General features: G+C 47.6%; 22 non-coding genes across 22 annotated transcripts; all 22 read right to left on the bottom strand.

Moving 5' to 3' along the window:
• Window positions 1-22,816: 22,816 nt before the first annotated feature.
• Trnak-uuu (transfer RNA lysine (anticodon UUU)) lies at window positions 22,817-22,889 on the bottom strand. The gene has a single exon. It is a non-coding gene; the product is annotated as a tRNA-Lys (tRNA).
• Window positions 22,890-23,093: 204 nt separating this feature from the next.
• On the bottom strand, window positions 23,094-23,166 carry Trnak-uuu (transfer RNA lysine (anticodon UUU)). Its single transcript has one exon. It is a non-coding gene; the product is annotated as a tRNA-Lys (tRNA).
• A 204-nt stretch (window positions 23,167-23,370) lies between these two features.
• Trnak-uuu (transfer RNA lysine (anticodon UUU)) lies at window positions 23,371-23,443 on the bottom strand. The gene has a single exon. It is a non-coding gene; the product is annotated as a tRNA-Lys (tRNA).
• A 4,239-nt stretch (window positions 23,444-27,682) lies between these two features.
• Window positions 27,683-27,755, bottom strand: Trnak-uuu (transfer RNA lysine (anticodon UUU)). Its single transcript has one exon. It is a non-coding gene; the product is annotated as a tRNA-Lys (tRNA).
• Window positions 27,756-32,686: 4,931 nt separating this feature from the next.
• Trnak-uuu (transfer RNA lysine (anticodon UUU)) lies at window positions 32,687-32,759 on the bottom strand. Its single transcript has one exon. It is a non-coding gene; the product is annotated as a tRNA-Lys (tRNA).
• A 74-nt stretch (window positions 32,760-32,833) lies between these two features.
• Trnak-uuu (transfer RNA lysine (anticodon UUU)) lies at window positions 32,834-32,906 on the bottom strand. Its single transcript has one exon. It is a non-coding gene; the product is annotated as a tRNA-Lys (tRNA).
• A 74-nt stretch (window positions 32,907-32,980) lies between these two features.
• Trnak-uuu (transfer RNA lysine (anticodon UUU)) lies at window positions 32,981-33,053 on the bottom strand. Its single transcript has one exon. It is a non-coding gene; the product is annotated as a tRNA-Lys (tRNA).
• Window positions 33,054-33,127: 74 nt separating this feature from the next.
• On the bottom strand, window positions 33,128-33,200 carry Trnak-uuu (transfer RNA lysine (anticodon UUU)). Its single transcript has one exon. It is a non-coding gene; the product is annotated as a tRNA-Lys (tRNA).
• A 74-nt stretch (window positions 33,201-33,274) lies between these two features.
• On the bottom strand, window positions 33,275-33,347 carry Trnak-uuu (transfer RNA lysine (anticodon UUU)). The gene has a single exon. It is a non-coding gene; the product is annotated as a tRNA-Lys (tRNA).
• A 74-nt stretch (window positions 33,348-33,421) lies between these two features.
• Trnak-uuu (transfer RNA lysine (anticodon UUU)) lies at window positions 33,422-33,494 on the bottom strand. Its single transcript has one exon. It is a non-coding gene; the product is annotated as a tRNA-Lys (tRNA).
• A 74-nt stretch (window positions 33,495-33,568) lies between these two features.
• Trnak-uuu (transfer RNA lysine (anticodon UUU)) lies at window positions 33,569-33,641 on the bottom strand. The gene has a single exon. It is a non-coding gene; the product is annotated as a tRNA-Lys (tRNA).
• Window positions 33,642-33,715: 74 nt separating this feature from the next.
• Trnak-uuu (transfer RNA lysine (anticodon UUU)) lies at window positions 33,716-33,788 on the bottom strand. The gene has a single exon. It is a non-coding gene; the product is annotated as a tRNA-Lys (tRNA).
• A 220-nt stretch (window positions 33,789-34,008) lies between these two features.
• On the bottom strand, window positions 34,009-34,081 carry Trnak-uuu (transfer RNA lysine (anticodon UUU)). Its single transcript has one exon. It is a non-coding gene; the product is annotated as a tRNA-Lys (tRNA).
• Window positions 34,082-34,155: 74 nt separating this feature from the next.
• Window positions 34,156-34,228, bottom strand: Trnak-uuu (transfer RNA lysine (anticodon UUU)). Its single transcript has one exon. It is a non-coding gene; the product is annotated as a tRNA-Lys (tRNA).
• Window positions 34,229-34,302: 74 nt separating this feature from the next.
• On the bottom strand, window positions 34,303-34,375 carry Trnak-uuu (transfer RNA lysine (anticodon UUU)). The gene has a single exon. It is a non-coding gene; the product is annotated as a tRNA-Lys (tRNA).
• A 66-nt stretch (window positions 34,376-34,441) lies between these two features.
• Trnak-uuu (transfer RNA lysine (anticodon UUU)) lies at window positions 34,442-34,522 on the bottom strand. The gene has a single exon. It is a non-coding gene; the product is annotated as a tRNA-Lys (tRNA).
• Window positions 34,523-34,596: 74 nt separating this feature from the next.
• Window positions 34,597-34,669, bottom strand: Trnak-uuu (transfer RNA lysine (anticodon UUU)). The gene has a single exon. It is a non-coding gene; the product is annotated as a tRNA-Lys (tRNA).
• A 74-nt stretch (window positions 34,670-34,743) lies between these two features.
• Trnak-uuu (transfer RNA lysine (anticodon UUU)) lies at window positions 34,744-34,816 on the bottom strand. Its single transcript has one exon. It is a non-coding gene; the product is annotated as a tRNA-Lys (tRNA).
• A 74-nt stretch (window positions 34,817-34,890) lies between these two features.
• On the bottom strand, window positions 34,891-34,963 carry Trnak-uuu (transfer RNA lysine (anticodon UUU)). The gene has a single exon. It is a non-coding gene; the product is annotated as a tRNA-Lys (tRNA).
• A 74-nt stretch (window positions 34,964-35,037) lies between these two features.
• Window positions 35,038-35,110, bottom strand: Trnak-uuu (transfer RNA lysine (anticodon UUU)). The gene has a single exon. It is a non-coding gene; the product is annotated as a tRNA-Lys (tRNA).
• Window positions 35,111-35,331: 221 nt separating this feature from the next.
• Window positions 35,332-35,404, bottom strand: Trnak-uuu (transfer RNA lysine (anticodon UUU)). The gene has a single exon. It is a non-coding gene; the product is annotated as a tRNA-Lys (tRNA).
• Window positions 35,405-35,478: 74 nt separating this feature from the next.
• Trnak-uuu (transfer RNA lysine (anticodon UUU)) lies at window positions 35,479-35,551 on the bottom strand. The gene has a single exon. It is a non-coding gene; the product is annotated as a tRNA-Lys (tRNA).
• Between the last annotated feature and the right edge of the window lie 34,927 nt (window positions 35,552-70,478).

The raw sequence follows: 70,478 nt of genomic DNA on the forward strand, positions 1-70,478 counted from the left end.
ACGTTACACATCTCATTTTATTGCGATAGCAATTGTATCGGCATTCTTGACGGGTTTTTGCCGTCGTCATCGGCGTCGCCGTCACCATCATGTTCCGTTCAAGTCTAAATCGACAACATTCCCCCGCGCATTGTGCGTTCTACCAGCGGTGAAAAGCGCGCGAGCGAGGGCGACGAACGTGGCTGAAGCAGAGATGAAACTAGCCGACCCATCTCCGTCCCACAGAGGGTGCATGCGATAACATCATCTAGCGTGCGAGGCATGCCGTCGCTTACTGCTCTAGCACACAGGAAACGCCCCGCCCATCTTCAAGGAGCATAACGGAACGTGGGGTGGGAGGGGATGAGTCGCTCGAGCAGCTACTGTGAACTGATTATAAGGGCGCGATCGCGATCGCTGGCGCACGCGCTATCTCGGCAGGCATCAGCAGACGGCTCGTATAACTTTCTACGTGATGTTCTCTCAACGCGATGACTATGCGAAACCCGCTTCTCCCCTTGAGCGGTCGTATTCTCTTACAGCAGCGTTTTGTAGAGTTACGTGATACCGGATGTAAAAGAGTTAGCTGCCAGTCTTACTTTGTATAGCATTACAATTTGTTGCTATCGCAGTGAAAGTGTGTTTTTTTTTTCATTCGATCGCACTCGGCATGGTCCACGATATCTCCTCGACTGTGTTTTTTTATCCTCTAAGTTTCTCATTAGTATGTTAGTACTGGTACAATGCAATGGTTGAAAAATTACCGCTTTAGGAACAGTGGTAAACTGCCTGTCAAGGTCGGGGAATGTTTGCCGTATCCGCTCGAGCCCATCATTATTCTTCAGTGAATCTCCTTTTCATGAACATGCTCCCGTTAACTATTGTCACGTGGTAGTGACAGTTAAGAAGGCGGCAGTCACGCTGGTAGAAACAACATTCTTCATTGGGCGAACCTGTGCCGAGCAAACTAAATAAAGTCAAAGTAGAAGCAATGTACTCTGTACACTGATAGCGGCTAGAACAATCATCGGCCTTCGAGTAGTCTGATCATCGGCGGAACGCGTCGTAGTTTACACATCAGTCATCGAACCTTCCAGCATTATCTCTGGTGCTCGCGTAAGCCCCCTAATAAACTTGACTATTCACGTCCTGCAGGTATTCTTCACACAACAATCTGAAACAATCACGAAGCTTCACAAACATTGCTGCATGGCCTGCCACCGAGCAGTGCCAACAGTTTTTGTGGGTGAAACCCTAATACGTCAAAAATAAAGAAATAAGTTTCTAAAAAATAAATAGGCGCGCGAGCGAATATTCTTGCATATATTTAGGGGATGGTTGCGAATTGCGAACAGCTTATTTCGCAAGGCTATTGAGCATTATGTTTCCTTATCCAGTTTCAGCCATAGATTTATAAGTCCTACTCTAGTAAGTTTTAAAATTTGAGGAATATGGCGCATGACATATGCACTAACTCATAACCTTATTTTGGTTCGCGACTCGTCTGGCAATCCCATTCCATCGGAGTCTCGTTAACGCTTGACCTAATCGTACAATCGCACGAGGTGTCAAAACATCTGAATTGCGGCGCCAGTGGGTGGTTTAAAGACCAACCCATTGCAGAGTGCTCAGGAATAATCATTTAATCATTATCAGCAACGACAACAACAAAGTGTGCAGCAGCGCAGGTGCGCGCTTTGGCTTACGGACGCGTAGTGGGTATTTCGCTACTTCGCAAAAGGAGGAGTTATGTCGCAGTGGGCACTTCGCAACTGTACGTGCAGTAGGCATTCTAGGGTAGTTTTAAACGGCCAGGGTTACGCGCACAGATATTCGTTTCTTTGCGGCTAGGTTGAGCTGTCCACCAGAAAACGAAGCAGGGCCATCATCGCCTCTTCAACTTGCGATGTGAACGGGGACAGATCATGCTATCGCGTTCTACTCTTGAAGGCGCAGCTCAAGCGTCCTCCAAGCTTTTCGCAGACTTTTCGATTTGAAGGAAACACCAGCTGAAGTGATTGGGCCAAATGTTTAAAACTTAATAGAGAGTTTGAGAATTGGGCCAGCGCAGGCTGCGCGTTGGGTCAAGCGGACAGAGCGCCACACGTGACGAAATTAAAATAATGCGAGACGCGCGCCATACTGCGCCATGGCCCATGCTGCGTCTTTGTCTTCTAGCTGGGGACCCAAGACGCCTTCGGGACCCACGCTAGTTTTCAATTTTTGCGTCTTGAGTCAACGCGAGCGCAAGAGCCCAGAGTGGCTTGGCTTCTGCGCATGCGCCCTGGAGGCTCGCAAGCTTCTTGGCTCCTCAAGCTCCTTGGGGCCCCAATTCTCAAACTCTCTAGTATCTCGGTACATCAGCATCTCGGTACATTTCAAGAATTTTCGGCTAACAACGCGCACAGGACACTCCCTCGTATTAGGAAATGCAACTACGTTTCGGCTTGCCCAATTGTCAGTTTTGTTTCATGTTTCACTGCATGCAACATTCTGTCCCATATTAATGGGAAAGTAACAGCCCTGAAGCTAACTGTTCCACATTTTGCCGGCAGATGTCAAACTTATTCGAAAGACGCTAGGGCACCTCGATGTGCTTCTCCGGTACAGGGTGGAGACACTGCTATTGTGGGCGCCATATTGGTACAAACGTTCCCGTTCGCTGGCATTGCCTTATTGCAGCTGTGCAGGGGGTGGGGGGGGGGTGTTTGGGTTGTTCAACCCACCCCCCAAACGAAAATTTTCAAATTCGTTCGGGTATATGTACACGCACACATACAAATGCACACACGAAGATGCGCGCGTTTGTACGCATGTTCGTGTGTACAAAGCCATCCTCTGCAGCGATGGATGGCTTCGAGTGAAATGCGCAGTAATTTGGCTCATTTTATACTTTCTGACGATAGGGCCGGCACATATAATGTTAGTAACCAATAGGTTAGGCTCTAATTATTCAACGCGAATCACTTCTAGGCTAACGAAAGGTATTTTGAGCGTATCAGTCCGTCTATCTAACTGGCCGCGTAGGTCATTGTGTTCTCGCGGCCGATTAACTTAATGTATACGAAAACTGGCATGGCATGACAAGAGCACATGAGAAACATAAATGACTGGTCATAACGCAAAAATCATGTCACACATGTCATGTAGGTCATGACATACATGGTCCCGCCATGATGCTCTAGGTGACGTTTTATTAACTTGATGGATATCAATATTGGTAGGACATCACAAGAGCGTATGAAGAACATAAATGACTGGCCACTGCATGAAAGTCATGTCATGCATGTCATGTACGTATGACATACATGACCCGGTCATGGTGTTCTAGCGGTCGTTTTAGTAATTTGATGTATATCAAAATTGGCATGGCATGACAAAAGCGTATGACGAAAATAAATGACTGGTCATAACACGAAAATCATGTCATGCATGTTATGTACGCCATGACATACATGAGCTGATCAATGAGCTCTAACGGCCGTTTTATTTAACTGATGTGGACAAAAATGTAATTTTTGGCAGGACCTGGCCTCATGGTTAGCTTCGCGACGGAATCTCTGAGGTTCGCGTAGTTTTGGCGGGAACGGGTAAGTGATGTTTCACATGCGTTTCTCACTGATGCTTTGATCGGGTCAATCCAGACTAGCTTATTCCGGGCTAATCCGAGTTTGCTTAATCTAGCCGTACTCGGTCATAAAACTGTCTAGGCAATCTCAACTTATTCAAGATCAACTTGCTCAGGGTTAGCTTAATCCGCTTAATTCGCATTGCCTTATTGTGGCCATACTCAGTCATACAACTAGCTAGGCAATCTGAACTCACTGAAAATTAACTTGTTCAGGATTAGCTTAATCCGGCTTAATCCGTATTGGCTTAATGTGGCCATACTCAGTCTTCCAACTGGCTGGGCAATCTCAGCTTACTCAAAATTGGCTTGTTCTGTTCAAGATTAGCTCAATCTGGCTTAACCCGGATTCTCTTAATCTGAACATACTCAGCAATAAAACTGTAAGGCAATCTCAACTTAGTCAAGATTGACTTGATCAGGATTAGCCTAACCCAGCTCAATCTGGATTAGATTACTGTGGCCATACCCAGTCATCTATCCGGCTAGGCAATCTCAACTTGCCCAAAATTGACTTGTTCGAGATTAGCTTGAACCGGGCTAATCCAGATTGACCTAATGTGGCCATACGCAGTCACCGAGCTGCTTAGTTGTCCTCAATTTACTCAACATTGACTTATTCAGGATTAGTTTAATCCGAATGAATATAACCTACACCCGCCGACAACTTATCTTGACATTTGAGCGAAGGGTATGGAGGCGGGGCTTCCGCACATTCGTGTTGTTCCGCATGCTGTATGGGAGCTTGCGGGTGACTTCGGTTTTGCGCGCTCGCGTCGTTAACGCGTTTAGAAAATTATAAAGATGAAAAATACCAATGTTAGAAACATTTCAATTGGTCAGTGTACATTTTAATGTCATATTACGAATATATGTTTATTGGAGAACTAAACAGCGCGTTTGCGGCCGTCCACTGATCCACTACGTCATGGACGCCATGTTTACTTTGGGAAACGGGTGTGCTGAAATGGGGACGCTAAGAAATGAAAAGAAAAGGAAGGCGTTCTTGCAAAGTGAACAATGACGGGAATTTACCTACGACTTCCTGCAACGGTCTGAGTGTCATAATAAATAAAGCAGCATTTATTTCAGCAAGGCAAATGAAAAAGTTATCAACAAACTTACTATTTTTTGTCGCGATAGCAGGCATGCGCTTCGGATGTGTAGCTTCCACAGCGCTGTCAAGAAAAGTTGCCGCCCTGTATAATCGAGTCTATCTTCCTCATGGCTGTACCATCTCATCTTGGTCCGAGTTAGCGTGATCCGGCATAATGCACACTAATCCGGCCTAATTCCGCTTAATTAGTATCGATCAGTATAGACTGGTATCTTTCAGCGTTGACCACCTTGTCCAAGCTTAATTTGGCCGGGATATACTGGCTTAACTGGGCTTTTTCTAAGCTTAATTACCTTGGATTCATCCGGTGGCTAAATTGGTATCGATTAGTATCATTCGGAATTGATTTTTATCGATTACTATTCATTGGTTTGACTAAGCTTAATTAGCCCGAGCTACGATTAACTTGTCTTAACTACGCTTATATCAGCTTAAATTGGCTTAAGTAGGCATAGGCAAGCTGGCCCGAGAATCTATTCACTCCGCACGGCCTAACAAAATGCTTAACAGCCCCTGTGTGATAGCAGCTTCACTAAATAATTATGCTATGCAGCTACAGCGAGTCAAGTATTTAATTCGTGCAAGAATTTGTTCAACAGCATGTTCACCGCCAACGACAAAAATGCACGGACATATGCTACGACAAGTCGACAACTAACCTCGCATACCTTGGTGCTGTCGGTGGGATGCCAGCGGCCGCGTTTCACTTGCGCCTCCCATTTTGTTTTTCGCTCGCTGTTACGAGGGAAGCGAAACATCCGTTCGCCTTTCGCATGCGTACTGGTACACAGTGGCAAACAGCAGCCCGTCATAGCGATGAAAGAACTGATCTAATAACATAAAACCAACGCGTTTGCAGCACCGTTCCCGCGCTAACCACTGCTCTCCGTCTGGCACTTTTGAACCAATATGGCTACCCGCGATGAAACGGCGGCGCGGAGTGGGACAAAAGGTGTCTCTATCCTGGAAGCGGAGGCGCTGGCATTGAGGTACCCTAAACGATGCTAAATATAGACAGTAAAGCGATTGGTTTGAGTTTGCGTTGTAGTAGTAATATCATACCAAGTGGTACTTGCATTGTTTCCACGAGAGAGGTGGGGAAAGGCAGGAGCGGGGTCGTAGCCGTTGACAGGGACGCTTTTGCGGCTTTAGCATCCCTCCTTCCGCATAAATATTTCATGCTCTCATACGCCTCTGATTAAATAACTGCTAGCGCCGGACATCAATCTAACATTTTGTCTAGCAAGACACTGTACGCTCGCAAATATATTTTGACGCAATAGTTAAGAATTCGGGCACACTGTATTCTCCACGTCCATGGACCCGAGACCAGACAACACGCAGACCCGTCAGAGCAAGATGTTTTCAGGGAGCTCGTATCGTTGGCGAGCGGGCTGGTGCGGCATACAGTTGTGTTATGTTAAGAGACTATGCCGCACGTGGTATTCGAATATGCCCCTCAAAGTTTCTGCGATGGCTTTGTTGTCAGGTCCGCTGAATTTCCTGAAACCATACATTGAAACAGATCCTAAGTTTCGCCTGTCGAAGAGGCGAAGCCAGATCGACGAGTGACCGAGATAATGGAGAGATAAAGGTGCCAACGAGTATTCTGTCAAGCCCCTAGAAGTGTTTCCCCAATCCCAGGTGGGCGAAATTTCCGGAGCCTTCCACTACGGCGTATCTCATATTCATATCGTGTTTCTGGCACGCGAAACCTCAGCTATTAACAGCTGTCCTATGATTGCTTGTGTACACCAATAGCGTTGCTACTAGCGGCACTCAGGTGACGAAAGCCTGTGGACTGCGTCCCGCCATGTGAGCGTTCTGGTCAGGATAGTTACATTCAAGGCTAGAAACCTCTCAAGCCTAAAAAATGCTGCGTCACTATTCCGTACGGCGACTACCCCTGTGCGATAACTGTTTCACCCTAACTATAGTGCAGTTGTTAAATGGCCTTGTAGTAAAGTGACACGTGTTAAAGTGACACGGTAGTGAGTGCCAAAAATTATTCCATCACCGTACACTGCGTCGTGCCCCATACTCACGTCGTATTTATGGCGCCAAAAGAAAAACAGTGGATTTATTTTTTTTTACATTTATAACATTAGCAGTAACATCAATATAACCAGTGACTACGTAGGGTAGGGGGCAATTTGGACGTTCAGTTATGTGCGTATTGGCGATATAACCTTATACCCCTGACACACGGGCAATAGTAAAGTACTTTGAGGTAAACCCCTTTTGTCGCCTAAAGGGACCATTTGCAGAAAGGAGTTGTGCCGATGACACACGGCACCGGACAACTGCTTTAAGTGGTTCCTCAGAAAAACGCTGTAGAAAAAAATGGCGCTGTTTGTGCAAGCAACGTTTGTGTCAAGTTGTCAATCTTGGCGTGCACTTGCGCACGTGTACGGGGAATACCGGCATCGGTGAGGCTCTCGGCGATCCTTTGGTACACAACACCGTTGTGCTTTTGCCCTCGCAGGGCGTCCAAGTTATCTTCCCAAGACTTTATGAGCGCCCAGGTCGCCTTTTCCGTCCACTGGACCCGTGGTTTTTTCACGGCTTTGGTTGACGGCGCCGATTCAGCAGACTCTATCATTCTTATCTCGCCGACACAACAAATGCCAGACGCTGCCAACACTAGAATGGTGGCATGGCGGTTTTATGTGGTGCAGGCGTTTGAGAGTATGCATAGCTATAAAGTATAAAAGTTCGCTTTTCGACAAATCGTTCTACTGCTGAAAATTAAAACATTTTCGCTCGCAAAAAAAAAGTCACTAGGCACCTTAGTGTTGCAACATGTTTTCTTTTATTCATAAATTCTGCACACTGTGTGCGAGTGTACTCCCTTCCTGGCCGAAAAGTAGATGCGCGATCTGCCTTTCCGAAAAGGATCGTTTCTGGAAGGGAGTTACTCCTTTGTCGTGTGTCACTGCGCTCGAACGCCTTTCCGGAAGATGTCCCCTTTTCTAAAGGACTTTAGAGTGGCCGTGTGTCAGGGGTATTACATTTGATAAACAATCAAAGCAAAGTACAGGCAGACTAAAGACTGAACGAAGCACGGAAACCAAGCCAGGTGCAGATGAGAGCGCTTGTTATCTGCTGGATGAAACGAAGCATACATGCGAAAGTCGATTCAGGGTTTAACTATTCTGCGCGCGCGCAGCTACAGGGCGTGCAACATTGATCCGCGATATAGCTGCGACAGCATAATCCCGTTTTCGCTGAATTCCTGGTGGCCAGACAAAACTCGCTCTCCAAGAGTTTTTGTTGCGAAAGCAATGAAATGAACATTTTCGGCGGGACTTTGCCGTCTCCGTCACCGTCATGTTCAGTATAAAGTCCAAATCGATAACATCGCCCCGTACATCGTATGTTCTACGCGCTAGTAAAGCTCGTTCACACCGAAGGCGCAGCGGCCAAAGCGGACGAGCGGGAAAGCGGAGGAAGCCTCCTCTCCAGGCGGCTGAAGCGGGTGGAAAACGTGGCGGTGAGCCGGATCGCTCGGGGACCAATTTAGGGGTATTCAGACGGGGGACAAATGCTCGGGGGATAAAGGTGGGGCCTAGTGACGTCATCTCGCTAGGAGAAGTCTCCACAAATGTCCCCCACTCACACGGATGAGGCGAACGGAGAGGGAGACCAGTGTTATTAGACTACTCTGGTGGCTTGTACCACCCGTTTGACGAGCTGCAGACGACGATGCAGCTGCAGCCTGGACACCCACTGCCGCTCCCTGCAGGAGCAAGTGCAACAATGTGGCCAAACAAGAGCCCGAAATTCCGCCATAACCCCCACCGTCGGGGGATCGTTTGTCCTGTCGGGGATAAGGTCCCCGTCTCCTCCGAGGATTCGTGGGGGGGGGGGTCGCGCCTACTCACTAATCAGTGACAACGAGGTCACATGATCCGCAGTCCCCCCGTGTCCCCCACCGATTTCTCCCTCGTGTGAATACCACTTTTCTTCCGGCCGCCGAGAGTCTGCTCTCAGAATGCCATGCGGCGGTGGCGCCGGTGTAAACATCCAGCTAAGCCGGAAATGGCGCGAGATCTGCGCAGGCGGCTCGGGTATTGGCCTCGAGGAGTTACGGAGTCGCCCTCTATCGGACGCGCCTCGATTGCGTGCTAGGCAGGATACCGCCGGCGCGCTCCCCATAGGTTTTGCTGTCGGCGCTCTACAAAAACACCTCGCGGAAGCCCTCCAGGGCATTTCTGTAAGTACTTTCGAAATGAACTGTGTTCTTTAATGTCAAGATAATCATCTTCGACGAACTGAAAGCACAGGATAGTCTACAGTCGCTGTCTCTTTGCAGAAAAGCGAGCACCCGCTTCACGCTGTCACCGCGTTGGAGACTCCTGAACCGACTTCTTGCGTGAAAGGTAGTCACTCGCTGAGTGCAAACTATGTGAAATATCCCGTTAGAGTAGACTGCCTGTATAACCAAACGGAGCATAACAGAAAAAAGCCTCAAGCCAGCGATCGCACGGGTTCGCGACGACTGACGGTGCCTCTGCATGTATGAGCGTCTGCATGTATGTTCGTACTGATGGTTTCGCTTTTGCTACGAGCGCGTTTTGGCACCGCGCTGTGAACTTTAGGCTGCAAAATATGAGAATTTGTGAGTAAACAAACAACTACTGTTGCGCGGACGCTATCAGAGCAGTTCAAAAACAATTTCCTTACAACTGCGGCTTCGGTGCGCATGGCAACTTTGTGATCTGCCGTCCCGACGATTCAGTGTTTTTTTAACACGAAAGTGTTTTATGCCGGGGTCCACCACGGCTCCACTGACGTATTTCCGTCACGGATATGACGTTGTAAAACATAAACACTAACAGATGGCAAAGAAAAAAAACAAGAAAAATTCCGCCACCGGGAATCGAACTTACGATTTCTCGATCCTCATCGCGAGGCGCAAACGATTCGGCCACAGACGGCACGTTCTTTGCCTTGCTAACGGCGCGCTATTTATATGCACCATTTGCCATTGGCTGTACTCAGACATTGGTACATCAGCGTGTTTTCATTATCATTAGCGAGATGGCGCGAAGAGCTCGATGATCGCGCTTTAAAGGTCGTCGCCCCGCGCGGGTGAGCGCGCGCCTATACAGGGCGTGGTCGCTCGCACTCGCTTATCTGATGATAGCGGTGGTTTGTACGTCTTGCGCCCTCACCGCCAGTTTGCGTTGAGAGCACGAAGGTCGTCTCGCTCACCGCAGCGGCCGCTTTTGCGAAAGCAGCACGCTGCTGACATAGAAATAAGTTACAACTGTGACAGTTAGTTCGCGCTCGTCCTGTATGTCGTTCCGTGCGTCCTTTCTGCTTGAGCAGCGCGTTGCAAGTTTGAAGCTGCTTGCTGTTCTTCGCGTGACATTACTAGTTGTTGCTGTAGCATTCATTCCTTCGCGCTTGGGGCGAAAGAATGCACAACAAACGCTTAACTACGTCTGTGAAGACACGTTTCACTTTCGTGTTATACCGATTCTCTTGGTAGGGGGATCAACCATGTTTTTTTCTTTTTCGGTCTAAATTCGGGCACGTTTCAATGTCATTTGACAAGCTGTCTCGCACTGCGTATTCATCGGTCTTCTCAGCGTGCAAATGCCGCTGCTTCTGTTTGTTTATTCAGCGCACTCGTTTCGTTTGGTGCTCACACAAAACGTGAGCAAATGCGACGCCTTTTTTTAATGGTCCCTGATTATCGCCCCCTTTGCATTCCAGTGAACTTCCCGCTCTCTGTCATCAACAAATTCATAGCTTCACCTCTTCGAGATTGCTGGTGGAAGGAGAACCAGTCTACGAGACCGAGCATGTAGTAGCATATGCAACGCTAAGCAAAAGAAAGCAAGTGCAGTAACGTTTGCCGGACTTGTTCTGCAAACGTCGACTGTGAATTAGGACCCACATGAACTTGAAATAGCGGTGAATAAAATAGAAGTTATTGCAGCAACCAGCAGCCGCAAAACAGGATAGTAATTATTTGGCGAGTACCCCAGCAATTTTGGCAGCAGTGTCGTGTCTAACGCGAACAGGGTGGCATCTTTCCCACGTAAATAAATGAGGCTCCAAGAAAATACATGGGGTTGGCCGGTGGGCCGATCACGGAGGCAATGCAAAATTTATGTAGCTTATGAAGCAATGCATGCCTCATCAAATGGGAAGGTTGCCCGTCGACGTCCCGCCTCGGCGGCGTCAACACGAGTGATGCAAAAAATAATCGTCACGTGATGGTGTCACCATATGACGTCATCATGATGTCACAGATCGCCAAAATAAATAGCGTCATTATGACGTCATATAATGTGACGTAAAATGATGACGTATTCACACGTCATGGTCGCTTTGCATTGCGTCCGTGATTGATCACGGAGGCCGTGCAAAACCGCGTTAGGCGCAGAACGCTTTTGGAGGGGGCGCGGGAGAATCAGTACATCGACTGACAAGAAGAAGATGGCTTTCGCCTTCTAGTCATCTTTAACGAATGCATAAGGGACCCTGTGCGTTTTTTAATTTAACGTACCTAAACAATGACTTGCGCATCTGCAGCCGATTTTGTGGACGCTGAGCACGGGGCCGACGATCAAGAGGTCGCATTGGAGGGTTCTGAGATGGCATCGCACGTGGTAAAAGGTAGCGCTTTTACCATCCTGGGCCAGATAAGCATCATTTGCCGGCGGTAAGCGCGCGCGAGCCATCGTCTCAGTGCGCGCTGTCTGCTACTCACCGAACATCGCAGGCCCGACGCAGTAACAAGTCTTCGTCGCGGAAGTGCTTGTTGCACACAAGACTCGTAGCGGATGGCTACTTGCCGGTTCTTAGCTTTACAACCCATGCTTCACGCTGTTTCTTGTCCCGCGGTTACCAGTGCAGGCTGGCACTGGGCTCCTTTGCGTAAGCGCGGCACTGCGGCACCGAGCGGTAGAGCCCCATGTTCGTCGCCTTCAGAGGCAGCCACTCTATTACAATGGTTTAAATTGAGTAGAAAATGAGAGAAAACTTCCGAATTTGAACAGACCGCAGCGCATGTGGGACTTGAAACTCGTTTTCAAAGCACGCGGCAGTGTGCCACAAGCAGCCGACGCGGCCGCTGAGACCACATGATCCTGCCAAGCACGTCACGCCGACGGTGGCGCCGGCGTTTCCAGTGGTGGGCCTCGAGGCCAATAGGGAACCCAAGCTCAAGTTTGCGGCGCGACGACAGCGCCGCGCCAGCCGCGCTGCGGCTCTGTCGGAAAGCTCTGAACCTTCTGCGCGGCTGACTCAGCCCCTTTCACGGTAGCGGTAGCGCACGTGCGCACGCGTTCTGCGCCTAACTGGGGGGCCGTCAGCTGGGTAGTACGTTGAACCGAGAGGCTTGCTGTGCGAAGCTGCGCATTTCCGCGATGGCAGAAGCGACCCCGCGGAAGGGCAAGCGTGGTCCGAAGTATTGCGCATTAGCGGCCAGCCACAACAGTGCAGACAACACCAAGGCACACGATTCACGTGTTAAACTGTATCGTTTCCCGGGCGTGTCGTGCGAGAAATAAAGGCGGCAAGCGTGGATAGCTGACAGCGCTGTCTCGCCTTCTATTTTGGCTGTCTGAGTTCATCGCTTTCGTTCGTTCCGACTACCTGAATCGGTAAGTAACGCGGCGCATGCACGCAGCGACTACAGTAATGATTACTCGCTGTCTTCTCGCATTGTTAAAGTGCAGTTACGGTTGTAGGTGAAGCAACTTTGTGTTTTGATTCCCCGTGTTCGTAAGACCTACCCGTCGTTGTTGAACGTTCACATTCGCGTTATACCGTTAGCATTGCGCGGTTGGTTGAATTCAACTGAACTCGGCACATCGTCAGAAGTACGGCGCCTGCATTTCACGCGTCGGGAAGGCTGCTTTATCACGCCGGAACGGACGTCTGTGCATTTGCAGCAAGCTTTGACATCGTTCTGCAGGTTTGCTTTGCTTTTGTCACTTTATTAGGGTGATATATATTTAAGCCGCTAAATATAACTGGCACTTAATACATGCTTTGCAATTGCAACCTTGAAGTAACCACCTTCTGACGCAGCAGGTTTTATACGCCTGTCAAGTCGATATCATAAAAAGAGACTGCAAGCATGACGCGAGAGCCGAAAAAAATGAGGCGAGCAGTTCATCTTGCTTCACAGTGGTTAAAGCTCAGCTAGCTGCCTCGCGTCTTAATCGGCGGGTGATTCTCCAGCGGCACGGAGGACTTGACTGTAACATTCTCAGGAAGCAGTGCCATGGCCGTATAATCTTTTTTTCGCACGCCGCAAACGTTTGTTCACGAAAGTACACGGCTGCTACTGTAAGCATGCCATGTCAAAACAACAATCATATGATTCGTAGTCCACGCCGCAGAACATCGATAGCGTGTACGGTTTCATTTCGGAGTGCATGTGGACCATTATTCATCTTTAACATGACAGAATGAGACTTACCTCGCGGTATACGTCCTACACGGTGTAATCGCAACTTGGGAAATGCATTTCGCTTTGAGTTGGGCGTCGTTGTTGTCGATCGTCTGCTCTTCACCGTTAACGTGATTGACGAGGCTTTCTCATTCTATCAAGTTCGCTTTTCGGAAGTGCCAGTCAAGCTTGAAAATCCTTTTGAAGCCGCACTGCAAGCGGTACATTGTGAGGCGGCGCAAGTGCACCGCGAGAGCTCTGCACGTGCAAAGCGAGCGGCAACGCGGTGGAGAGAAGGGAAAACGCGCGCTGCTAACACCCCAGTTTCTCTTTTTCTGCCAGAGATGGCGCTGCCTGTCAAGAGCAGCAGCGCCGCTAAGCGTTGCTTGGGAAGCCTATAGTGTACATAGCTCGTGTGGCGGGGGTGGAGAAGTGCCACGTGATGGCGACACGTCCGCAAAAGCGCGAGATGCCCCGCCTCCTCGGCCGCGTGGGCAGCCAGGCAAACCGAGCGGTCTGATGAGCTGCGCATACTCGCCGCCTCGTCGCGTTTAGAATCCCCTTTGGCTGCTCCATATTCTGTGTGAACGAGCCTTTAAAGGAGTACTGACACAAATTTTAAATATTTACCGGGTGTAGCACTGAATAAAACCACTGGTGTCGGGAACCCTAAAAAGAGTATTGCGGGGGCTGAGAATGCATCGAATATATTTTTAATACCGCTACCTTTAAAAAAAAAACAATTTTGGTTGTTATGTCGAGAGGGCGGCATCTCAGTGAGATATTCAGACACCAATGGCAAGTTATTGCTAGATCTCTGCGAGCTACATAGTCTTGAGATAGTTAACGTGGGGCCTAAGTGTGAGGGAGATCACGTGGGAAGTCGGAAACCGGCAATCGAGCATTGATTATTGTCTCATGACAGAAGGAATATATGACAAACTTAGAGAAATGAGAATAGACGAGGAAGGCATTAACAGCTTGGGTAGTGATCATAAACGCATAATATTACAAATGGGATATAAAACTGATAATAAGAACATAGAATCAAAGTTTGGCAGCTTGTATCTAAATGACAAACAAATAACAAATACAGCCGCAAGAGTCGAGGAAAAAGTAGACGAACTACCAGGTAAAGACTGGAAGTATAGTGAGCTGCTACATATAATCACAAAAGAAATGGAAAAAGAGAAGAAAACGATTTGTTGGAAAGGAAAGAGAAAGCCAAAAAGTTGGTGGAACAAAGAAATCTGGGAGGCGATCGAGAAGCGACGTGAGGCATCACGGGAGCACAGACAAGCAAAAAAGGAGAAGCGGCCACAGGACGAAGTCAACCAAATATGGGAAATATATTTAGAGCAAAAATCCATTGTGCAGAAATTAGTCGAGGCAAAAATTAAAGGTGAAAGTGAACGCTGGATGACAGAGATTCGCGAAAAGAAGAAGGCCGCGCCTAGGATATTCTGGAGCCACCTAAAAGCGCTGGGTAGGAAGTCTGTCACAATGCAACAACATATGGTAGATGAAGGAGGAAATCAATTGGAAGGGTATGAAGCGCTAGGTTACATCCGAAAGATAACAACCGATTCGTTTAAAAAGGTCGCCCAGGGGATTCCCCCGGTGAGTAAAAGTACTCAAAGGAGTGCAACCGACGAAGATGTAGTACTAGAGAATTTCAATTGGAAGAAAGCCGAAGGAAAAATTCCTAAGCGCACTACACCGGGCTTAGATGGGGTTCCCGTCAGCCTCATTAACGAACTCGGACATAACACTAAAGAAGCACTGCTGAAAGCCGTAGAAAAGTGCTTACAGGAGAGGGAAATACCAGACAGTTGGCGAAAAAGTAGAATGAACTTAATATATAAAGGCAGGGGAGAAAAGGATAACATTCGATCGTATAGACCGCTAACCATTACATCGGTGCTATACAGGTTGGCGATGCAGGCAGTAAAATTAAAAATAGAAGCGTGGGTGGAACAAAATGATATTTTGGGAGAACTTCAGAATGGATTTCGAATTGACAGGCGGTTAGACGATAATCTGTTTGTTCTTACCCAGTGTATAGAAATATCGAAAATAGAAAACAGGCCCTTATACGTAGCTTATCTAGATATTACCGGGGCGTATGACAACGTTAATCAGGAAATTTTGTGGGATATACTGAAAGAAGTGGGCATAGGTGACGACTGTATACAGCTTTTGAGGGAAATATACCGAGAAAATACAGTTTGTATAGAATGGGAAGGAATAAGTAGCAAGGACAGCGTTGAAATTAGCAAGGGGCTGAGACAGGGATGTCCTTTGTCCCCGCTGTTATTCCTGCTGTACATGGTGAGGATGGAAAAAGCGCTAGAAGGTAGCAACATTGGATTTAATTTGTCACACAAACAGATCGGCACGATGGTTGAGCAGAAGCTTCCTGGTCTATTTTATGCTTATGATATTGTCGTATTTGCGGACAGTCAAGATGATACACAGCGACTGGCAGATATATGTGGAAGGGAATGTGAGGCTCTAGGACTAGGATTTAGTGCAACAAAATGCGGATTGATGGTATTCAATGATCACGAAGACCATGCGGTCTTCATACAGGGCCAAAAATACCTAGGGTAAGCGAGTACAAGTACCTCGGAGTATGGGTAAATGAGGGGGATAGATATATGGACGTACAAGAGAAAGCATCGGTAGCAAAGGGAAAGAGGAATGCTGCAATTCTGAAGCACAGAGCTTTATGGGGGTACAATAGGTACGAGGTGCTTCGAGGGCTGTGGAAGGGTGTGATGGTCCCGGGGCTTACATTTGGGAACTCAGTGGTGTGCATGAAGTCAGAGGTACAATCAGGAATGGATGTAAATCAAAGGACGGTGGGCCGCCTCGCGTTGGGCGCTCACGGGAAGACGACAAATGAGGCTGTAAAGGGTGATATGGGATGGACAGGCTTTGAAGTGCGGGAAGCTCAGAGCAAAATGAGATTCGAAGAGAGGCTGAGGAAAATGAAGAAGAGTAGATGGGCAGAGAAGGTTTTCAGGTATTTGTATAGAAAAAGTGTTGACACGCAGTGGAGAAAAAGAACCAGGAGGCTCACCAGTAAATATACGGCTAGCAGTGCGGGCGATATGGCAACAAGGAGCATTAAGCGGAAGGTCAGAGAGGCGGAGAGGACTTATTGGATGGCAGTGATGGAAAAGAAGCCGGCTCTGAGTAACTACCGAAAGGGAAAAAAGGAAATAAGGAGGGAAAGGTTTTATGATAATTCAAGGGGAAGCGCTTTACTGTTTGAAGCAAGGTCGGGCTGCCTTAGAACGCGTAGTTATAAAGCGAGATTCAGTAACGAAGAAGAACAATGTACATGCTGCGGGGGAACTAAGGAAACGATGGAACATGTACTGATTGAATGTGGCGACATTCACCCAGGTATACGTGTGGGCACGAGTCTACATGAAGCCTTGGGTTTTAGGGACAACAATGGAAAGCTGAACATGTCCGCGATAGAAATAAGTAAGAGACGGTTAGAGTATTGGTGGCAGAAAAAGTAGAGATAAAGAACAAAAATAAATAATGGGGGAATAATAAGGTCATTCTGCCTTAAGAGGCAGAGATATAGACCGTGAATTTGTATTTTTTGGTATAATAACATAGATTTAATCAATGTAGATAAGGTATTAGGCCAACATGAAACAAGGTAGTTTTTTTTTCCCGAGCCTGGTGGCAGACATGTCACCGCCCTGTTACAAAGGGGACGCTCATAGCATCCATCCATCCATCCGTCATTGCAGTGTGACGTTGCGGAAAAACAGCAACCTGCGACGTACTAGCGACAGGTTTATCATCTGCTCGTGGTGCACGTAAACGATGAGTCACTTGTCGTCCAGCGACCCTCGCAGTGATTTCTGCGATTTAGGCTGCATGCAGGGTGCAGAGTTCGCAAGGGACAAAAATTTTAAAATCAAAGCAAATTATTTTACACGTGTTGTCTGACTCCGGTGTGTGGAGGACATTAACACTATGTACCAAGGAAACGAAAAGTGCCCCTGTTGCGATGTCTCAAAATCGTGTCAGTATGATGTTGTGTGCGCGAGAGTCGGAGACAGACCTTTAAAGCGCGCGAGCGTTGGAGACGGGCGCGGCTGAAGCAGTGATGAAACGTACGAGCCGGAAATCTCTGTCGCCGCACCCAGGGCGCGCGCGATAACATGAGGGCGATGTTATCGCCCCTAGTCCTCTGGCAGTGTTTAGCCTGTTGCTTCCACGGCGTCAGCCTCGTCCATGACGAGTTCTGTGGCGTCCTCTCCTCCAGCCGGCCCAGCGACACTCGCGTATGTCTTTACAGACTCACTTTCTTCATGGCCGAGCGGCGGGAGTATGTGCAGCGTGGAACGCGACACTCTCGCCCAATGTGGCCCTTGCTGCGACAGCGCATACACAGTGGTGGTCTTCCAGGAACGACGAGAAGGGCCATATCTCCGGCGACGCGCAAATGTTGCGGAAAGTCTTCGACCTTGGTGCCACTGTGGAGCTTGAGGCGCACTAGGCGCGTCGTCACCCGTTTATCCCGAATTCCATGAGCCCTCCAGTATTTCTTCGAAACGTCTTTAACTCTTCCGTGCGGGGCCAGCGCTACACGCAGATCTTCATCCGGCAAATTGAACAAAAGCCACTGAAGCTTCAGACGTGCATCTTGATTAGCCGGGTCGATGACCAATCATCGCTGGCCTTTTACTTTCATTTCGCCACAGGACAAAGCTTTTTTTCATCAACTTCCGTAACCTTGAAGATCACTGTCCAACATGACTCATCTGGTACGCCGCCAAGGCTATCACTTCGGGGAGCAGCGCCAGACGTGCCAGCGTATCCCGATAATGTTCGACACGGAAGGGCCCGGCTTTGACATCCGCATGTGAAAATAAAGTATTCGAAACCCGATGATCCGATGGCATAGACAAAATAACGAAGGCAAGTGTAACTGGCAGAAGCTTCCATATTATGCCATACGATCAGAAAATGGCCGCTTACCAGCTGCTTATGGGACTTAGCGCTTTCTGTATTAGGAGGGAACACTCCCGGCGGAACAAAAAATAAAGTGGACTTGACACAATACCAGGTAAAAAAGTGACGTGATTTTGTCCGCTTTAGCATGAAATTTGACCAAAAAATTGTTTTCGTACGCCACTGATTGCTAAGGACTCGCGTCACATTTTGCTGTTTAGCAGGTCAGTACTAGGAAAAAAAAACTAGAAACGTCGTACATCACCTTCATGAAACTGAACAGTTTCCCAATGACTGTAAAAGTGAGATGGGGTAACTAAACAAAATAACTTACCTAGTATAAAAAGTGTCCCAGCAGTTGCATTAATGCTGTGAAGTTTTGTGCACGTTAGGAATCTACTGTGATCAGGTAGAGCATCGGACGCATGGTCTCAAACTTGTATATTTGGTCCGTGCCGGCGACAAGTTGATTTTTCATCCACTTTAATTCTTTTCTATTTACGTCATAATTACTACTCTACGGTTTAAATCTACAAATAATGTCCTTTATACCTTCCTTGGCTTCATTGTCTCTAGGTTCTCATTTGGTTGAATCCCATTTTTGTATTTAGAATGCATAAAGCTGCCCGTTTTGTACCAGAAACTTTGTTAGAGCAGAAAAGTGGTACTTGTGATGCTACTTTGCGTCCTCCAAAAACATTCGACAGAACTCCTTGAACATCGTTGAATTTGGGCTTAGAAAGCAGTATGAGCTCTGCTCACTCTTTCTGTACATCTTTTCCCGTAGTGTGTGTGCCCTGTCAGCAGTGTTTTGTGTGCTTTTTACCTTGTGATATCTCTAGTTATCTAAACTTTTATTATTATTTATTGAAGTGGTGCTTTACATAGTGCTTAACTTATTTTGTCAAGCTGTATGCGGTTTGGTCATTACAGTGGGAAGTTGTCTATGTCAAACCACAAATATTAAAAAAATTGAACAAAAATTGCTGGCTTAAAAATAAATATTTTACTTAGAAAACCATGTTCTCTTGTTTTTTTCCAAGTTGCGCTGAAACTCGGCTAGTGTCCATTAAAACAAGCTAGTAAAGGAGAACAGAAGTTCATGGCATTGTTAATGTTTTGCTGCTTGGCATGTGCCTTGGTGTCGCCAGCGTCGGCTGTAGCCATAAGTGTCGTTTACTCACACGTGTTTGCACCCTCCAAACACTACCTGAATGGATAGAGGATGGCATGCACACTGGTAAAATATGACCTGCGTTAATATTTGTTGGTAGTGCAGACTGGAGTATAGCATTTGTTGTGATAGACTTGAAGATATAATACAGAGTTTAGTACGTTTTAAACATCACTTCCTTTGCTGCACCTTACAGCGTGGGAAAAACAAGCGGGATATTAATAAATTATGTTGCTAAAGGTTTCATTCCAGCTGGCAGAAATATGAAGCTACGTTGCCTAATTGAGATTATTCTTGCTTTGAAGGAAAGGGCACTTAATTAAAGTGTCACTAAAGAGCAAAACGATTCTTCTCATATTAGTAATCCTTCACGATACCAAAAATACCACGCTTGCTGCGAGAAGAGGCTTAGTTAGGGAGAAAACGCGCAAAAAGAAAATGTGGGTGGCGACGCCACCTTGAAGTTTCCGCACCATTCGCCGTAACGTCACATGTTTTGACGGCGCCTACTAGGGACTACGTAGTTCCTAATCGGTAAAAATGAAGTACACTGTCCTTCCGAGGAGGCCATAGACTTAACATACCAAGTTTGGGGTAATTTTGTTGAGCCAATGGTGCCAAAATACGATAAGTTTGGCACCATGAAATCCGTGACGTCACATGGGGAGATTTTGGCGCAAAATTTAAAAACGAAATTTTCAACTTGATTTGCTCCTTGACTAATAAACCTATGATGGCGAAATTTACGACATTAGAGTTTTCAGAGCACAATTTATCGACCTAAACCGATTCATCATTTCTCGTTAGTGTCCCTTTAATTAAAACGTAGGCCCTGCTGTACTGCAGGCCCAAGGTGACTTAGCTAGGCCTGCAGTACACATGTTCTTGCATTTACGTTGGGCCGTTCTCCCAAAGCAAGAATGATATGGGTTAGGCGTGGTGATTCAGCCATGTTTCAATTACATTTCACTCTTGAAAGTCAAAACCTTGTCAATAGCACTTCATTTTGACATACACCATTTTTAAATGAAAAAGCAATATTGAGAAGCTCGATGTAGTTTCGATGAAACGTCGCGGGCCAATTTTCAATACTCGTCAACAACCTCGTCAGTATTTTAATTGATCTGCAATGTATTTTCAATTGTCAATTCATTTCCTGTCAACGATAAATCAATATTGATATGCTTGAGGGCTTTTCAATTGAAAGTCGCGGGCAATTATGAATACCGGTCAAGAACTTCCTCAACGGTATTTGACTTGATCCACTATTAGAGTTACTGCATATGCTACCTTTAGGTAGCAGAGTTGCGCATCTGTCTTTCAAACGCCATAGCAACCGCCGCTGTAGCGAACTGAACACTAGTCATCGGTAGTCAATGTTTATCGCCGTTTTCGACACAACAGTCACGTTAATCAGCGACACGGTGGGCATGTCGCCTGCAAAAACGGAGTGCGACTTCACCGCATAGCTCTGGTTGCTAGCCAGACCTATGCTCAGCTCTGCTACCTAAAGGTACCATATACAGTTAACTCTATCCACTCTGTACTTTCAGTGACATCTGTTGACATTCCTCAATAACTTCTCCATGTTTTTCAATACATTTTTTGTAAAGGGGAATATCTTGCTTGACGGCGTTCTTTTGCTTTGCCTTGTCCGCTGGTCTCTTGTCAGTTGGAATTTTCGGATCAGCTCTCAGAGTGAATCGCCTGGCTTGAGGTGTCTTTGCAGGCGGGTTCTTGCTGTTGGTAGACGACGTCCTGCCTATTTCCCCGGTCTCGTCGCGCGAACGCTTTATTGTAGCAGTGGTGACATTAATCTCGTCCCCGCTTCCCGACGTCTCTCCCTGGGACCCTGCTACCCCGTCCGCCTCCACTGGCACCGCTTCCTCCTCGACCCGCACAGTCACAGCCGCTGATGGGGTGATGACAGGTACGGTTAAATGCTGAGCAGCCTCCGCCATCTTGTTTATGTCTGTCATTGAGGAGCCCCCGGTTGTCGCAAGGACCACTGGGCTGCCAAGCTCCTTTTGCGCCATCCCCCGCCTCGGCCGCGTCCATGACGTGCTCGGAATCCACCTCGCTCTTCGCTGGTCCTGGTGCAGATGCATACGTCCTAACACAGTCGGCTTTGATGTGCCCAAAGCGTCTACAGCGCGAGCAACGTGGCGCTTCCACTCGCGCCCGACATGCCCTGTGCCTTGAAAGTGCAAGCACTGCACCAAGGCCAGCTCACCGTCCACGTGGATCTGGAGTGAAAGGTCCTCAACCTTAAGGTCGCTCTGAAACTTCAGTAGGACTGTCCTTGTGGTTGAGCACTTGTCTGCCATTCCCGAGACGCGCCACCGCTCACGGCTCACTTACACCACCTTGCAACATGTTTCCATGAAGCCCGCACATCTTCGTTGCTCACCCCGTGCAGCAGCCAGTGCAGCTTACGCTTCACCGTCGCTTATGCTTCGTCGCACCGTCGCTTAAGCTTTTCCTTCGTCGTCGTCCTGGGGGTCGACGACGAAGCAAAGCCTCCCCTTCACCTGTAGCTCCTTCAGGGCAAGGAAGCGTTTCGTGGGAGCCGCATTGTTGAAGGTCAGCGCCCACAAGTAGTTTATCTGATACGCGCAGACGCTCACCACATCGGACAGCAGGCCCGTCGGCATCAGCGGATCTCGAAAATCTTCAAGCGTGTAAGCCCATCACCGTGTAAAAATATGGCGTTATTAAGAATTTTTCCTTTTAGCAGCTGAGGCGAAATAAACTGGTAATACTTCTCATCCGTGTTCCCATTCCCGCGGCTCGTAGTGGCTGCTATCGCCGCTCCGCTGGAGTCCATGGCACTGTGATCCGATCGGCTGCCGGAAGCAGATTAACCTACTGAGCTTCCCGGGCTCGCACATGTCAGACTAAAGCATATCTACGAACAGTGGAAGCACTCATTTGCACGAAAGAAGAAGTTCAGCACTCGACCGAGCAGGGGCTCGAACCCCGGACCCTTGGGGTAAAATAAATGACGCTCTACCGACTGAGCTACTCGGGGACGTAGCGACCGAACTCAAGCGGACGTGCGAATAGTGGCAGCGTAAATGCGCACAAAAAAAGCTTCAGCTATCCCCCGAGCATCGTCTCGAACCATTAGTTTAAAAGCTTAAGGCGCTACCGACTGAGGTACCCAGGCTCACGTAGTTTGCACACAAGCGGACGTACGAATGGTGGAAGCGTAAATGGGCAGAAGAAAGTTCAGCACTCGTCCGAGCAGGAGCTCGAACCCTGTACCGTTAGGTTAAAAGCCTAACGCTCAACCGAGTGCGCTACCCGGGCTTTCACTGATCGCACACAAGCGGACACACTAATAGTGAAAGCGTAAATGCGCAAGGAAAAAGAAACTCAGCACTCGCCGGAGCAGGGGCTCCAACCCTTGACCGTTAGGTTTAAAGCCTGAGCTACCCGGGCTCGCACAGATCGCTAACAAGCGGACGTACGAATAGTGGAAGCGTAGTTGCGCACGAAAAAAAGTTCAGCACTCGCCCGAGCAAGGGCTCGAACCCAGCACCGTTAGGTTAAAAGCCTAACGCTCAACCGAGTGAGCTACCCGGGCTTGCACTGGTCGCACACAAGCGGACACACTAATAGTGAAAGCGTAAATGCGCACGGAAAAAGAAACTCAGCACTCGCCGGAGCAGGGGCTCCAACCCTTGACCGTTAGGTTTAAAGCCTGAGCTACCCGGGCTCGCACAGATCGCTAACAAGCGGACGTACGAATAGTGGAAGCGTAGTTGCGCACGAAAAAAAGTTCAGCACTCGCCCGAGCAAGGGCTCGAACCCAGCACCGTTAGGTTAAAAGCCTAACGCTCAACCGAGTGAGCTACCCGGGCTTGCACTGGTCGCACACAAGCCGATGCACTAATAGTGAAAGCGTAAATGCGCAAGAAAAAAGAAACTCAGCACTCGCCGGAGCAAGGGCTCCAACCCTTGACCGTTAGGTATAAAGCCTGAGCTACCCGGGCTCCCACAGATCGCTAACAAGCAGGCGTACGAATAGTGGAAGCGTAAATGCGCACGGAAAAAGTTTCAGCACTCGCCCGAGCAGGGGCTGGAACCCTGGACCGTTAGGTTAAAAGCCTCACGCTCTACCTACTGAGCTACCCGGGCTTACTTCATTATTGCCAGTCTTAGACAATGTACAGTATGAACATGTTACAAAATATACACATACATCCTACGACAACACAGATAACATGACATCAGTCCTACTTGTACTGGCGTTGTCCACCTAAAGTTCCTTCAAGGTCGCCAGTGGTTCTATTCTCCACAGCCATTCGGGCACACACTCCTCTACTTTTATATTTTCAATGAAGGCACACATACTTTGCCTAAAGTAAATCCGTGCTGGCTTAGCGTCCGGGTCGCAGAAGTATCCAGCCATCCTAGCCCGCCATAAACGATGGAGGCCATTCTGCATTAATAAATTGAATGGTACTCCATCTTCATTCCTTATTGCCAGAAACCTAATCCCATGCGGATCCAAAGGAAAATCTTTCTTTATTGCTCTTTGAAGGATGTCCCAAAAATATACCCCGTCCCAACAGTGCAGAAAAACATGATTTATGGTTTCTGCTTTCTTGAAAATCAAGCAGTTTGAACCCCATGGTACAAATCAACCCCTTTGTTCCATGAAAGTCTTTACCGACAGTGTTCCGGTGTGTAACTTAAAGAAAAAAATGCCCCACCTCCCCGAAGGGAATCGTGAGGAAATGCGAATGCATTTCTTGCGCCGAGAGTACACGGCGTAATAATCGCTTCACTCCATTTATATATACGTGCGAGCGAGCGGACGGGAGAGTGGGGCGCAGGAAGGAGAGAGAGCGAACGGCGAGAGAAGGAGCGGCGAAGCACTGCACCTACTCTCTCCTACACTCTCTCCACACACGCGGGAGCTCCAATGCGGGCGCGCTCCTCCTCTCCACTCACTCTCCGCTACTCCGCCCGCACCACCTACTCCAGTTGCTAGGGGCGAGGATAAGCGCGTGCGCCCGCAGCTATTGCTATGGGAGAGGGATTGAGAGCGGTGAGATCCCCCTGCCAGCGCGCGGACACCGACAGACGCCTGACATGCTCCGACTAAGAAATGCATTCGCATTTGAAAGGTTTTTACACCAGTAGGCACCTGCATGTTTTTCACCCGCTTCAGCACGTTCTGTCCCGGCCTTCCACTGTATATGGATCTGTACATAGGTACTGGGAAAACAATGTCACACACAGCTTTATACAATTCTTTTCTTTTAACGCAAGGCAGGTAGTCTAAATAAAAACGAACCCGTAAAAAACGCACACTTTCTACAACTTCTTTCAGATATCCATGCAATGCCCCCGGCATGCTATCAGAAGTGACAACGAGTTCCGGTAATGCGTTGCTTCACCTTAGTTGGCGTACTGCGCGCAAAAAAGGGATCGGTCAAATCGCAAAAAAAAACAAAAATCTGTTGAATAACTGTCGTATGTAAAGATGCGCTAAACTTAACCCGCTCCTCCTTCCGTCATCCACCGGGACAAATATGCTCGGCTGTAGCTTTTCCACGTCGAGCCCCATATAAATACAGCAAACACTCGGTGTCGCCTTTTCACATTTGTCCTGGCACAATGCAACATCTACATGACATACCACCACTTGGTAATGAAAAACGTGTAACGAAGAGTGGCTCTACAAAAATGGACAGGTTCGTGCCTTTCCACCAGTCCGCTTTTTTTGTCTCTTTGGTCTCATTTCTCCAATACTGGTCGCTATTTTTGTAACTATCGAGGGGAAAACCAAGATACCTGGTTGGCGTTTTAGCCCCACAGCATATTGGCAAAATTATCCGGCTTTGAAGGACACCTTCCATGCCACCGCCCGAGGGACTTCCCCCAGTTCACTCTGCTGCCCGTGACGTCACAAAAATGTTTCACGACACTTATCACTTCTTTTACACTTTCTGTATCCGTGCAGCACATCGCGATATCATCTGCGTATGCCAGCAGCTTCACTTCGGTCTCCGCCAATCTGAAACCATGTATTTTCGGATCTTCCATAATGGCCATGCACATAACTTCGATGTAAATAGCGAACAAAAGCGGGCTGAGTGGGCAGCCTTGACGAACAGAACGCTTCACGTGAATGGGGGCCCCCAAAGAATTATTAACAATTATTCGTGTTGTGCAGTTCTGGTACGCCGAGGCTACTCCCTCCCTGATGATGGAACCAACATTAACATGATCTAAAATGAGGAACAAAATTTCATGAGATACACAATCGAATGCCTTTTCCAGGTCGAGCTGGAGGACGGCTATGCCAACTAAAGCAGCATCGCAACACTCAAGCACACACCGCATCTTATCAACATTCGAGCAAATAGTCCTTCCTTTAATCCCACACGTTTGGTGTTCTGCGACTATTCTATGACGCTTTGGAGCCTCGCTGCTGAGACCTTCATGAAAATCTTATAATCAGCATTTGACAGGGATATTGATCTGTACAACGTCACTAGTCCGAGTTTTCCACTTCCTCCGTCTTGGGGAACAATATGGTGGGGCTTTGTCAAATGAAGGCTGTATAGTTTTTCGTTCATACGACTCATTGAATACTTCGGTCAGTAACGGGGACAATTCTGTCCTTATAGCTTTATACCATCCCGCGTTTAGACCATCGAGTCCGGGTGACTCGCCAAGGTTCAAATGTTCCTATTGCCCATTCATCTTCACTCGCTGATATTTTGCCTTCCAATCATTCCCTTGTGTCGTCACTCAGCCGAGGCATGCGCTCAAGAAAATAATTTTAGAATCCGTCCACATTAGTTTTTTCAAATGCAAACAGTGATTGATAGTGTGCAAAAAAGGCTCGTCCGACAGTTTCATTATCACTCACAAGTCTCCCGTTGCAATAAATCATATCGACATGATCACGTCTACCTTGGGCCTTTTCTAGTCCAAGCGCTCTTTTAGTGGGCGTCTCTGCCGCCACCACTTATACAGCACGCGCGCCCACCAAGGCACCTTTGTAACGCTCCTTGTCGTACTGTTCTAATTTTCTCTTTATATTGCGCACCTCGTCTTTACAGGTCCCCGGCTCATTGCTTTCGAGGGCTATCAGCTGCTGAAGTGTTTTGTTCAGACTTCTTTCTTTTCTTTGCCCCTCGAATTTTAGAGTGCTCGATCTGTCCAGCGCTTTCCTTTTAACCGTCTGCTTTAAACATTCCCATGTCTCTGCTACAGTTTCAGTTTCTTCCGTAAGCATTTCCTTAATGGTTCCAAGTACTGCTTCTATAAATTGTTCATCATTTAGTAATAAATCGTTCAGTTTCCATAACTCCCACTTAAAAGACTTTCGCTGTTTCTTCATACCTAAGCGACATACAACCAAGCAATGATCCGAGAAAGACACTGGCACCACCGAGTAACCGTGACATAATGGTTATGATGTCTAGCAATAAGTACATGCGGTCTAACCGTGCATGGCTAGTGCCTTGAAATCGCGTGTACATCACTTCGCGGTCCCCTTCAACACATTCGTACACATCGTCCAGGTCATTCTCGTTGATTAACTTATACAACACGTCACTGCTTTTGTCGCGAATGCCCATACTGTTCACTCTATCCCATGCACTTAAAACACAATTGAAGTCGCCTAACAACACAACCCGCTTATCACAATTCGTCCACTGAAAAAGATTCGAAAAAAAATGGTACGCTCTTCCACGCCCTTCGGCGCGTATATGCCAATTACTCGGAATTCAATTTCACAAAACCGCAATACACAACTCTTCCTGACTGACATGAATATACGCCTTGAAGAAGAAGGCCTTGCAGTTTTTTTACAGAAAGAACGCAGAGCTACACGGGCTCCCACAGATCTCTAACAAGCGGACGTACGAATAGTGGAAGCGTAAATGCGCACGAAAAAAGAAACTGAGCACTCACCCGAACAGGGGCTCGAACCCTGGACCGTTAGGTTAAAAGACTAACGCTGTAACGACTGAACTGCGCGGGCTCGCAGAGATCTCTAACAAGCGGACGTACGAATAGTGGAAGCGTAAATGCGCACGAAAAAAGAAACTCAGCACTCGCCCGAACAGGGGCTCGAACACTGGACCGTTAGGTCAAAAGCCTAACGCTGTAACGACTGAACTGCGCGGGCTCGCAGAGATCTCTAACAAGCGGACGTACGAATAGTGGAAGCGTAAATGCGCACGAAAAAAGAAACTGAGCACACACCCGAACAGGGGCTCGAACCCTGGACCGTTAGGTTAAAAGCCTAACGCTGTAACGACTGAACTACGCGGGCTCGCAGAGATCTCTAACAAGCGGACGTACGAATAGTGGAAGCGTAAATGCGCACGAAAAAAGAAACTGAGCACTCACCCGGGCAGGGGCTCGAACCCTGGACCGTTAGGTTAAAAGCCTAACGCTCTACCGACTGAGCTACCCGGGCTTTTTTTTTTTTATTGCCTGGCTTGGACATTGTACAGGGCAGTCATATCACACTCACATAATACAATACAAAGGAAAAGGAACAAGCATTGCCATCAGTCCCATTTGGACTGATGTTGTCCTCTTATAAATACTTAAGGGTTGCCAGAGGTTCAAACCTTGGCAACCATTCTGGCTCGATATCCTGTATTTTACTACACTCAATGAATGCAGACATGCTTTGCCTGAAATAAATTACTGCTGGTTTTTGGATCCGGGTCGAAGTGGTATCCGCCCATTCGCGCACGCCATATGCAGTGGAGACCGGTCAACATCACTACATCAAATGGGACCCCCTCATCATTCTTTACTGCGAGATACCTTATCCCGTGGGGATCCAGTGGAAAATCCTTCTTTATTGTCCTCTGCAAAATGTCCCAAAAATGTACCCCTTCCCAACAATGCAAGAAAACATGGTCTATTGTTTCTGGTTTCTTACATATCAAGCAGTGTGACCCCCATGGTGTAAAAAAGCCCCGTTCCTCTGTGAAAGTCTTTACTGGTAGTGTTCCTGTGTGTAACTTACAGAAAAATGTTTTCACCCCTGTAGGTACCTGCATGTTCCTCACCCGCTTCAGTACATTTTGTCCCGGTCTTCCACTGTATATGGCCCTGTACAATGGTACTGGCAAAACCATATCACATACATCTTTGTACAATTCTTTTCTTCTAACACTTGCTAGATAATCCAAAGAAAAACGAACAGATAAAAAAACGTACACTGTCTACCACTTCCTTGAGATAGCCACGCAACGTCACGGGCCGGCTATCCGTAGTGACAACAAGATCTGGTAAGGCACTGCCTAACCTGAGCTGGCATACCGTACGCAAAAACGGATCCCTGACGTCACGGAAAAACAAAAATCTATTTACTAATTGTCTCACAAATAGGTGCGCCAAACCGAGACCCCCGTCCTTCACGCGCCTGAACAAATTGGTCCGTCTGCACCTTTCCATTCAGAGCCCCATATAAACACTGCGAACACTCTGTGCAGCCTTTGCACGTTGATCCTTGAACAATGTAGCACCTGCATTACATACCACAGTTTAGTGATAAAAAACATGTTGCACACAGTAGCCCTAACAAAAACAGACAGGTTCATGCCTTTCCACCTGTCTGCTTTTTCCTTCGTCTCTTTTTTTTGACGCGACCAATACTCCTCGCTGCCGTTATAACATTCAAGGGGAACACCGAGGTACTTTGTCGGTGTTTCCGTCCAGTGCACATTCGCAAAATGGTCCGGCTTTGAAGGCCACCTTCCGTGCCAAAGCCCAAGGGATTTCCCCCAGTTTACGCGACTCCCTGTGACGCTACAAAAATGTTTCACAACACTTATCGTTTCCTCTACACTTTCTTTGTTCGTACAACACACCGCAATGTCATCTGCATATGCCAGCAGCTTAACTTCCACTGCCGCCAAGCTGAAGCCACGTATTTTTTCGTTTTCCGTTATCGCTAAGCACATCACTTCGATGTAAATACAAAACAAAAGTGGACTGAGGGGGCAGCCTTGACGCACAGAACGCATTACGTGAATGGGGGCCCCCAAAGACTTATTAACAATTAAACGTGTTGTGCAGTTCTGGTACGCCAAGGCCACTCCCTCCTTGATGATGGAACCAACATTAATATGATCTAAGATGACAAACAAAATATCATGCGCAACACAATCAAAAGCTTTCTCCAGGTCTATCTGGAGCACAGCAACGCCAAGTAACTCCTCGTCACAACACTCTAGCACACACCGCATCTTGTGAATGTTTGAGCTAATAGTTCTGCCTTTGATTCCACAAGTTTGGTGCTCTCCAACAATTTATTTAATGACACCTTGAAGTCGCGCTGCCAGAACCTTCATAAAAATCTTGTAGTCGACATTGGTCAGCGATATGGGCCTATACGATGTCACCAGTTTAAGTTTTTCCCCTTCGTCCGTTTTAGGAATTAATATCGTATGTGCTTTGCTAAAGGAGGGCGGCAGAGTTTTCCGTTCGTACGCCTCATTGAACAGCTCAGCTAACCCCGGGGACAGTTCTGTTCTAAACGTCTTATACCACGCAGCGGTTAGGCCATCGGGTCCCGGTGACTTTCCAGGGTTCAGATGACCAATCGCGCGTTCCACTTCGCCTTCCGTTATTTTGCCTTCTAAAAGCTTTTTTGTGTCGTCACTAAGCCGCGGCATGCGCTTAAGAAACTCTTCTTTAAAACCCTGTACATTCGCTTTTCGAACTGCAAATAGTGACTGATAATACGCAAAAAAGGCCCGTTCGATGGTTTTATTGTCGCTCGCGAGAGTCCCGTTGCAATAGACCTTATCGATATGGTTTCGGCGTCCTTGCGCTTTTTCGAGACCAAGCGCCCTTTTAGTGGGCGTCTCACCCGCGGCAAGATCACTTGCTCGAGCGCGAACACAGGCGCCTTTGTAACGCTTTCTGTCATACTGTTCTAATTTTTCCTTGACACTGCGCACCTCGTCTTTACAAGTCCCAGGCTCCCGACTTTCTAGGGCTATCAGCTGCTGCAGTGTTTTCTTCAGACTTCTTTCTTTTTTTTGCGCTTCGAATTTTAGCGTGCTTGATCTGTCTATCGCTTTCATTTTCACCTTTTGCTTTAAACACTCCCATTTCTCTGCTACAGTTTCCGTTTTTTCCATAAGCACTTCATTAATGGTCTCGTGCACTGCTTCTAAAAATGGTTCATCTTTTAATAACATTGCGTTCAGTTTCCATAAATCCCAGTTAAAAGCCTTACTCTGTTTCTTCATACCTAAGCGACATACAACCAAGCAATGATCCGAGAAAGACACTGGCACAACCGTGTAACCGCGACACAATGGTATAATGTCTAGCGATAAGTACATGCGGTCTAACCGCGCATGGCTAGTGCCTTGAAATCTCGTGTACATCACTTCGCGGTCCGCTTCAACACATTCGTACACATCGTCCAGGTCATTCTCGCTAATTAACTTATACAACACGTCACTGCTTTTGTCGCGAATGCCCATATTGTTAACTCTATCCCGTGCACTTAAAACACAATTGAAATCCCCTAACAACACAACCCGCTTATCACATTTCGTCCACTGGAAAAGATTCGAAAAAAAAAGGGTACGCTCTTCTACACCATTCGGCGCGTATATGCCAATTACTCGGAATTCAGTTTCACAAAACACAAAATCACAATACACAACTCTTCCTGACTGACATGAATATACACTTTGAACAAGAAGGCCTTGCAATTTTTTTACAAAAAGAACACATCCCGCGGACGTCCCTAACGCATGGCTCACGACTGCATAGTATCTGTCAGTGAAACGACGCACCATGCTCCCGGTCTCCTCCTCCCCGTCAACCTTAGTTTCCTGGACGGCTAGGACGTCGATATCTTGGTCGGTGACCAACCGTAGGAGCTGACTTTGCCTACGCCTAGCCGCCAACCCTCTCACGTTCAGCGTTGCTATGCTGAGTGATCGAAACGATGCCATTGTGACTTCTACGCTCTGAGGAGTAGGCCCGGAGCATGGCGCTTACCTTTCACGTCTAGCCTACGGCTAGCCGCCTCCAGGACCATCCTGCTTGCCAGCATTCTTTTGCTTTGTCTTGTCCGCCGGTCTCTTGTCGGTTGGGATTTTCGGTTCGGGTCTCAGCGTGAACCGCCTCCCTTGAGGAGTCTTTGCAGGCGGCTCCTCGCTGGTTGTAGTCGACGTCTTGTCCATTTCCTCGGTCTCGTCGCGCGCACGCTTTAGTGTGGCCGTGGTGACACTCATGTCGTCCCCGCTTCCGGACGTCTCTCCTTGGATCTCTGCTGCCTCGTCCGCTTCGACTGGCCGTGCTTCCTGCTCGACCCGCACCGGTTCAGCTGCTGACGGGGTGATGACAGGTGCGGTTGAATGCTGAGGAACCTCCGACAACTTGTGTGTGTCTGTCGCTGCCGACCCCCGGCTGTCGCCAGGACCACTGTGCTGCCGGCACCTTCAGCGGCCTCCTCCGTCTCGGCCGCGTCCATGACGTGCTCGGCAACCACCTCGCTCTTCGCTGGTCCTGTCGCAGAGGCATATGTCCTAACACAGTCGGCTTCGACGTGCCCGAAGCGTCTACAGCGGGACCAACGTGGCACCTTGCACTCACGACGGACATGCCCTGTGCCTTGGCAGCGCAAGCACTGCATCGGCCGTCCTGGCACAACAACCAGGGCCAGCTCCCCGTCCACGCGGATCTGGTGTGGAAGGTCCTCAACCATGAGACCACTCTTCAACTTCAGTAGCACTGTCCTTGTGGTTGAGCACTTGTCTGCCATGCCCGGGACCCGCCACCGCTCACGGCTCACTTCCACCACCTTTCCAAATGCTGCCAGTGAAGCCCGCACATCTTCGTCGCTCACCCCGTGCAGCAGCCAGTGCAGCCTAAGCTTCACCTGCTGGTCCTGCGGGTCGACGACGACGCAACGCCTCCCCTTCACCTGGAGCTCCTTCAGGGCAAGTAGGCGTTTCATGGGAGCACCGTCGTTGAAGGTCACCGCCCACAAGTGGTTTATCTGATACGCGCCGAGGCTCACCACATCGGGCAGCAGGCCCGTCGGCATCAGCGCATCCCGAAAATCTTCAACCTTGTAAGGCCTGGCCCTGACGTCTCCGTGTAAAAACACGGTGTTATTAATGAGTTTTCCTTTTGGCAGCTGAGGCAAAATAAACTGATAATCCTTGTCATCCGTATTCCTGTTTCCGCGGCCCATAGTGGCCGCTATCGCCGCTCCGCCGGAGCCCATGACACTGCGATCCGATCAGCTCGGCTGCCGGAAGCAGAATGACTGAGCTACCCGGGCTCGCTCAGATCTCTAACAAGCGGACGTACGAATAGTGGAAGCGTAAATGCGCACGAAAAAAGAAACTGAGCACTCACCCGGGCAGGGGCTCGAACCCTGGACCGTTAGGTTAAAAGCCTAATGCTCTACCGACTGAGCTACCCGGGCTCGCTCAGATCTCTAACAAGCGGACGTACGAATAGTGGAAGCGTAAATGCGCACGAAAAAAGAAACTGAGCACTCACCCGGGCAGGGGCTCGAACCCTGGACCGTTAGGTTAAAAGCCTAATGCTCTACCGACTGAGCTACCCGGGCTCGCTCAGATCTCTAACAAGCGGACGTACGAATAGTGGAAGCGTAAATGCGCACGAAAAAAGAAACTGAGCACTCACCCGGGCAGGGGCTCGAACCCTGGACCGTTAGGTTAAAAGCCTAACGCTCTACCGACTGAGCTACCCGGGCTCGCTCAGATCTCTAACAAGCGGACGTACGAATAGTGGAAGCGTAAATGCGCACGAAAAAAGAAACTGAGCACTCACCCGGGCAGGGGCTCGAACCCTGGACCGTTAGGTTAAAAGCCTAATGCTCTACCGACTGAGCTACCCGGGCTCGCACAGATCTCTAACAAGCGGACGTACGAATAGTGGAAGCGTAAATGCGCACGAAAAAAGAAACTCAGCACTCGCCCGAACAGGGGCTCGAACCCTAGAGCGTTAGGTTAAAAGCCTAACGCTCTACCGACTGAGCTACCCGGGCTCGCTCGGATCTCTCACAAGCGGGCGTACGAATAGTGGAAGCGTAAATGCGCACGAAAAAAGAAACTGAGCACTCACCCGAACAGGGGCTCGAACCCTGGAGCGTTAGGTTAAAAGCCTAACGCTCTACCGACTGAGCTACCCGGGCTCGCTCAGATCTCTAACAAGCGGACGTACGAATAGTGGAAGCGTAAATGCGCACGAAAAAAGAAACTGAGCACTCACCCGGGCAGGGGCTCGAACCCTGGAGCGTTAGGTTAAAAGCCTAACGCTCTACCGACTGAGCTACCCGGGCTCGCTCAGATCTCTAACAAGCGGACGTACGAATAGTGGAAGCGTAAATGCGCACAAAAAAAGAAACTGAGCACTCACCCTGGCAGGGGCTCGAACCCTGGAGCGTTAGGTTAAAATCCTAACGCTCTACCGACTGAGCTACCCGGGCTCGCTCAGATCTCTAACAAGCGGACGTACGAATAGTGGAAGCGTAAATGCGCACGAAAAAAGAAACTGAGCACTCACCCGGGCAGGGGCTCGAACCCTGGAGCGTTAGGTTAAAGCCTAACGCTCTACCGACTGAGCTACCCGGGCTCGCTCAGATCTCTAACAAGCGGACGTACGAATAGTGGAAGCGTAAATGCGCACGAAAAAAGAAACTGAGCACTCACCCGGGCAGGGGCTCGAACCCTGGACCGTTAGGTTAAAAGCCTAACGCTCTACCGACTGAGCTACCCGGGCTCGCTCAGATCTCTAACAAGCGGACGTACGAATAGTGGAAGCGTAAATGCGCACGAAAAAAGAAACTGAGCACTCACCCGGGCAGGGGCTCGAACCCTGGACCGTTAGGTTAAAAGCCTAACGCTCTACCGACTGAGCTACCCGGGCTCGCTCAGATCTCTAACAAGCGGACGTACGAATAGTGGAAGCGTAAATGCGCACGAAAAAAGAAACTGAGCACTCACCCGGGCAGGGGCTTGAACCCTGGAGCGTTAGGTTAAAAGCCGAACGTTCTACCGACTGAGCTACCCGGGCTCGCCCAGATCTCTAACAAGCGGACGTACGAATAGTGGAAGCGTAAATGCGCACGAAAAAAGAAACTGAGCACTCACCCGGGCAGGGGCTCGAACCCTGGAGCGTTAGGTTAAAAGCCTAACGCTCTACCGACTGAGCTACCCGGTCTCGCTCAGATCTCTAACAAGCGGACGTACGAATAGTGGAAGCGTAAATGCGCACGAAAAAAGAAACTGAGCACTCACCCGAGCAGGGGCTCGAACCCTGGAGCGTTAGGTTAAAAGCCAAACGCTCTACCGACTGAGCTACCCGGGCTCGCTCAGATCTCTAACAAGCGGACGTACGAATAGTGGAAGCGTAAATGCGCACGAAAAAAGAAACTGAGCACTCACCCGAGCAGGGGCTTGAACCCTGGAGCGTTAGGTTAAAAGCCGAACGTTCTACCGACTGAGCTACCCGGGCTCGCTCAGATCTCTAACAAGCGGACGTACGAATAGTGGAAGCGTAAATGCGCACGAAAAAAGAAACTGAGCACTCACCCGGGCAGGGGCTCGAACCCTGGAGCGTTAGGTTAAAAGCCTAACGCTCTACCGACTGAGCTACCCGGGCTCGCTCCGATCTCTAACAAGCGGACGTACGAACAGTGGAAGCGTAAATGCGCACGAAAAAAGAAACTGAGCACTCACCCGGGCAGGGGCTCGAACCCTGGAGCGTTAGGTTAAAAGCCTAACGCTCTACCGACTGAGCTACCCGGGCTCGCTCAGATCTCTAACAAGCGGACGTACGAATAGTGGAAGCGTAAATGCGCACGAAAAAAGAACCTGAGCACTCACCCGAGCAGGGGCTTGAACCCTGGAGCGTCAGGTTAAAAACCGAACGTTCTACCGACTGAGCTACCCGGGCTCGCTCAGATCTCTAACAAGCGGACGTACGAATAGTGGAAGCGTAAATGCGCACGAAAAAAGAAACTGAGCACTCACCCGGGCAGGGGCTCGAACCCTGGAGCGTTAGGTTAAAAGCCTAACGCTCTACCGACTGAGCTACCCGGGCTCGCTCAGATCTCTAACAAGCGGACGTACGAATAGTGGAAGCGTAAATGCGCACGAAAAAAGAAACTGAGCACTCACCCGAGCAGGGGCTCGAAACCTGGAGCGTTAGGTTAAAAGCCAAACGCTCTACCGACTGAGCTACACGGGCTTTTGAATGGGGGCCCCCAAAGACTTCTTAACAATTAAACGTGTTGTGCAGTTCTGGTACGCCAAGGCCACTCCCTCCTTGATGATGGAACCAACATTAATATGATCTAAGATGACAAACAAAATATCATGCGCAACACAATCAAAAGCTTTCTCCAGGTCTATCTGGAGCACAGCAACGCCAAGTAACTCCTCGTCACAACACTCTAGCACACACCGCATCTTTGAATGTTTGAGCTAATAGTCTTGCCTTTGATTCCACAAGTTTGGTGCTCTCCAACAATTTCTTTAATGACACCTTGAAGTAGCGCTGCCAGAGCCTTCATAAAAATCTTGTAGTCAACATTGGTCAGCGATATGGGCCTATACGATGTCACCAGTTTAAGTTTTTCTCCTTCGTCCGTTTTATGAATTAATATCGTATGCGTTTTGCTAAAGGAGGGCGGCAGAGTTTTCCGTTCGTACGCCGCATTCAACAACTCAGCTAACCCCGGGGACAGTTCTGTTCTAACCGTCTTATACCACGCAGTGGTTAGGCCATCGGGTCCCGGTGACTTTCCGGGGTTCAAACGACCAATCGCGCGTTCCACTTCGCCTTCCGTTATTTTGCCGTCTAAAAGCTTTTCTGTGTCGTCAATAAGCCGCGGCATGCGCTTAAGAAACTCTTCTTTAAAACCATGTACATTCGCTTATCGAACTGAAAAAGTGACTGGTAATACGTAAAAAAAAATTCGGCAGATAGGGGACTGTGGCGTAACTTTTTTTACTGAGCGACAGGTTAGAAAATGACGCTAAAGATTTGTATAAATTTTATACGCACACATATATATGTTGCAGAGCCGCATATGTGTTATATAACCAGTTGTTTACGGTTACGTATGCAACGTGGGTATTACCAACACCAGTAGCGGTAAGCTCATACGTAGTGCTTATACGTGTCTCGAGAACGCACGCACGTTTCACGAACCCGTGTATATCTGTGCAAGAAGTTCTTGATAGTTCTTGAACAAGGCCATCATCACCGTAATCAGTGAGCACCAGCAGCTGGTCATGACTTCTTATAGTATCCGGTCGTGATCGTGGTGACGAGGGGTCCATGTGTAGTGAAGTATGTGGTATAGTAGAGCTGTTGGAATTCGTGGATGCCTCGGTCATTTCGTCGACAAATTGTCTGTCGACAGAGCCGGCGACATGTCGGAACCTGAAGCCACCCATCGCATTGGTAAGGTATAGGCCGCCGAGGTTGGTAGGCCTGGATAGTGCTACGTAGACAAACATCAGTCGATGGTGTTTGTCGTATTCGTAGACTACCTGGTTGTGTGTGGCCTACGTAGCCTAATCTACAAAGCGGCTGTCAATCAATCTGGCATCATCCTCGGTCAGCATGAGGCCATCGCCCAGCCTCGTAAGAAATGAAGCGGACACTGCGCCGTTCTGATGGACGAAGTGCACTCTACGGTGCGGTGATGTGGATATCATATGTAACTTTCGTTAATGTATTCCTCCGGGGTCGAGCAATGCTTCAATATAGCTTGCTGAATCATAGGAATACAAACGTAATGTTTATTAGACTGCTATAAAAGCAGAGCTGACACTGGAACAACAGACGTTAATCTGATATGACGCCTGTATCATAGGAGTACATATCGTAGGAATATCACGTAGCGTTTATTGCTTTGTTGTAAATTTAGATAGCCAACACCACAACCACAATTGACGTTGCACCGATATTACGCCTGCGTAGGCTGTTTTTTCAAACCAGTTTATAGACCTGGCGTGGCTCAGTGGTAGAATATCTGATAGCCACGCAGAATGCTTGAGTTCGATTCCTGCTGGGATCCTAATTTTCATTCTTTCTATTCGTTGAGTCAATGTTGCCTATGTTGGCTGTCCTTAACGCTTTAGCATTTAAGTAACCAATGTCTGTTCTCGCCGTTCCTGGGTAGATATAAACTGTCAATCAGCTGTGGCGCATACCCGTACACCGCGGCCCATGGTAAACGGGTATGTTCCACACGTGTCTAGTGGAAAGGGTTTGACGACGTACGCGACAGGATTTTAACGTTATTCTTGTCATGAACCGGCAATCATATTCGTCAAATCATCTTACCCTCCCATGCAAATTTTGCTTTACACCAAGTTAAGGAGGCGATCATGAGAGCACCCAGACGTGGGCGGCTAGATAGATAGATAGATAGATACGTAGATAGAAACGCTCAAAGTGCCAGAGGTTCGCTAAGAAATGCTTCGCATTTAAAAAAGCCCCTTCGATGGTTTCATTGTCACTCGCGAGAGTCCCGTTGCAATACACCTTATCGATGTGGTTTCGGCGTCCTTGCGCTTTTTCGAGACCAAGCGCCCTTTTAGTGGGCGTCTCCCCCGCGACAAGATCATTTGCTCGAGCGCGAACCCAGACGCCTTGATAACGCTCTCTGTCATACTGTTCTAATTTTTCCTTGACACTGCGCACCTCGTCTTTACAAGTCCCAGGCTCCCGACTTTCTAGGGCTATCAGCTGCTGCAGTGTTTTCTTAAGACTTCTTTCTTTTATTTGCGCTTCGAATTTTAGCGTGCTCGATCTGATTAGCGCTTTCATTTTCACCTTCTGCTTTAAACACTCCCATTTCTCTGCTACAGTTTCCGTTTTTTCCATAAGCACTTCATTAATGGTTTCGTGCACTGCTTCTAAAAATGGTTCATCTTTTAATAACAATGCGTTCAGTTTCCATAAATCCCAGTTGAAAGCCTTACGCTGTTTCTTCATGCTTATGCGACACACAACCAAAAAGTGATCTGAAAACGACACTGGCTCAACCGAAAAATCGTGACACATAGGCAAAATACTTAGGAATAGGTACATGCGGTCTAAACGCGCATGGCTATTGCCTTGAAATCGCGGGTACGTCACTTCGCGATTTGCTGCGACACATTCATACACGTCATCCATGTCATTTTCGTTTATTAGTTTGCCTAGCACGTCACTGTTTTGTCACGAACGCCAGTGCTATTGACTCTATCGCGAGCACGTAAAACACAGTTGAAATCCACTAACAAAACCACCCTCTTATCACACTTCGTCCACTGAAACAGGTTAGAAACAAACTGAGCTCGCTCTTCTACACTATTCGGTGCGTATACGCATAATACTCTGAATTCAGTGGCACAATAAACAAAGTCACAATAAACAATTCTGCCTGACTGGCATGAAAAACACTTTGCACAAGAAGGCTTTGCAATTTTTTCAAAAAAAGAACAAAACCCGCGGATGCTCCTATCGCATGGCTTACGACCGCGTAATCCTTTATGAAAATGACTGTTGATTTTCCATTGCTGGAGTATGATCGAATTATTGACTTTATTGATTATCAATGATGCCGCAATACTCATTGACTTGCTTCAATACTTCGTCAACAACATTTCTGTTGAGCAGTTCGCAATAAAAATGTCAGTGACTCATTTCTATCGAAATAGCATTGAGGGAATATTTCCTCAATAATATTTCTGTTGAGCAATTTGCAATAAATATTTCATTGACTCATTTCTATCGAAATACCATTGAAATAATATTTCCTCAACATTATTTCTGTTGAGCATTTTGCAATAAAAATTCCATTGACTCATTTCTTTCGAAATACCAATGCATGAGGACGTAATTCGTAAACCATATTTCTCTTGAGCACTTTGCAATAAAAATATCATTGCAATAAAATATCTGGGGCTGGGCACGCCTTCCAGCATGCTAACGTACTTAGTACTCCAGGAGCCGATGGGGTGTGCGTTGCTATCTACGCAGTATGCTTCTTGAGCACAAACACGCTCTTGTCAAAGAGGTTAACCGAGTCTGGGATACCGGGATACTGCCTTCCACATGGAAGTGTTTTGGTGGTGAAGCCCATTCTGAAGCCTGGTAAACCACCAGATACCCTGTCCAACTTCCGTCCAATCTCTTTAACCTTGTGTTTGTGTAATCTAATAGAAACGGCAGGAAGTGGAAGACTGAAGCTGCGATGAAAAAATCCGTAAACAGAGGTGGGTGCTCGAGCCGACGTGAGCCGACGTTTCGACAAGTGGACTTGTCTTCTTCAAGGCTGGAACTGATCAAGACTTCAAGACTGGAAGACTTCAAGACTTCAAGACTGGAACTGAGTAGTTCCAGCCTTGAAGAAGACAAGTCCACTTGTCGAAACGTCGGCTCGAGCACCCACCTCTGTTTACGGATTTTTTTTCATTGTAATGTAATAGAGATCATGGTCAACACATGGCTGATGTGCTACCTTAAAGATTGCTACCTTTTGGCGCCTACGATGTACATGTACCGCCCCGGGCTGTCAACTCAAGATGTACTCCTCCGCCTAAAAGGAGATGCCCTCGACTCTATTTCGGTGCGCCCACGGGATGTTGCCGTAGTGGATATACGCAAGGCGTTTGATGGCGTCCCACATAGCACCATCATGACCAAAGCTTGTGACCTTGGCATTAGAGGGAAAATGTACAACTTTATAGTGGGCTTCCTAGAAGGGCGAATTAGCTACCAATTCGAAATTGGCCAAGACGCCAGTGTCATACGAATCAACCACGTAGGTGCTCGCTCCCCAGGGCTCGGTGATCTCACCCACCCTGTTTAATATAGCTATGTACCAGCGAGCAAGATGCCTTGCGGACGTACCGGGCCCGAAAACGCGGTGTATGCCGACGATGTCACTGTGTGGACACATGAAGGATGCATCGGTGAGCAGGAGGATGTCTTCCGAAGAGTCGCCAACAATATTCACGGCTACGCAACGGAAGCAGGTTTACACACCGCCCCAGACAAAACAGTTCGTCGTCATTCATGATCGCCGATCCAATTTGTTAAACAGGAAGAAAAGCGGTCTTTTAAACTTTGCATTGGTAATCGACCCATAACAAGGAATACTCGATATGCACCTAGAGGAAAACTGCACAGCGGACACTTGGTTCCAATACGTTACGAAGACCAGCAAACAAATCCTGCACGCTTTACGCAGAATCTCTAACCGCACTCGTGTAGTAAACGAACGTGAAATGCGGTGGTTTGCTAAAGCTTTTCCCGTCTCTAGTATCACGTATGGACTGCCGTATAATCCGGTTAACCGTACACAGATGCTCGCGCTCTACCAGCTACTTAACGAGGCCGAACGCATTGTTACTGGGAATCCAAGGTACACACGCCTCGATTCGCTCAAGAGCTGTAGCAAGCTGAGCAACCTGTCCGAGCTCGTCGACATGCACATCCACACACAGGAGACGACGCTTCGGACAACAAATACTTGGCAATACACGCTCATGCTCCTCGGGTATGACATCCACGCACTGCCCATTTCGCCCAACAAAACGGCGTCATGGGAAATTACGGTACTCGCCGATGGCAAGCTCCTTCCACTGAATATGGAGCCTAGTCAGCGAGTGCGGCGCCTTGCCTATGCCAAGAGGCATGTTAAGGCTACGCGTTCCCTCCCCTTGACTGAACGCATCGTATACATGGACGCTGCACTTCCTGCAGACGGTACCATTAACACTTTTTATGCCACTGCGTTGTAGAACCAGACAAATGGAAATCAGAACCTACGCCATCATGTATTAGGAGAAGGGATGTACGGCACCCGAGCAGAGCTAGCGACCATCCGCGAATATTTGGAGTGGGCACTCGAAACGTTCTCGGAAACCGACCCCGTTCACCATAGAGCACTGCACGGGCTCGGGCCTACCCGAAAACCCGGGCCCGGCCGGGCCCGTGGGCCGGGCCGGGTAAAGTAGTTTTCACGGCGGGCCCGAGCCGGGCTCGGGCCTGAGACTCAGGGCTTAGGGCCGGGCCCGGGTTTGAGGTAGCCTGCTCTGGTCGGGCCGGGCTTGGACTTTGCTCCGTTCTTAAAGGGACACTAAAGTGAAACACTGAATCGGTTTAGACGGAGAAAGTGTACTCTGAGAACTCGAACGTCATTCATCTTACCATTACTAGTTTATTAAGTGAGGAAAAAATCAAGGTCAAATTGCATTTTTAAGTTTCGCCCAGAAAATTCCGTGCGCAACGTCACGGATTTCAAACTGTATTTGTTGTATTTTGGGAACTTTGACTCAACAAAATTTCCTGAAACTGGGTATGTTAAAGGCACTGGCAACCAATTTTTAGGGCACCTATTTTCTTTAGCGCAACGGAATGCTAACTGGTCAGAGTGTCTAGCCCCGGAATGGTAACGTGGAAAACGCCGTCAAACTTTTTTAACCAGAATTGTTCTATCTGCGGCGAATATGAAGTCTTATACACACTTGACAACACATGCTGTAAACAGTGAGCACGAGAGTGGTTCGAGCGCGGCGGTTCACTGCGCATGCGTGCACCCGGCTGGACATGGGCCACTGGCGGCTGCGAAGGCAGCGCCGCTTCTGACCGTGCAACTCCATATACCTCGTAGGCAGCGCAGAACAAAGCGGGCATAGATAATAATATACATACTCTAACTTCAAGGACCAATTAGGGCGCGCACGACAGAAGCAAACTACGTGACTACGTACAGCAAAGTGACCGACTTCATAACCCAGCTTCAACACTAGGCTGCGCTAGGCTGCGCGACATACCGGTTTTTGTTAATTTTAGGCACGACTTAAAAATATAAATCCTACGCACAACGCGAAAAGGATGCTGGAATCTGTCACTAAATTTCACGGTCTTTTCATTTCTACTAGGATCTAATCACACGTTCTGCCCAGTTGTCGGTCCCTTTAAAGGGACACGAAAGGCAAATATTAAGTCGACGTTGATTGTTGAAATAGCGGTACAGAAACCTCCTCGTGCTATTTTTATGCCAAGGAGGTGTTTAATTTTAAATAAAATCGCGTTTTAGAGGTCCGCATCACGTTAGCGCACTTCAAATCTCCACACTGAAAGCGGTATTTCGCACGTTGTCACTGTTGCCGTGCTCAACGTTGCCCGCCTTTACTGCGCGGCGGCGTGCACTGGCGGCGTGCACCATTGGGCCATCCGGCAGCATCCCATGCATGCGGTATTTTGTCGAACTTTCTGTCAGAGCGACTTTCACGAGCGCGCATTTCTTACCGAGCCGGCATTTCTTACCGAACCAAAGGCACTTTGACCGTTTCCATTCATCCATCCATCCATCCATCCATAACCCATCCGTCCGTCCGTCCGTGCTTCCATCCATCCATCCATCCGCCTACGTCTGGGCGCTGTCGTGGTCGTCTCCTTAACTTGACACATACCAAAATTTGTATGGGAGGGCATCAGTGTGCGACGAACACGATGACCAGATTATTACATGAATAGGTCCCCGCCACGGTGGTCTAGTGGCTATGTCGCTCGGCTGCTGACCCGAAGGTTGTGGGATCGAATCCGGGCCGCGGCGGCTGCATTTTCGATGGAGGGGAAAATGTTTGAGGCCCGTGTACTTAGATTTAGGTGCATGTTAAAGAACCCCAGGTAGTCGAAATGGGCCTTTTTCATAAGGGTAGTCTGCGCATGCGCGGCGGCGGTGATGACACGCGCGCCATGTTTATGGGGCTCACAGCGTGGCGACAGAAGCGAACTGAGCACCACCTGGCGCGGCAGATTTTCAAATTTTCTCGAAAAATGCTGGCCTCCGAGAATGTTTACCGGCACGCAGTGGGCAACTTCGGAGGCCATGGAACCTCAGTTTCGTTTTCAGCGATCTCCACTAGAGGCGCTGTTCAGACCTGAAAAATAGAGTTACTGTATATGCTAATAAAACACGTTGCGGGGCTAGTAGGTGATACATTCTTATTTAAAAATTGTAGCGCAATATTAGACGAGGACAAGAAGAAAGGTACATGACAGGACGGGCGCTAATTCCAACTATTTTTATTGAAACAACCGCACAGCATTTTATAGCAATAAATACAAGGCACGCATGCGCAATCATGAGGAACAGAGGAAGGGGTGGTATTCGTGCACCCTATCACTTTTTGTTTAGTACCTGAAATTCACTAGCACGCAATGATATAGATGTGGTGCTGACGCACATGTCGCCTTTCTGTGTGATGAAAAACGCTTCTGATAGTTCGCGAGCTAATCTATCTTTACTTCTGCTTAGGATTTTTATTTTCTCAAGCCATGGTTCACAGTTTCCGCAAGCGCTGCAATGGGCGGGCAGATTCTGGAACGACGCTGACTCATCGCCTAGCGACCGTGCATGTTCCTTGGCGCGCTGGTTGATGCAGCGCCCAGTCTGACCTACGTAAACCTTGCCACATGAAAGGGGGACTCGTAGACCACACCCGTGGCACACCGCGCATACGATTTGGCGTGTTTCGTTCCACAGCCGGGAATCACCTGGTTGCTGCTGCAGACCTTGGGGCACATTTTGGCTAGCTTATGTGGAGCCGAGAAGACGATAGGGACACCGTACTTGTTGCCAACCCTTTTTAGATTGTGGGTGACCCTATGCATGTAGGGTATAACCACAGGATTGTCGTCCCTACGTTCTGGTATCCGCGGCTTCTTTGGCCTCCCCTTGAATTTCTGCAACAGTGACTCCGTCACAGCTGTTAAGACGTGGTCAGGGAATCCTGCTTTTCGCAGTCTGGCTACCTCACCCTTACAGCTTGCTTGCATTATGTGAGGGCAAGACTTGATTAGTGCTGATTCGAGCGAGAGGTTCGCAATTGCCCTCTTCACAGTTTTTGACTGGGGCGAATCAAACGGTAAAAAATATTACTTAGCTCTCGGTCGATAGCTCCAGCACACACATCGGTCATCGTGCTTGATGTAGAGGTCCAAGAATAGCCTACAAATCGCGGAGTGAGGGGAGGGTGGTGAGGGATCTACGAGCCCCCCCCCCCCCCCCCCGCCCTGATCGTTGCTTCCTCAAAATAGGTGCTGTCAAATAGTTAAAGCGTTCAGCAAGTGCCCCCTGCCACCAAACCGAAAAACTTCCTCGCTCTAGACCTGCACATGATATACGCATATCTTCTCAAAAACGTAAGGAAGTTGGTCCAACTCTCAACGCTTGACTAAAAGCAATTAAAAAAAATTCGGTATAGGCCTCTAAGCACCTACTGCTTCGGCCGAGATTGACTCCCAGAATTAGTGGGATCTGCCGAATATTTTTCCTTCAACTTCCATAAATTCCAGTTGAACCTCGTAGTTTTTCTTTTCTTGCCTGTTTCAACCATTACAAGACTGTGATTAGTGAAGCTAACATTTTCACGGCATAGTTTGTGCACATAAGTACAATGTATTCTGATATATTCATTCTAGCCAGTCTAGTTTGATTTTGCTGCTAGCAATGTGTAAATTGCACATGATTGCCACGGAATACATAACCTACGTCTACTAAGCCGTATTGTTCAGTTACTGCAGAAAGCTGCAATGCACTTTTGTTGTGTACTGGAGCATTCTTTACAGAATGGTCGGGCATGCTCGCACAATTGAAATCGACGAGCGACAAACTCAATCGCCTTTTATGAAAGTGGCTACGTAATAAAAAAACATTTCTTTCACAAGCTCTGTTAGGCGCGTACACGCAAATAATTCGCCATTTTTCCCCACACAATGAAAAATTGCAAAGGGCTAATCGCCCATTCTCGGAAGTCATGACTTTCTCTTCAATAATGCCACTAGACCGTTTTAAAAACAGCGCATATCCTCGACTTGCCAGTTGCATGACACTAACATACATAATGGTTGAATCAGAGGCTGGGTCTGAGCTAGTTCATACAGTGACATTTTGAAATCGGCGAGCGCACGAAGACGAAGACAAGAAGACGACACACAGAGCACTACTTTATATCACGTCCGGCAGCAACATCGCCTTACACTGTGGAACTTGCGGTTGTTGCCCCTTTCTTGACCAGGCTGGCGTCATCAGAAAATAGAGACCAGATTTCTCGGGAAATATATGAGACATCCTGTACAGAACAGCTTGGAGCCAGCTGTGTTAGGAAGCCCTCTGTGTCGCTCTCTAAGAAGGAGCTTGCGTTTTTTTGCAAATCCAGTGACTTTTATTGTTGCTCTTACCTTTTAGGTTGTGACCTTTAAAGGTCCTCTTTATACCATTTTACCTTTTGACGGCATCCATTATATACGCCTTTTTACCTTTTGGCGAGCTCAGTTGTTAAGCCGCATATGCTGTTCTTCAGTCCCATTCATTTCTGCTGGCCAGGTTTTGTTAAAACCTGTGTTCATTGCATGTCACCTTTTTCACCCTTTCGATTTGGCCTTTCAGAGCGTGTTCATGAACCCTGTCAAAGCTTTTCTTGCATGACATCAGGTGCGTTTTTGCTTCGTGGCCCGGTTTCCGTGCGTCCGTTAACAACGCCTCTGATCGTTAGCGAAAAAAGAGACCGTCGGCGTGGCTCTCAGTAGTTGTTTTCTGGTCGTTAGTGTCCAGCGGTCTTTCGGAGGAAGCGTAGCCGCTTGTATCCATATCGTCGCTTCTTTGCGAAGGGTTCCCTCCTTCTTCTGCGTACGTGGCATCGTTGACTACAAGGTGGTTCTTGCTGTCTTTCTCCTTTTCTTCTGTATGACTCGGCGCCACCTGGTCTTTCTTTTCGGAGGTTACAGGTTCACCTTCCGCACCTCACTCTGTGTTTGACGTCTCCGCCACGTCGCTGGCGGTCTCCTGGTCCCCAGCCCCCTTGGCAACAGTCCTCGGCTTCAGCAGCATCCATCCTCATCTGCATGTGCATTTCGCTCGCTGGTGGCCCCACGGCTGCGGCGTACGCGCGTACGCACTGGTCTTCAGAGTGCCCAAAGATTCGGCATCACGAACATCGCGGCACCTTGCACTCGCGCCGGACGTGGCCGTCTCCCTTGCACCGTAGGCACTGCATAGGTCGTCCAGGAGCCACAACAAGGGCCTGTTCACCTGCAACTCGGATTTGGTGCGGCAGGTCGTCGACTTTCATTCCATTCATCAGTTTCAAAAGTACGGTCCGAGTCGTTGAATCCTTGCCGCCGACGCCTCTGACGCGCCAACGTTCTCGCGTCACTTCAATGACTTTGCCAAAGGCCGCCAGCGCTGTCCTTACATCTTCATCCGCCACCCAATACAGGAGCCAATGAAGGCGGAGACGTAACTGCTGGTCTTGAGGGTCGAAGACAACGCAGCGACGCCCCTTCACGTTGAGCTCCTTGAATGTTAGCAATTTCTTTACCACATCGTCGCTCGAAAAGCTGACCGCCCACACGTGATTGATCTGGTATGCCCCAAGGGCCACGACCTCCGGCAACAATCCCGTCGAGTCGAGCGCGCTGAGGAAATCTTCGACCCTGTAGGGCCTTGCTCGCACGTCGCCATGCAAAAACACAGTTTTCTTTACATGTCCCTTCGGCAAAGGTGGCAAAATAAACTGATAACTCGCTTCCTCGTTGTCATCGATAACCGTATTACCGCGGCTTGGTGCCGCAAAAGCTGCTCCGTCGGAGCCCATCATTCACCCGTCCGAACAGCTCGGCTGCCGGAAGTAGAATTTGATTACCACTACGCTACAAGAGCGCAGCACGAGAGTTCGTGTTATATACCGATATTCATTCAAAAGGACAGACCTTTCTTCAAAAGAACCATATTTTAGAAGCGACGCTCCTTAGGGTGTGGGTCGTTCCCTCCTTTGTAGTAGTAGTAGTAGTAGTAGTAGTAGTAGTAGTAGTAGTAGTAGTAGTAGTAGTAGTAGTAGTAGTAGTAGTAGTAGTAGTAGTAGTAGTAGTATGTATGTATGTAGCCAGCTCTAGTTTAATGAATTGCCCACTACATCAGCTATTCACTAAATATCATAATTTACAAGGCATCGTAGTGTTCCTTGATTTAATAACACTAAAAGACATACTTTGCGGGCGATACACTCTAGTGAGCTTTGAACTTTTCGTCTTAATGTACATGATAAAGAATTTATTTCTACGAAAAACGCAAAGCACGCCTGGAGCAAGATGTTTGGTTTTGGGACGCTTTATGTGCAGTAAACGCCGTGCATTGTTCGCGAAGCTGGAGCACTTGCACGATCGCGTTCCGTTGGCTTTCGTTGGGCATGCTACCGACCTCGCGTCGTGTAACGCGAAGAGGAATGCTACGCGCGTCGTGTCTTTCCTCTAGCCTTTCCGTTAATTCTCACAGGGCGAGCGGGGAACGCGGTCCCTCTTGGCGCGCTTTCTCTATCGCTCGGGAGCGGACACTTTCCCTGTATTTCACCGATCACAAATTGGTGATGATGAAGGGACCACGTAAACCAACAGTACAATAAAAGTTTGATGTTTAATATATACACGGTGTTTCACACTCTTTATATGTTGTACTGGGCGAATTTCACGGAATAGTTTCACGGTTTACCGATGATTCCCTCCGGGGCTTCGCCCCACTCATCATAATTGACCCCGTGGATATGCTGTGATTTTTTTTAATGCGAAGCATTTCTTAGCGAACTTCTGCGACTTTGAGCGTATCTATCTATCTATCTATCTATCTATCTATCTATCTATCTATCTATCTATCTATCTATCTATCTATCTATCTATCTATCTATCTATCTATCTATCTAGCCGCCTACGACTTTGTGCTTCCTGGCCGTTTCGTTAATAGGATATACACCAAAATTGGTATGGCGTAACATGACTTTATGAAGAACATAACTGACATGTCATAACATGAAAATCATGATCTCCATGTCATGAATGACATGATTTACATGCCACAGTTCTGGTGCTCTTGCGGCCGTTTCGTAAGTTCGATATATGCCAAAACTGGTATGGCGTGACACGAGTGTATGACGAACATAAGTGACAGGTCCTCTCACATATGTACCGTGGAAATCATGGCACGCATGTCATGTACAGCATTATTTACATTTTCAGGATCATGGTGCGCTGGCGGCCGTTTCGCTAGTTTGATATACACCAAAATTGGTACCGCGCGACGTGACTGTGTGACGAACATAAATAACAGGAGTTAACATGAAACTCATGACACGCATGTCATGCACAGCATGACTTACGTGTCACGCTCATGGTGCGCTGGCAGCCGTTTCGCTAGCTTGATATTCACCAAAATTTGTATTGCGCGACGTGACTGCGTGGCATACACAAATAGCAGGTGTTAACACGAAAATCGTGTCGTGCGTGTCATGTAAAGCATGACTTACGTGCTACACTCATGGTGCGCTGGCGGCCCTTTCGCTAGCTTGATATACACCAAAATTTGTATTGCGCGACGTGACTGTGTGAGGAACGTAATTAAGAGGTATTACACGAAAATCATGACATCCATGTCATGTAGGGTATGACTTGGACGCCACGCTCATGGTGCACTTCGGCCATTTTGTTTATTGGATATATACCTAAATTGGTACGGCATGACGGGAGTGCGTGACGAACATAAATAGCAGGTCACGCATCGTATATATGTAGCAGAATACATGTTTCATTAGCATGGCATATCCCAGATTATACACGCATGCATCTATGACAATCTCGCGATATACAGGGTGTTTCAGCTAAAAAGCACCAAGTATTAAAAAATTAGGCATAGGCGCTACGCGTCTCCAATTAGCGCAATATTGATCTGAGCCATATAGAGCACGTCAGAATATTTTTTTCAATCCGCCAAGCTCGCTAATTAACAAAGATTGCCTAATGAACTTTTCAAATAGTAACTCTAGAGAAACATTTTCAAGACAAAAGTTGTGGCGCTTGTGTTAATATAACCCCCCTGTTTAATTTTTTTACGCCTTTCCTTAAAGCGCGCGAATTAAAAAAAAAATGCCACGTGACTGCCGCCAAACGCGCGGCGCTTTTAGTGCCCTCAAATGTAAGTTGAACGAAATATCAAAGGCTGCTTCGCGCACGAAGATCGATAGAACAGGTTATCGGGGACTGCGATGGACGTTAAGGGACAAAATGAGCATACCGTTTCAACAACAACAACAACAGCAACAGCAACGACAACAACAACAACAAAATTCTTCAACGAAAAAGTGGCAGCCACGGCGCAAATGCCACATGAGACTGTAGGCAGCATTTGATGCAGCGTAGGCCTTTTTTCTTTTCTTTTCGCAGCAATGAAGAAACAGATTGGAAGGGGCGAGGGTTAAAGCGCGATGAAGGACCGAGATAAAAGATGCACTCATACGTGACGGCTGCTCTTTCGTTGATCTTTTCTTTTTTTTGATGGTACGCCTCTATCGTCATTTAGCGTCCATCGCAGTCACCGGTAGCCTGCTCCATCGACCTTCGTGCGCGGAGCAGCCTTTCATAATTCGTTCAACTTACATTTGAGGGCACTAAAAGCGCCGCGCCTTAGGCGGCAGTCACGTGCTATTTTTTAAAATTCGCGCGCTTTAAAGAAAGGCCGGAAAGAAATTAAGCAGGGTAGTTAATTTAGCATAGATTAAATAATTTGGTGTTTCTGAACAAACGCTACAACTTTTGTAATGAAAACTTTTGTCTAGAGTTACTATTTAAAAGGTTAATTAAGCTATCTTTGTTAATTACCGAGCTTGGCGGATCGGAAAAAAATGTTCTGACGTGCTCTATATGGCTCAGAACAATACTGCGCTAATTAGAGATGCGTAGCACCTATGTTTAATTTTTTATTACTTGGTGCTTTTTAGCTGAAACACCCTGTACAGCGAAATAGATGTCACGACATGAATGACTTCATTAGCCTCAATGACAAACAAGACGATGTATGCAGCTTATTGCTGGCTGCTTCGCATTACATCGATTCCCTCACTGCGTGGGATCTGCCAATTTTTTTCTCTTTTTATACCTCCCTTCGCTGGATACAAAAAACAAAACAAAACAAAACTACACTGCTCTCGCCTGGGATCGAACGAGGGACCTTGCGCGTGTAAAGTGCACGTGATTACCACTACACTACCACAGCGCTTTTTTTTTCTTTATTGCCTGTCTTTTGCCCACATAAACAATATACATATTTACAGATATTTACACAACACAATCAAAAACATCGTTAAAAACGACCGCTCAAATGTTGTGGCCGCACATGCGTTAAAATGTTTTCATCGTCGATAATAATTCGACGCGTGGCAACCACTCTGGAGTAAATTCCTGCAACTTTTGTTCCTCCACAAAATCTCTTATGCATTCTTTGAAGTACTGCGTAGGTGATCGTGCACCTACATAAACGTCCCTGACTGCCATTTGAATTTCCAGATGCTGTGAAGAGCCATAGGCATTATCAGGTCGGATGGGGTACCGTCGTCACCTTGTATTGGCAAATAGCGGATCCCATGTGCATCAACGGGAAAATCTTTTTTGATTGTGCGCTGGAGCACGTCCAAAAGAAAGACAGCATCCCAACAGTCCAGGAATACATGTTGAATTGTTTCCTCCTTTCTGCATATTATGCAATGCGTGCCCCAAGGAACATAAAACCCCTTTTGACCCATCTATGATTGGATACTCAGCGTACCGGTGTGTAATTTTAAAAAGAAATTCTTAACACCTAGCGGTATTAGCATCGCCTTGACGCGCTTTAGTACAGTGTGCCCATGGCCTACATTGTAAAGGGACCGATAAAAAGGCACTGGTAGAAACACATCACATAGGTCCTTGTGCAGTTTTTACGCTTGACTTCACTCAAGTACTCAAGTGAAAACCGCGCAGACAGACACCTACAGGAAAGCGCAACATCGCGAAGAAAACCATAAACGCCACCGGGCGCGCTGCCGGTTGAGACAACCACGTTATGAAAGTGTTGCCCCAGGCGAAGTTGACAGACAGTTCGCAGGAATGGGTTGTTAACGTCCCGAAAGAAATAAAACCGATTGACTACCTGTCTCAAAAACAAATGCGACAGGCCCAGTCCTCCATTTCGCACTCGAAGAAATAAATTGGTTCGACTTGATCTTCCCAAGACGATGCCCACACGAACACTGCGAACACACGGTGAAATCTTTGGATGTTTACCCTTGAACAATGTAAGACATGTAGGGTATACCATATTTTACTCATTAAGAAGATATTGCAAATGGTGGTTTTAGAAAACATAGACCAATTCCAGCCATTCCACTTATTTACTCTGTCCCGCAGTTTATCCACTTCGCTCCTCCAGTGCGAATCGCTGTCTTTGTAGCACTCGAGGGGAGCACCCAAGTATTTCACGGGTGTCGTAACGAACCTCATGCTGGCAAAACCGTCTGGGATTTCTGGCCAGTCACCGTGCCAAAAGCCCAGGCATTTGCCCCAGTTCACCGCGCTGCCGCTCGCAGCACAGAAGCTTTTAACACATTTGACAGCTTGTGTTATGCTGTCTGATTCAGCGCAAAAAAAGGCAATATCATCCGCAAAAGCCAAAAGCCGGACTTCAACCTCATGCAGCTTATACCCGCGAACACAGTAATTCTCTATAACACTCAAACAAAAAGACTCTATGTACAAACAGAACAATAGTGGCGAGAGAGGGCAACCTTGACGGACCCAACGCTTGAATGGAATGCGTTCCCCCACCGCCTTGTTGACGATTAGCCGCCATGAGCAGTCTCGGTACGCCATGGCAACCCCTCTCTAATTATTTTACCTTAGTTCACATGATCTAAAATGCACAGAAGAATTTCATGAGGCACCCTGTCGAAAGCCTTCTCCACGTCGATTTGGAGCATTGCCACTCGTGTACCAATAGCGTCGCAGCATTCGAGGATACTCCATGCTGCGTGTATATTAGTGAAGATAGATCGGCCTTTTATGCCACACGTCTGGTGCGGCCCCACGAGATCCGTAATGACTGTTTGCAACCTCTTAGCTTGGATTTTCATAAATATCTTATAATCTTCGTTAGTGAGGCAGAATGGGCGGTAAGAAGTTACACTGCGCAGTTCAACGGGGTCTACGGATTTCGATATAAGAAGAGTGTGGGAGGATGAAACGTCGGGGTTAATACTTTCAGCTGGAATACCTCATTGTATACGTCGGTTAAGACTGGCGATATTGATAAATTGAAACATTTATAAACGGCGCAAGTCAGACCATCAGGGCCAGGGGACTTCCCCGGATGCAAATTTTCAATAGCACTTTTTACTTCCTCTTCTGAAAATCGGTTCCTCCAATATTTCGTTCGTATTGTTGTCTAGCTTTGGCATCAGCGTTAAAAACTCTTTTTTAAAATGGTCGACGTTGACTGAGCAGGCGGCGAATAAACCATTGAATTTCTCAAAGAAAGCGCGCTCGATATCGTCTGCTGCATCGCTGACTTTACCATCGTGTTCAACATAACATAAAAATCATGACACGCATGTCATGTACAGCATGATTTACACGCTACGCTCATGGTCGACTGGCGGCCGTTTCGCTAGTTTGATATACACCAAAATTGGTATCTTGTGACGTGACTGTGTGACGAACATAAATAGCACGAGTTAACATGAAAATCATGACACGCATGTAATGACAGCATGACTTACGTGCCACGCTCATGGTGCGCTGGCGGCCGTTTCGCTAGCTTTATATACACTAAAATTGGTATCTTGCGACGCGACCGTGTAACAAACATAAATAACACGAGTTAACATGAAAATCATGACACGCATGTCATGTACAGCATGACTTACCTGCCACGCTCATGGGGCGCTGGCGGCGCTTTCGCTAGCTTGATCTACCCCGAAATTGGTATTGCGCGATGTGACTGTGTGGCGAACATAAAAACACGAGTTAACATGAAAATCATGACACGCATGTCACGTACAGCATGACTTACGTGCCACGCTCATTGGGCGCTGGCGGCCGTTTCCCTAGCTTGATCTACCCCGAAATTGGTATTCCGTGACGTGTCTATGTGACGAACATAATAACACGAGTTAACATGAAAATAATGACACGCATGTCATGTACAGCATGACTTACGTGCCACGATCATGGCGCGCTGGCGGCCGTTTCGCTAGCTTGATCTACCCCGGAATTGGTTTTGCGCGACGTGACTGTGTGACGAACATAAAAAGCACGAGTTAACATGAAAGTCATGACACGTATGTCATGTACAGCATGACCTACGTGCCACGCTCATGGGGCGCTGGCGGCCGTTTCTCTAGCTTGATCGACCCCGAAGTTGGTATTGCGCGACGTTACTGTGTGACGAACATAAATAAGAGGAGTTAACATGAAACCCATGACACGCATTTTCCTCAATGGCATACAAGACAATGTATGCAGCTCTTTGCTGGCTGCTTCGCATTACATCGATTCCCACAATGCGTGGGATCTGCCGGCTTTTTTCTCTTCTTTGTTCGTTCACAAGCATCGGGACGATGCTTTTTCAGGGGGGGCAATGCCACGCCCACTTCTTGTTTTATTTTGATGTATTCGGGTTTGACCAGCAAGGACGGTTATCAACGCTCGACGCTGTCCGCGAAGCAGTGTTCGAGAAGCTACGCGATTGTAGTAGATCGTTTTATTAAGATTGCACGCCGCACGCGAATGTTCCAGCTTTGTCGAGACATAACGCCGCCACCAGCACTATCGCTGGAAAGTTCGATAGCGCCTGTATAAAAGCCGACGTGCTTTGACCGCTTGTCAGTTGGTCGACGGTCGACGCTCTGTTCGCCGCTATCAGTGCATACCGTGTGTATTGCTGTAAATTAACTTTCCGTTTCCCGGCCACAAGTTCGGCCAAATAAACAGTTTCATCTTGAAAACGCCGACGGCTGTCTTCGTCGACGTCACGACCACGTGACAATATACGTATGTTCTACCCTGTCAAATGCCTGTGCCTGGTCAAGGGAGGTGAGCCATCCCCTCGCTTGTCTCTGTCTCGTGTAATCTATGATATCCCTGTTAAGCATGTTCAGGGTCTGGACATTACGGCCTACCACTGAGCATGACTGCCAAGACCTGATAAGCGAGGGCATGACTCCCTGTAGACGCAGGGTTAAAACGGTTGTTAACATTTTATAGTCCGCACCTAACAGTGCAATCGGGCGCCAATTACGTGGGTCCTCGAGGTGCTCTTTTGTTTTCGGAGGCAGGATGATCCTGCCGCTCTTAAACGACGGTGGGAGCGTGTGTCTACTCGTGAATACATTCAAGGCTTCACACAGGGTGGGTCCTATGATGTCCCAAAATGCACTATAAAATTCAACAGTTAAGCCATCACTTGCCGGTGCGGAACCTCTGTGGAGGTGACGCATTGCCATCGTGAGCTCCTCCAATGTTATGGGAGCAACAAAGCTGCAATACTTTTGGGGGGAGAGTTGGGGGAGATTACCTAGAAACGGATGTTTGAGAAGGGATTCCAAGTCAAGATGTAATGCATGCGTCCCCATGCTTTTAAAGAGGGCGCAAAACCTAACGATGTCCTGTCTGCTCAAGTTACCGCGGTTCTCCATCTGACCGAGTCGGGTACTGTTGACGTAATTAAGTACCTCCGGGTGGAAACGGGGTAGGTGTCTGGCCTGGTAGGAGCTAGCCGTGGTTGACGTTAGCGTCCTCAGTCGTGCTAATCTTAGTTTCAAGTCATTAGCATAGGTCTTCATAAGCAGAGAGGTGGGTTCCCCAATTTCGACTATTCGGATGAGCTGGAGCGTCGCTCTGCTGTGGGGTACTCAGGCCCCGGACGTTCCATGTAACTGTAAGAGACATTTACTAAACAAGAAAAGACATGGCGATTTTTTTCTCCGCTTGCCTCTAATTTATGTGCCCAAGCTATTCTAAAAATCAAGTAAACACACGATTACTGAATGGAATATTCTTCACTAAGTGGTACAGAAACACTTGAAAACGGTTGAACTGTGTGTACAACTCAAAGAAGCGAAATGCTGTAGAGCGGCAAGTGTCACACTCACAGTTTACAGTAGGCCCTCGTCAACATCTGGTAGGGCAGGACTAGGCATGGTCCTTGTGGGACCGCCGTGCGTGGAGTTCCAATATGCTGGCGAGAATATCCTATTCTCAAAATAAAACAAGACATAACACATAAAACACTCATGTGTTTGGGCCGTATGCCACTTCTATATGGCTGCCCGGCTATAGACAAAGACAAAATTGCGCTTATTGCGCTCGCACATCACCATCGTTTGCCTCCCTCGAGACAAAAGGAAAAAAGAACACATCACGTGCCAAGTGTCGGGATCTCGCCGATTCTGTCGCTGCTACCGTGACGTTAACCTTATGATGCAGTGGCATGATCAAAATGCAGCATGCGCTAGGAAATGCACACTGAACTTTTGCGCAGCAGAATCGGCTAACCGCCTATCGTCACCACCTAAAAGGCAGGTGACCGCTCCGGCGCATGGGACGAGGGATGCATGTGACATTTTCACTTTCGCGTGACACATAAAAAGATTCATTAAATTGCTCTCAACTTAGCAATGGACTGTGTGACAAATTGTCACTGCGAGGAAAAAAAAAAACAGCGCCCATATGGCGTGTACTTCGCCTTGCTAAGTATCATGGGCACGCTGCCGTACCAGTTCTGGCAGATAACTTTGTAGCGGCATCGCTCAGCTGTGCACTCACAGCACACATTTTGCGGAAGGGTGGGCGCATGAAGCCCGTCATGCTCCCTGATGATTAGATAGAGGTATATCTAATGACAATAAATACCAGAATGCAATAATTACGTTTCACAGTCTGAGACAAACGAAAAAAAAAAAAAAAACACCACGAGCACGAGTGAGCCGGTAGGAACATTGCCGGCTATAAACCGACGGAAAAAGCGGCACACTCGCGGCGCGGTAATGAGGTACATTTCTACGGCATCTGAACCGCAAAAGACAATTTTTTGTTTAAAGAAAAAAAAACCAGGGAAGAGGGTCGGGCATGTTCGCAGACAGCACTGTAAGGCTCAGTGGCTCCGGAAGCGGGGGGGCAGGGTGGGCTAGAGCCCCCCCTGTCAGCAGAAGCAAGGGGCTCAGCCCCCCCCCCCCCCGGTGAAACCCTGTCGCGTTTTTTTTTTTTGTTGTTGTTGTTATTCTTGCGCGGCATATTTTTTTCGCGGCATTTTGGAATGTTCTTAGTGGCTGAGAACATTCCGGAATGGATGGGGATACTTTAGCGCTCCGCGCACCTGCGGCGTCTCCTCTCCGACACCATGCAAGTCTCCTCAGCAGTCCGGCCTTATTCCGCCCAGGTGCGACTAAGTGGAGTCAACCGTCAATTTCCCAAAAAGGGTCATCCGAAGTGCCCGTCTTCAGCCTCTAAGCCCTACGTCGTCAAGCGGACGTTGACTTTTGAAGTGCGGGTATAGTGTACTAGAATATTCTAGTGCACTATAGTGCGGGTGCGCTCTTCATTATGCACCTGCCAGTGCTACAGAGTTAGTGGAATGGAAGTGCGTTACGAGTGAAGACGACGAAAACTACGAAATGCTTCAAGGGCGAGACAGACGGTGCGATTTTTCATGCGATTCGACGTCCGACACGGCGGAGGGGAAACCGGAATGGTGACCTTTCATAGCGTCGTACAGCCACCATTCCCTCTCCCCCACCGCGGCGTCGGCCGTCGGATCGCATGGAAAATCGGACCGTCTGTCCCCCGCTTCACGGCGGCATGAACACATCGTTTTTGCCACTTTTTCAACTGACGCGGCGGCTGTTCTCCTTGTTTTATATAGTTGATTTATATATCATTGAAAAACTTGATCTTTGTGCATTTGAAATATATATATTAAAAACAAGTCAACCGTCAGTATTTGGGAATGGATATCCAAGAAGAAGCGCTAGTTACACGGTTAGGCCTGATCGTGGCTCAGAAGTCACCATTTTTTGAAAAATATGCTACAGTTACAGCACTATTTCTTGCACAGCACTCTCAATACTATTTATCTATTTCCTCAACGTAACAAATCAATGTCGGACTTCTACTTTATTGCTGCTTAGCTTTTGAAAACAGCCAAATTTAGTAACTTTCTCTACAGACTGTCCGGTAACTATTCGCCAGAGAAAATTCATTTTCGGGTCGTATATAGAGGACAAGATTTTCCGTCTGAATGCTCAATTTCATTAGTGTACGATCCTCTCCCTTCTTAATTATGTTGGCCAATTTTTGGCCAATTTTTGTGGAAAGCTACCGAAGTTATGTGGATGAATTTGCACGTAGAGTAACTAGAGCCTCCTATTTCTTTCCTCAGTGTAGCATTTTTCAATAGAGCAAGCAGAAATGCCCAACGAAGCTCGTAAATTGTCTGAATTTATCGTGCCGCAAACGTTAACAAAACCTCTGTAATCTTCAAATAGCGCTGAAATCTGAGCATGCATAGCCTGAAATATAGCTGTTACGGTCTCCTGATATAATTATAGATACGAATCACACACAAATACTGTCGGAATACTGAGCAATCTACATTATTCCTATCACTACAACGAAAATCTTTCTGTAGCGCCACCTAGACGGAAAAAACCAATGCGCTGGATTTGAAAGATTCCCGTCTCTCCGACTGTAGCATGCGAAAACATTTGACTACAGAGGAGAATGACTTTTCTAACTTCAAACCATGCGCCACCATCTGTAAGTCTTTTCTTTTTTTTTGCCTCCCCTCAGCGTGTTTCGTCAGCGCGGGACAGCGTGAAAGCAGGTGTATGATGGCATAGCAGGTGTCCAATCCTCCGAGAGTGTGCGGTGAATCGGGTGAATGAAAAGGTAAAAAAAAGGCCGAATTCTCGTAACGTCCCTCTTGGGGTTTGCGCATGTTTGTCTCCGCGCACGGGCTACCAGGAAAGAAAGCGAGGGGTGTGCAATGACAGACAAAAGAAAGCAGACAAACGGACGAGGGAACTGGGCAGACGTGCGTGGGTGAGGTTCTTTTTCTTCTTTTTTACAATAAAATAGAGTTTTTCAGAAGTGCTGCGCTTGTTGGTACCGCAATCGCAAAGAAAGTAGTGGACGAAAATATAACTTGTCGCTGGCAGTTAGGAATGACACGAAAAGTGTTTTGTACCTGCTGCGTGTTTATATCTGTCATTGCTAACAAACTGAACACTACAATGCCTGCCTCTCTTTTCTCCTTTGTGTATCTGCGTATGCAAATCAAATAATAATACACTTCATTTCTGCGTCTTCAGCATTTACCCCGGGCCAAACCACAGTGCGGCAGGAGTGCGTGTCGCGAAGGTAACCCATCACTTTCAACCGCGCTTGCTGTGCTCTAAACTTGTGCTAGATTAGGCTACAAGTAGAAATCCGGCAGGATACGCTCGCTTCGAGCCTATGCGTCCGACTGCTTAGCTTGAGGACGCGGGTTCGATTTCCGCCTACGACAAGCGCGCATTTCCATTGCACCGAAATGCGGGAACGCCCGTGTATACATTTCCATGCACCCCAAGTGTTCTGTAATACCCCATGACGGCGTTCCTCATAATTACATCAAGCTCTCTCTAAGGGGACGCGGACGTTTGCGAATTCTTCACTCGGAGTCGGCTGTGAATATCCGTCATTGGTTTCAATAAACCACAAAGCCGAACAATATTTGTTTCGTTGCTGTCTGCATAAACACAGGGTTTTTGCACATTTCAGCCAGTAACAACGAAGCGAATTGGCATGAGATTTTGCTGATTGCAGATTATGGCGTAAGAAAAATACTTCGCTGCAGGGATAGCAGTGCGGCGCCAGGTGTCTTTTCTTCTGATTTTTTTTTTTTTTTTACTGGGGAGTACCCGCGACAAGTGAGTTCTTTCATGGGGGCAGCAAAGCGGAGAAACTATGCGTTGTGCTTTGACTATGGTCTCTTGAGCAAGGGAGGTGTGGGGTGGGAAGGGGGGCAAAATGGAGCAGGCGAACATTTTTGGGGGAAGGAAGCCCCCCGCCCTGAAGGATAGATGTAATGGTAGACAAGAACCGTGCCGGAAACGCCAAGTCGAAGCAACCATCAGTCATGAAGCCCATCCATATTTCCTGTGCACTGAAGGCCCCGCCGCGGTCGTCTAGTGGTTATGGCGCTCGACTACTGACCCGAAAGTCGCGGGATCGAATCGCGGCCGCGGCGGCTGCATTTTCGATGGAGGCGAAAATGTTTGAGGCCCGTGTACTTAGATTTAGGTGCACATTAAAGAATCCCAGGTGGTCGAAATTTCCGGAGTCCTCCACTACGGCATCTCTCATAATCATATCCATATGGTGGTTTTGGGACGTTAAACCCCAGATATTATTATTATTATTATTTTATTATGTTCACTGAATGAAGGTTTACTCCACTCAATCTGAGTATCGCTGCGTCAGGTTCGCACACCTGCGGACTATCAGAGCGGTGTCATCGACAAGGTCTAACCGTCTGGTTGAACACTGCTATAACAGGGCACAGCTGCGACCTGAACAATGCGACGACGCTGGCTCGTGAACGAAGGAGAGAAAAGACTCCTTGTAGGGCCGCATATGGTGGTGCGCCCTAAGGACGCCGACGTGTTTACGTTTTCGGGGGAGAATGCCCCGTCTCTTTCGCTCGCCGACGGCGGCCGCTCAGCTTTTCTTTTTGTGTTGAGTGCTGGGGGCGAGAGCGGCTTCGCACCAAGGGGTGAACCGCGAGGTCGCAGGATGCCGAGAGGGGTCGGATTTTGGAGCGGACACCTCCCGCTGTGCTTGGAGTGCACTGCGGGCAGTTGTGTCGGCTGTGATGGCGCCACGCGGGCAGTTGCGCGCCGCCTCCCCTCTGGTCTGAGATCTGGACCACGGCCGCCGCGGTCTTGTTTTTGAACTCCGGGAAGACACCGCTTCCGGCTAGTAGACAGACCCCACTGCGGGGGTCTGAAGCGCAGGCGGCGCTGTTTGATGACACCGGCCAGCGACGGGAACACGCTGCAGAGGCGAAACCCCAGTAGCCTGGTTTGCGCCAAGTTGAAGGCGACGGCACTTTTGCTGGCCGACGATGCCGCTGCAGCGCGGAATGTGTGAGCAATAAATTCCGCACATGGCGTCGGCTCCTGACATTGTGCGTGGCCACGTGTTGGCGAGAAGGAAGGAAAGCCGTTGTTTTTCGCAATATCTTGGTTTTCCGTTTAGGCCCTGCCCGGTGGGCTGTGGCCTACGAGTACTTACACTCTGGTTGGCCGCCGTGGTCAAGGGAGGGATAAAGGGATGCCACCGCCCTTTTTCGTCTAAGCCCTTTCCTTAATAATTGTTGAAGTCGGAGTAAATCTTTTACAACTAGTTCCATAGAAGTTTTTAAAAATCGATTCGATAATTCACGGTATTTCTGGCTCTCAACCGTTTCGCGCTCTGCTGCTTTCTAGCCGCCTGTCAAACGTGATTAGCTCGGAGCCTCAGACGAAAGAGACTGCAAACGCGGCGTCTTGATGCTCCACCAGTATACCAGCTCAAGTGACGAAAAAGAGGCTGACTTGTCTCCTACTGCCCTCGCGCGCGACAACGCGGCGTCTCGCCAAACATATCCCGCCCCATGTGTTTTCGTGCCTAGTGTCCCCGGGCAGTGGACAGGAGAGGCCTGTTGCTTGTGGGGTTACTTCGCCGTGACCGCTGGTTCTTGCGCCTTTGGTCCTGGCGCCCTGTCCCTGGCTTTCCCTGGCTTCGCACGTTTCGTCGGTGCTGTGCGTAATCCGAGCGTCGGTGAGTGGTTTCTTCTTATTCCTCTTTTCTAAGTGACTGTCAAATCGTTTTCGTGTGTACAGTATATCCAGGCTTATGCGTAAACACATATTATTTACAACTGTACTGTACTAGCAACATCGCCGTCAACACCTGTGAAGGTGGCTGACCAGCGAAGCTGTGTTGGGCACCCATGCCGACCGAGAGCGCTCTGTTGGTTGCGATTCCGAGCAGAAAACCAGCGATTTTCCACGCAGGAAATCTTCAGCCGTCGTTTTGGAAGACAGGAAAAATAGGAATCTATGGGATATTTCAGAGAATTTTTAGAATGGTGAAATTTGTCTATGATGACCAAAACACAGCGGTCGCTGTGCGCTTTTGAGTTGTGCGAACGGTTCTCGCACATGCAGCACGCAAACCCTTAAGATTGGTTTCTGATAATTATATGGAGTGATTTCTATTTCTTTCTCAGTGTTAGACTCGAAACCCACGTATGAACATTAGACTTAGAGCACACGAGTTAAGAAGGCCATTCTTTTTAGCGCAGGCGGTACTCATGATTTTAATAGTCGTAAACATGCAGGGAAACATGCCGGGTTGTGCAGGGAAATATGCTGTGACAGTTTGAAGCACGCAGGGGAAAATGCCCGAAATAATGAATTTTCATGTCCCAGATTGGGAATTCTTGGGCGTAGTACGGAACATCACTGCAGAAAACACTAGCACGCGGAGCGGAGCAGATGGCGTGGAATCTAATCGCCGTTTTCACTCGATCAACGCAAACACACACACACACACACACACACACACACACACACACACACACACACACACACACACACACACACACACGCACTAAAGATTGTTTTAAAAAATCTTTTATCCTCCGTTGGACGAATTTTAGTTGCCGATTCACAGATAGCGCGCACAACTCTTCATGGAGAGGCCCGTTGCTAGAGGCACTCTTTTTGCCTTCACCCTCCACCGCTCGAGCCGGCGCCTTTGTTTACAAATATGCCGTTTGACTTTTTTTTGTAATTGATTTACAGCTCCTGCTGTTAAGATCTGCACATCTTAGTATTTGATACTCTCTCAGTTTGTGGCTCTTAACGTAGGCGGCTTCGCACGGTCGTTGTGTTTGTATTCCGGCTGTTGGTTAGTCGTTGCATGAAATCTTTTGTTTTGTTCCATTCGAGAGTGTGTATTCTCGCACTGCTACCGGTGACTTTTTCGGATATTAAATTGCGAACCTGTCACTGCCGACCGTCGACCGGAGTTCGGCTGAGAGATACATCACTGCGTGGCACCGCGGCCTGTGACAATATTAGTGCCAAAGGTTAAACTAAAAAATAGACCAGTTATTCAAGAAAGGTTGAAAGCTCATTTGGGTTTTCGACAACTACATCTTTTGCAAAGAAAATATTATCAACAAAATTGCGAGATCGTTTGATGATTTGCACGATTGAATTCATGTACAGACAACTTGTCACTCGTATTGCACAGTCGTGTAGAGAATGTTCTGTACATAGTTTTCAAGTGACGTCCCAGACAGGTTCTCTGCGCCGTGTACTCCAACATAGCAGCCACCGTGACTTTTCATCTCATTAGAGAGTGTCAGTGCAGAGAAGGACAGAGTCTTTCGGTCTCTGCGTTCTATTGTGCTCTCCCCTATTTCTTCTGTTCGCCAGCCGCGCCACGGGGGAACACAAAGGCACGCGAGGGGGCACCAGCGCTAATCTGATGTCACGGTTTCTCGCTCAGCGAGCATCTCAACCGGCCTGTACTCCAAGATGGCAACCACGGTGACGTCAGTTGAGATAAAGAAGTAGAGTTGGGCTTAATTGGCATGCGATGCGTAGCTTAGACAACAGGTGGAAAAGGCGAGTAACTGAATGGATACCGAGAGACGGAGTTTGGAGGCAAAAAAATTAGGTGGCAAGGTGTCCTGCAGCAGGCATCCACAAACTGATGATGATGAAGATGAAAGGATAAGAACAGCAGATGCGATAACTTTTATGCTCATCTTGCCCAACGACAGTTTTAAAAGAGTTCCTTATTTTATGATTCAATATCGAGGTCACGCTGATTTGGTTATACCAGTTACGCCATGCAGAGCTGGTGTTTCGCCAGTAACAGATTGAAATACCCAATCGCAGTAATATGGGACATTCTTTGTATTCTGGAAGCAAACTTCAGTTACTATGTTATTCCAGCATGGGGCTGTGCTTAATTTCTTTTTTTTTTGCAGAGCTGTTCAATTGTATAATACAACTACGCGTTGTGAAGTTAGGCAGAAAACGTTAACATAAGATGGTTTTCAATGGAAGAGACGGGGATGTAGTGTCATTTTCTCCTTTTCACACGATATTGAATATGAAGACGCTCGTTTTTCGTTATGTGTTTATGATTGTCTTGTTTTGCATTTCTGAAGCAGCCCTAAACGCAATGGAAAGATACTTGATTAAGAAAAGGAAGGCTCCTGATATTGAACATGAATCTTCGCCCTGTCCATCCCCAATTACAGCACTTGATGGCGCGGGGTCAAGGAAGCGGACTTACGGTAAGAATGCATATACCTTTATTTTGAGAAAAAAAAAAAGCGGCAATATTGTTTTCAGTTCTAAAATATCAGTGAAAATGGCAAGCAAATAGACCAGCAAAAAACAGTTTAGAAAATAAAAAACTTCAGTGTTTTTAGGCCTCTTTATGGGTGGCGATATTTTAGAAATTCATTTTCTTAGTTCTCGATTTGTATTCGACAAATCACTATCAAAATTATCAAATTTGGAAAATGTATTAGTGCCTGCTATGTGGTGCTGGCCGAGGTTTTATTCTTTTTTCATACCTCACAATAAAGAATGCTGCTAGGTCGCCTTGGATTGTGGTAGCTAATGAACCGTTTGTGGATGTTCAAACCCAAGTGCCCTAGAATCCTGTAAAAGTTGCAACGCGCAGCGTCGCCACTTCGTCTTTTGAGGAGTTTGTTCTTACTTCTAAATGCAGAAAGTACTTGTGGACCTTCTCCGAACTCGGCCACCGTCGATGCTGCAGATGACCTTGTACATGCGGCGGCTCCTTCTAGGTCATGTTCACCGGATGCTTACTGCCCTCGTGGAGAAGACGCACCGCCACCTACCAAGTTTGTACCAGCCAAGAGCTACGTCTTTCCCAGGGGCAAATGTAACAGGTCCTGCCAGCACGCATGGTTCGAGAAGTTTCCATGGCTCCATTATGACGCCGAGCGCGACATGGTGCTTTGTCACGCGTGCCGCGTTGCATTCAAAGAAAGGAGAGCCACTGGGCCCGGGCTGGAGCTTAGCTTCCTGCAGAATGGTTTTTCTAATTGGAAGAACGCCTTTGAGAAGTTTCGGTGCCACGAAAAAAGCACTTACCATGTCGATGCTGTACAGCACCAGCTGAGTAAAGCCAAAGGGGCACGTGTTGTTGAGCTCCTCACAAGCAATTGCGCTAAGCAGCAACGTGAGTCTAGGGAAGCTCTTCGCGTTATCGTGAGTTCCATTCGCTACCTCTGCCGCACCGGTCAGACCCTCGGACACACTCAGCAGTTCGGCAACCTGGTGGACTTATTACAGGAGCGCTGTGAAGACGTACCTGCTCTTAAGACATGGCTAAGCCAAAGGGACAAGTGGCTGAGCAGTGACATTCAGAATGAAATCATCAAGGTCATGGCTCACACACTACAGCGCGAAATCTTGGAAGACATTAAAGTGACACCATTTTTTGGAATAATCGCTGATGGGACCACGGACGTGGCGGGGGACGAACAGTTTACACTTTGCTTGCGTTGGGTGGAAGATGCCTCACTGGAAGTTCATGAAGAGTTTATCGGAGTTTACAGCCCCCCAGACTCTACACTCTTAAAAAAAGGTTGTAGTACTTACTAACTTCGGTTTACTAACTACTTGTCACATATGTTACTACCCTGTTAGTAAGTGCGGTTAGTAACGGGGAGGTTAGTAACCGTTACTACCCTCGCCGTTACAAACGCACTAGTAGCGGTTACTACCCTTCTCGTTGCTAGCTAGCGAAATAGGTAGTAACGGTTACTACCAAAAAAATTAGTAACCGTGATCCTTTCGCATCACGAATCTTTTGTTTTTATAACGGTCAAATCCGCGAGCATCAACATTGGGATATATCATTAGGTAATTATGCACAGTATGTCATATGAATCAGAACAGCACACATACACAACGACAAGGCTACACGACACGTATAATTCATAAGCGGTTCCAGGAGTATATATAGCCCTACCTCTGGGGTACGCAGCTGGTGCCGGTGAGCAGCTAGGCTTTAGGAGATAAGTTACGCAACTATATTTATATAGCGTACAATTTTATTAGGTGCGCGAGGTAACGTAGCGTAGGACTTTTAATCAAGCGCATTAAGACAATCAATATGTTATGTATATTTTGGGTAATATCATCTCAACATGGCCTGATATACAAGACCCAACACGGGGTACTAAGCTTACTAATATCGCCTCAATGATCTTGAATGGATACCCGTGCTGGTGAATAGGTTGTAAAGAGCTCGTAATAATAACTTCTATGATTCATTTAACAAGTTCATTTAACAGGTGCACCGCAAAAAGTTAGTAACGGTACGCAAGAGGTAGTAACCGTTGTAACGTTTAAGTGTCTGCTAACGTAGGTAGTAAAAAGGTAGCGAAAAGTTAGTAAAGGTCCAAGAAAGCTAGTAACAGCGGTTGTTACTAACTATTTGCTCGTAGTTACAAGCTTTTTCCTAACTTTTTTTTAAGAGTGTAAGGCCAACACGCTGTTCTTAGCTGTAAAGGACATGCTTGTGCGTCTAGGGCTCGATTTGAGTCGTTTGCGTGGTCACTGCTTCGACGGTGCAGCCAACATGTCTGGGCGCTTCTCTGGAGTTCAAAAGAGGATCGTCGACGTTCAGCCGAAATCAATTTACGTGCATTGCGCCAGTCATTCGTTAGATTTGGCTCTCCAGGAAGTCGGCCGTAGCAGCGTAATAGTTGCAGATGCGCTATGCGCCGTGAAAGACGTTTCCAACGCAATCCTTACTTCTGCGAAACGGAAGGCCACGTACAGCGGCATCGTTCTTCCTCCATGCGTCGATGATGCACGCGCAATACCTGCAAAGGCAAGCAGTCTTCTACCACTGTGTCCAACGAGGTGGGCAGTGAGAGTGAATTCAGTTAAACGACTCACCGAGAACTATGAAAGGGTTTAGGCTGCGATGCAGGAGCTGTTACAAACTCCAGGATCACTTAGAGATGATCGGAGAGGGATTATGAGAGGGTACGAAAAGCGGCTGCAGAAGTTTCATACTCTATTCGGATTAAACATGTCCAAAGAACTGTTTGGCCCATGCGAGCAACTTGCCAGGGCTCTTCAGAGTCCCAAATACAGTGCGACCGGAACCAAACAGGCAGCTAAAGCACTGTGTCAGACCATGGCGAACCTGAGAACAGAGGACGGCTTTGATCGAGTTTCTGAAGAAACACAAAATGCCGCCATGAGGTTGGGCCTTGATCAGAGTGAAACCGCGGTCTCCAGACGCGTAAAACCGCCCACGCGATTTGAGCATTCAATTAAGCCTGCTCCTCCAGTGGTATTGGATGCAAAGACAAAGCTCCGAAAAGAGTTCTTTGCGGCAGTTGACTGCGTGACATCAATGCGCGATCAATGCGGCTTGAATGCGCGATCGTCAATAGTACACGTGGACAGCGATTAACCGAGGAGGCACTGAAAGAAGATCTCGGAGTCCACAGCACAGATTTTGATCTAGACAGGCTTGCGGCACAGCTTCTGCTCCTTCCAACAGTTATTTCTGGGGCAGGTGTGAACACTGCCAGAACACAGCCAGATGTGGCTGAACAACTGAGGTCCGAGTCTCAAACAGTTCGGAATCTTTTGGACCAGGTTGTGAAACTTGTGCAGCTTTTGTTGACTGTACCCGCATCAGCGGAATCAGGAGAGCGCTCTTTTAGTGCGCTCCGGCGAGTGAAGACATATCTTCGCAGTCGCATGACGCAGGCCCGTCTCAGTCATCTTCTCCTCCTGCACACCCACCGGGAAAGAACAGGAAAGTTATCTCTGGATAAAGTCATGAACGAATTTATAACGAAAACGGCCGAACGCTCAGCAACGTTTGGTTCATGCTAGCTGTGTTTATTTTTTTTTTCGCAACCCAGTTATATGGTCGAGTACTGAGTGTCCTGTGTTTGTAATCGACGCACCGGCGCATTTGATTATCAGTCCAATATAGACGTATTTTTGTTTCCTTCGTTATTCCGCATATTTCTAGCTGTTGCCATTTCCGTAATATGCACTATGTCATCGTACAGAATAATGTGTAACACCTATTTGTGAGTCCATGATACATTACCTTTTGTTCGAACTTATACCATTTGTGCTTATCTGCATCATTAAATCTGCATTCGTCTACATTGTATAACTTCAGTTGACATACTATCGGCAATTAATTTTTTCTTGCGTGCGGAAGTGCTGAGCTAAATGCATGAAGGGGGACGCTTGCCTTATGGAAATTTTTTAATGAAGTGCGTCTTTCCGTTGTTCATATAATGTGTGTCACATGATTAAACAGATCATGTTTGTTATTGTGACGGCTCACTTTAGTAAATAAACATTGTTAGTGTAAATCGTTCTAATTTATGTGTGACTGTTTTTGTTTGAAGACGCGAAATGACGTCTTCATTGATGTGACGCTAGAAATACACTAAAAAAACAAGCCTCTTGCTCATTTAAGGTAATATTTAAAAAATCAGTCATAAGCAACGGTAGAGGAAACAGCCATTTCAAAGCAGCTAAGTAGCAAGTATGCATATATTTTATTGTGCAGCCTTAGTGAAATTATAGAGACAACCTTTGACATCGGGACCTAAACCATATACACAACCAACAGGATTGTTTGGAGTTACGTTATTGCTATGGATATGCATAAACTATAGCGAAAGATGTCTTACTTATTCAGAAAATGCAAATTACTACGAGAAATTTGCTTCCAATTTAATAGAAAAAGTTAGCAGAGTAAAAAGAAAGGTTACTAATGGTAATGGTTGAGATGCCCATCCTAAAGCTGACAAATCTTCTCTGTAAAGTCACACGTACGCTAAACAAACCAGAAACGTGCATGCACGTGTGTATTTTTCGCGCGTGCGCACTTGTTTGTGTGCGCGCACATTAGAATATGGCTCTAAACGTTATCCTGTGACCAGCCGGAAATCGTGGCTTAGCGGTTATCTCGAGCCCCCCCTGCCGCGAAAGACTTCCGGAGCCTCTGGTAAGGCTCATTCAGAGAGCTAAACTGTTGCGGTGCGCCTTGCAACTCTATTGCCTGGAAATATTCTAATGCCTTACGCGCTTTAACAATGCTAACCTAGCAGAAACCACGGCACAAATAATGCAGATTCACTGGGGATCGCATGCCAGTGCTTTTATAGAAATGCTCAGTCAGTCTGCGGCGCCTCGTTGACGAGGATGGCCCATAGAGTAATATAAAAAAGGTTAAGATGGGACACTCCTGTAGGCCCCTGCGGCTGATTTGGGTTCGCAGCGCACCAAACGGATGTGGGGAATCCTAACAGCCGCCTCAGAGATCAGAAATCGCAAAAAAAGATTAAAAATGCGAATCTCAGAGGCCATTATTTAGCTATAGGTAAAATTACACGGCCCCCGAGACCACTTCTGTTCGTGTGATTGTCTCGGAGGTTATATATATATATATATATATATATATATATATATATATATATATATATTTTTTTTTTTCAACGCGTTACTTACATGCATAAGTAGCTTCGTGTAAGCCACACCGCCAGGGCGGCGAGCACACAATGCCATTGTTTATGCAGACATGACAATCGTTGGGAGAGACGAAACATTTATTTCAAGTCACATTCTCACTAAGCACATACAAAAGATGGGTGCCCTGCACAATGCAAGACAGCTGCCATATGTTGAGAAATTGCACACTAGGAATAAATAGGCGATATTTAGAAAATTCCTACAATACAATAAATGTGCAGAAGACAGCATTAGCATCACAGAGGAAAGGGGGACTTCATAGAGAAAAGGGGACGATTTTTCAGAGTGAAAAGGGGCCACTCGATTTAAGCGAATGAAGAATGTGTATGACCATCCAAACGCTAACTAGCTTAACGGCAAAATAGTGCGAAAGATACGGACATACTTTGATAGTTAGCTAATGACAACCACAACTTCAAAACTACATCTTGGAAAGGTGCAAAGGGCTACCTGTCGTCTCGCGGAATCCTGAACCACTTAGTACCACGCTCTCTCCCTATCCTGCCGTTGTTGTTGCACCACGCAGCGCAGCAGTAGCTGCCGTAGTACTTGACTCCGGACGGCATGACCTGGAAAAAGAGAAAAAAAGTTTACCGTATTTTCTCTGGCCTTCGCGCAAATTGTCTCCGACGCACTTCTCAGCGCCCTTTCGCGAAAAACAGTCGCAAGCAGTTGCCGTAGTGAAAACAAAGCAACCTTCGGTGCATGAACTACTGAGGCAGTATTTAACGAGAATATTACGTCGTAGCCACGGCCAACGAACACTGTTCTCATTTCTCAAGTTCTCTCTAATTCGGCTCTTAACATAGGCGTCAAGCAAACTGCGAATACCACAAATAACGATTCTAAGCATAACTGCACTCTTTCACACATTTGCACACCCACGCAGTGAATTAGAACAGCGTGTAACGGCATTGTATGTACAAAGAAAACCTTACGACGCAAGCGGCGACTCATTTTTGGCGCCAAGAAACGATTTCTTCGCTAACGTGCTGCGCAGCATTTCAAGTTGCTATTTCTTAATGCAAAGCAATTCACGAGCATCATACGCGAAGCGTGAAGCACAAAGAAGCTTTCGGCGCTAAAACACAAAGTGCGTCAAATGTCAACTTAAAGCTGTAGCGACAAATACATTGCAAAGTAATGAAGGGAAAAAAGAACCTAATGAAGGCGTTCTTACCAAGCAGCCGCCAAGCAGAGTGACTTCCCGGCAGACGATCCCAGCGAATTCCACGGAGCAGGTACAGCCAATTTTGTATGCGTCGCCGCTCATGCCGCGTCGTCTTGCCATGCCGGCAATCCTGACCATATATGGTCATGACAGCTACCAATCGATGATTTCGAACTGTCCAATCGCGGACGATAAAGACGGATTTAGAGCCGCACTGCGAGCCAGCGGAAGCCACTGCCGCAGCCACATAGTCTGACAAAGACAAGTAGATGTATCGTGAACCAAAAAGGTACTGCAGTAGATAACTAGTACGCGCGTTCTCTTGGAAACAGGGAGTGACGTGCTGCTGTCTAACGGCTGGCGAGAAGCTGCGTAGCTCCGCCGCTTATAGGCTCGTGTGTCCACTCTTGTCATTTTCTGTTACTCTATGGGCGAGTGTGAAAACAAATGGGGCGATGTGCATTCG

The sequence above is a fragment of the Rhipicephalus sanguineus genome, chromosome 1 (genome assembly GCF_013339695.2).
Source record: "Rhipicephalus sanguineus isolate Rsan-2018 chromosome 1, BIME_Rsan_1.4, whole genome shotgun sequence".
Taxonomy (NCBI): domain Eukaryota; kingdom Metazoa; phylum Arthropoda; class Arachnida; order Ixodida; family Ixodidae; genus Rhipicephalus; species Rhipicephalus sanguineus.